Here is a 71501-nt window from a genome sequence, read left to right as displayed (position 1 = left end):
GCCCTCTCTGGGCACCCTGTTGAGAACTGGCCCCAGACAAGGAGGCCAAGTCCTCCAGGGCTGCTGGGGGATGGAGAGAAGGAGATGTTGCAGATTGAATTAACAGTGCCACAGTGCCACAGTGACAGCCTGAGGAGGGAGCCCAGGCCCCCAAAGTCCTGGCTGCAGGAGGATGATGCCCAGGGCACAGACCTGGCTGGACCAGCCGCAGGCTTTCCTGTCCACCACCCGGAGGGCCATGCGCTGCATCAGTGCCTGCGGCTTCCCTGGGGAGAGACGGAGATGTGCTGTGTCAGGAGGGACACGGTGCCACGTGTCCCTGCAGTTTGCTGGAACCTTTCCATTAATTTAATGGGCTTTGGATTGGGCCCTGAATTCCCAGCTGTCCCAGCTAAATGGACTCCCCAGGCAGGCTCTCCTCTCGTTTTAGAGTGAGGAGGCCATTCAGAGACCCTGCTGACCAGGAGGTTCCTGCCATTCTTTGGCAGCAGAGCTCCCATCCTGGAGTGAGCACTGCCCCGTCACTGCCCCTTGGCCACAGTGTGCTCCACCTGCACACATGGCTCCATACTTGCATCTGCCATCCTCTCTCCCAAGCAAGACACACTCCACTTCCACCCCCTGCCCAGATCACCCATTTTTTTACCCAGTAAGGCCCAAGAGAGGTGAGGAGAAGGGAACCAGTGCTTCACATTGCATACCTCAACCCACTCTGGTCACTGTGAGCCACTCAGGGCTGGGGGACTTGGTGATCCTGTAGAAGAAATAAATCCTGTGTGTGCCTGTAGTCCTAATCTTGCTCAAGACAGAAATAGAAGAAGCCATTGGGCTGATCTGTGTAGCTATCATTTCAAGAGGTGTTTCAGAAAGACAGGACCATTCCCTTCTTTTTGCCTATAGTTTTCTGTCACTCACCAAACTCAGCACTGCTGATAATTAGCACACTTGGACAAACTTATCTTTCCAAAGGTGTTTTATTTGTAAGCAAAGATAGGTAGATACCAATGCTGTGCTGTTACGGACATATTTTATGAAAAATCTTTTGCTAGGATTTTTTTCTCCTGAGAAGCTGAGAAACCTCAAAAGGAAAGAAAGGAAAAGCAATAATTATTTGCTGCTGTAGAATGCAACAAGTGCATCTTTAATTAATCTCATGTAGTTGTTTTTAATTAATAGCCAATCACATTCCAGATGTCTCAGACTCTCTAGTCAGTCACAAGATTTTATTTCCATTCCTTTCCTTTCTAACTTTCTGATTAAGTCCTTTCTTCTATTCTAGTACAGTTTTAGTATATAATTTTCTTTTAATATAATATATATCATAAAATAATAAATCAACCTTCTAAAACATGAAGTCAAGATTCTCATCTCTTCCCTCATCCTAAAACCCTTGCAAACACCACCACACTGTGCATTTTCTCAAGAGCAGAGCTGTGTGCTTTTCCAGACCTTTACCTGACAGTAAATTGAAGTAGATCTTGCTGTAGCACTGAAGACTTGATGTTGCAGAAGTACTCAACCACTGATGGCCCTCCTTTTGTTACTGCTGTTTCTACAGAAGCAGCATTAAGAAAGCCTAGCCAAGACCATGGCACTGACTGCAAAGTGCAGTACATCATAAGAGACGAGCCTGCTCCATAAAGCTTGGGAAGAAGAGGAAATACAGAGAAATAAAGTGCTTTGGCCAAATGAGCAACAAAGATAGCAACAACACCTTCCAAGGCTCACTTTTCTGTCCAATCTGTGAGATTATGTTGCACTGAGCACCTGCTGCCATACACACCATCATGCCTCATTTAATATACGATGCATTGACTGATTATTGGCAGGTTGTTATGTCACTGCTCAACTTGAAACTGCTGTTCAGACTGTCACTGACAGGCTGGTTTTCAATACCTCACGTCACTCTCCTTATGAAAACTTTCCTTTAAAGGACACTTTAGGATAGATGAAGATGATAGCTTCATCAGGACACTTTGTGGGAAGTGAGCCTGTATGCCTTGTGTAAGGTTTCACTTTGCAAAAAGCTAAGCTTATAAACAGACAAGCCTCTGCAGTCAGTGTGAGTTTTCCACTGACCTCAGACAAAAGTGGAGTTCCAGTGGTTGATGTACTTATGCACACTAAAATAAGGAGAATACAAAAAGATCACCAGCTGCAATAATTGCTTAATTATATCTGCTATCCCATTCTTTGGGTTTAGGATATCATCCCCCTCCCCTGAAGTGAATGGGGACAGAGGATTTTCACCATCTTCGCAAAGCTGCAGAAGGCCCACAATTGAGTAAAAATGAGATTATTCCCTGGATTTTCCTTATTTTCCTGAAGTGGAAGAACCCTTTGCCTGTTTCTGAAGGGTGTCTGCAGATTAACATGCAGCACAACATGAAGGCAAGCTCTTTAGAGCAAACTAAATTGGGGAAATTGCCTGAGCATTCAGGGCCAAGCCAGGGGATGGGATCACACTGTCCCACTATGAAGGCAGCAGGCACCAGGGGCAGAGCAGAAACCAAAGACACAGCTGGTACTTCAGTAGGTGTTGTGGTCAGGGGAGTTGTGGCCACCAGTCAGTCACTGTTATTTCCTGGAGAGGGAGGTCTGGGGGAGCTCACAGCCCATGGGAGCACATCAAGGACCTGAGCTAGGAGCCCTCCCTTGCTGGTGTGTCCCAAACTCCCCTGGACTCCAGGCAAGTGTTTGAGCTTTCACAAAATGAGAAGTTGAGTCATGACATGTTCCAGGTCTGGATTGCAATGGAGTGCACTCAACTCTTGCTCTTCCTCAGGAAGTGACTCCATATGTGTTTACATAAACACACAGCTCAACATGACGGGGCAAATATTACTAAAGGTTTTGCCATTTGCCTTTGGGGTAAGACTGAGCACAGCCATGGGGTCAAAAGGTCAGAAGGTTAGGAGGGGAAAGATGGAGGGTCTACACACAAAAAGTTGTTCCCCAATCTTTGTAATAAGTCTCAGTCCTACTCAATGCCCCCATTAGTCCACACAGGCCTGTCAGATGCCTGGTTGCAAAGTTCAGTCAGTTCATCATCAGATATGGAATAAACATAGCACTCTGGTTATCATTAATAATATTTATTTTGGAAAAATATTTTAAAAATGAATTTCTTCATTAACAAAACAGTAAAAAAAATCAAATAACATTTGCACAATATTCCATAAATACATTTATATACAAAAAAATATAGTCACATAGACCCGAAGTGCCTTTGTACATATTTACCAAAAAATTTAAATTATAAAAAAATGAACATCACAAAATACTCAAGCTTTACAATTATCATGAAAATATTTTTACAGATTCAAAAAAATAACACACTTTTTCTCACCTAGTAAAAACACATTTTAGTATCAAAAAAGACAATAAAGGCAGTGTTTGTGTCTCTAATTCAAGAAAAGACTGGCTCATAATAATCCAAAATATACACTTCAGGCAGTGCATGCTTCTTATGTAGTAATTAAGTCCATTCATTTAAATATATATAGAAAAGCAACTGACCATAGTGCAATGATAAAATTCATAAAAGGCAGTGCAACAGTAATCCTTGAACACAGACCCTTGCCTGGTGTCCATCTTGTTTCTTTATTTTGCAGTCACTTTGCTAACTTCAGTAGAGAACCAGCTCAAGCCTGAATTTAGTTTCTCAGCAGCAGTCAGTGAAGGAATCTATCTCCCATTCCTCTTTCAGCAGCATTCATTGGGGCACGTCTCCTCTGAAATTGTTCTGAACAACCACCTTGCCATATGACCTCTGGTTTACACCTGGAAAGAGAAGACACAAGGAGAGATCAGGAGAGGTTAATGAAATATATGAAGAGGGCTGTAAGGCTGCAGAGGGTCAGGACTCTGCATAAAGCACACCAAGAGGTGGGTCAGCACACCTCAACCATTGTACCCTAGTCTACAAAACTTGTCAAACCCACAACATCCACAGCAGCAAGTCACTGAGCTTGTCTTTACAACATCCACAGCATCATAAACTCAAGCTGACTGGATTTCAACATTACAAACCACTGTGTGGCATTATGGAAAGGAGTTTTTTTGCCCTGGCATGTATTGGATGGGAGCTGTGGACCAAGACTTTTCTCTGCTGTTCCAACCCTACTAACCTCAGTTGCTATGATGCACTCATCTTTCTCTTCTGATATGACATACACCGACTGGTACTTTGTGTCCTTTGAAGTGGAATATACTGAATCTGGTCGCTTTCTTTCAGAAGTATCACTATTGAAGGCAAAAAGAGAAAGAACAAGTCAGATGACTGTTGCTTAATGCTACCTATGAGATATACACTCCCCCTTCAAAGCCAAGCTGCCCCCTGCACTCAGATGTGAGATACCTCTTTAGTTGTACTGCACTTTTCTCCTCTGCCTCTGAATCATACGTTTCACACTTGGCTTCACATTTGCTGTGCTCCTCCTTAACTGAGTCCTCATTCTTGAGTTCATGCACCAAATTGTAATCCACTGATGGGTATCTGACTTTGTAGCCATTTTTATCAGAATTATCGCTGTGAAAGTCTACTTTCTTATTTGTATTTTTAATCTGAGTGGCACCAATGACACTTATGGAAATGTCCTTCTCGCGCTGGCAGTTTGCCAGGTTATTCATAGTCTCGGTCTCACTCCTGCAGGCATCAGGCTGGTGGTGCCTCTTCTGCACTCGGAGCCTGACGCACACGACCACGGCAGCACACCCCAGCAGCAGCATGAGGACCAGAATAATCCCAGCGCAGACGGCGATCCAGGGGAACTGGGAGTTCTGGCCTTCCGTGTACTTTTCAGTGAAGTCCACGATGACGGGTCCCTGCGGCGGCTCGGGGAGCAGGAACTGGCAGTTGAGGCCGCCGTAGCCCCGGGCACACTCACACACATAGCGGTTGTTTCTTTCGTGGCAGGTGGCCCCATTGTGGCAAGGGTTGTGTTCGCATCTGCTCACCGGGGTGCTGCAGTTCTTCCCGTTGTATCCTGGGGGGCAGGTGCAGGAGTAGTCATTGATGCCATCCTGGCAGGTCCCTCCGTTGACACAGGGGAAGGAGGCACAGTCGTCCACGTTGTCATCGCAGTGCCTCCCAGTGAAGCCAGCCTGGCACTGGCAGATATAGGAGTTGCCCAGATCCACACACTGGGCTCCTGCAACACAGCAAGGGGGAAGAGCTGAGTGGTGGGCAGCCAGACACAACAGCCTCCCACTCACTGCTCTTGGGGCAAAAGGCACAACCAGCAGCCGAGGAAAGCTTTCTTTTTGAGAGGTCAGCTTGACCTTTGACAAGTCTAATCCAACATAAAAAGCACATGTTTTTAAGAAAGATTTTTGTTAAGTAGATTTATTTTTCATTCTCAATTCTATTCCTTTTCTAACATTTCACTCAGCTTGAACCAGAACACTAGTCCAGGTCAGATTAACACCACATCTCATGTTACAGAGTTTGAGTGGCAATGAATAAGGAGGATTACAGTACAGAAAGTCTTCACTAGTATAATCAAAACAGGAAAATTACTGTTACCAGATTACAAGTAATAATGTTTAACACTTGTGTGGCATTTGCATCCACAGACCTCTAAAACCCTTTGTAAAGGATTTGAAAGTATAATCTTCCATGTTTTCATGAATGACTCTTCAGACCAAGTTACTTAGCCACAGCCACCCCATCAGAAAATGCAATCTGAAGCAATGGCCCAAGCCACCCGCCACTGCTTTCTTAGTAGAGATCCTCCTCCATCAAGTCAACTATTGACATGACAAGGACTTTTTTACAAGAGGATATAGTGGTAGGGCAAGGGCAGAATGGCTTTAAACTGAAAGAGAGCAGGTTTAGATAAGATACTATGAAAAAATTCTGTGAGAGAACAAGTTGCCTAGAAAAGTGGTGGATGTTCCATCCCTGGCAGTGTTCAAGGCCAGATTCGATGGGACTTTCAACAGCCTGGTCTAGTGAAAGGTGTCCTTGCCCACGGCAGGGGTTTGGAACTAGGTGACCTTTAAGGTCCCTTCCAACCCAGACCATTCTATGATTCTATGATTCATCAGTGTGCCTTGATCAGTGTGCCTTGTTATGAACTCCAGACCAGACGCCAAAGTACGGGTATGCTGTTTGGCCTTACCATTAGCACAAGGGCTGGAACTGCAGTAGTCGATTTTCTTTTCACAGTTGAAGCCAGAATAACCCAGTGGGCAGCGGCAGCTGTAGCCCCCGTCAGGGTTGTCGGTGCAGCGCCCACCATTGAAGCACGGCCCGTCCGCACAAGTCATGGCACTCAGCTCACAGTTCTTCCCGTAGAAGCCTGGGGGGCAGGTACAGGAATAGCTGTTCTCCAGATCCTGGGGGGAATAAATGAGAGATTATCAAAACATTGTTGGAACTTGCTCTGAAATCCAAAAAGAGATTCTAAAAATTAGTAAAACTGACATTAACTCCTCCCTTGGAGGAATTTAACAAACAACTTACAGTGCAGCTTCCACCATTCTTGCAAGGGTTGGCATCACATTCATTGATTTCAATCTCGCAGTTGGAGCCTGTATACCCAGGTCGGCACGAACAAGTGTAGCTCCCCTGACCAGTGTTGGTGCACGTGGCACCATTCTTGCAGGGCTTGTGGTGGGTGCAGTAGTTCAGGTCTGTAAAAGATATATTTTCTTTTTTTAAAGAGATCAGCCAAGGTGCTTGCTACTTTGCAAGACTAGCAGACAGTGGGTGAGCTGAAAATAGTTGCCTGTTTTCTGCATTTTAAAACAGATGCTCAGGCAAGGACTGAGAACTCACCCTGGTTGCAGAAAAGGCCACCCCAGCCTTCCTGGCAGTTGCACTGCCATGGCTGCTGACAGGTTCCATGAAGGCAGCCTGGGTATCGGATGCACTCATCACAATATCGCCCTTGCCATCCTACTCTGCACCTGAAAAAAAAAATGACAAAAAATTCTCTTCAGATTTAGACTTCTCACAGTTGGAAACCCTATCACACTCTGCAAGCACACCGATGCCAGGGATCAAGTTTCCTAAAAGCCCTCGGTGATCCCTCATGTGAGAAAGTCACCAAGTCCAACCGTAGCATCAGCTTTCATCAGACCTAGCTATATCTTCCACTTCCTTAGACAGACCCATGGTTCTGATAGTTGTTTACTCTAATAACAAAGAGCCAAACCTTACACACAGCACTGTAAACCCATTAGGTTAATATTAATGGCAGTGATGTTTGACTTATGGAATAATACTTCGATCTGGCATCAACCAGGTATTTCAAATTTCCATCTAATATGAAGAAAGGCCTTTAAACCAACCCTTCAAATGTCCAATGGCTTATTTAACACCAGGCATCAACACTGAAAGACAAAGAAGGAAGCAGGAAGGGAGTGGAAAACTTACTTGCATTCCCCTGGCTTGTCGCAAAAGCCGTGCTGCTCGTCACATCCAGGCAAACAAATCGCTGTAAACAAACCAAGCAGGGAAAGACATCAGCACTGGTGCCAAAACAACTCTCTTTTACAAGTCTGAGTCTGGGAGCACCTTGTGGGTGGGGAGTGAGTCCCTTTTACTAGGTTGGGGCAGTTAAGCGCAGCTGAATTAATCTCTGGAGTCTGAAGGAGTATTGATCTTGCCCTGTAACTGGGCACTTTACTTATCACCAGGGATGAGCATTCTTCTTAATACAGTTGCACACAGACAAAAGAGGGCTCACAATTGCTCCCTTCCCCACAGCCCCTCACCCCCCTTCCCTTCCCAGTGAGGGTCAGAAGTCCTTTTTTCCAATTCTATGCACACAGCTCCACCTCTTAATATCCCCCGAAAGTGTGTGTGCAGATAAGAGTGGACAGCTGGTGTGCAGGGTGCCAGTGCAAGACAGCTGCTCTATTGTCTATTCTCTCCCAGCAGCTGCCCCACTGCAACAATACCCCGGCCCCGGAGCCAATGGGGCCGGCGGCCGGCGACCGGGCAGCCTATCCCTGCCCACAGCTAATCTATGGCACGCGCGTGATTTCGCTGCAAAAAAACTTTTTTTTTTCTTATTCAAATAAATAAGTCTAAAGTTCTTCCTCCCTCCCTCCTTCCCCCCTCCGCCCTGCTCCGAAAAGGGGCGGGCGGGTGGGTGCAGCCCTGGTAAAAGAGGTAAGCGGGCCAGCGGGAGGGAGGATGAGAGAAGGGAAAAAAGGGACTTCTGCTCATTACTTCGCCTGGTTATGGAACTCATTAAGCAGGCACTGCAAAGTTTTAATTCAACAAAGCCAGCCGGAGACAATGGCATGCGAGGGGAAGGAGGGGGGAAGAAAAAGAAAGAAAGAATCAGTGCTGATAATCAGATCGCCTCCAAGTTGGAAAGAATGGAGCTGGGGGCAAGGCAACGGGAAGCAATCTGCAACTGGCAGCTCCACTCACTAACGGCAAAACATTCTTTTTGCATGCACACATAAACACATCTCCCCTGCCTAGTAGGTTTGTGTCAGTGCTATAAGCTGGTTTTTTTTCTGAGAGGGAAAACACAGCAAAGAACGTATGTAATGAGTCAAGAAAGATGGACAGCCTTCTGCTTCGTTGTGGGAATAGCAGAGATGTACAGGCATTCAAAAGTGCTGACAGCCTCAAAAGAGCTCATTATCAAAATGCTTCCTTTTTCCCCACCCCTTGACACAACTGGGCTAGGCACTTTTGATCATAGGAAAGGTTGTAGTTCTCATTTAAAACACTATCAAAGAAAATGCGAGCCCCTTTGCCTGCTGTTTATTGTGCAACATCGTACGGTGAACTGCTAAAAGCATCCTAGCACTCACTAACAGTGTGAATAATCAATCAGGAATGGTTTGATAGCAGCTCAGCTGAGACCACAGTGTAGGTGGGTTTAAAGAGAAACAAAAACACAACAAGAAGAAAGCTGAGAGGCTGCTTTACAGCCTGGAACTGTTTTCTTCCTGCCTGCCTGGCTCTTTGATGACTGCAGAGGAGCACTGGCCCAGTACTTCATCTGCCAGCATATTTCAGACCCGTGTATACACACAAACAGAGAATGCCATCACAGGCTGCAGCAGGGGCTCTGTGTGCACGTTTGGGTGTCCACTGCTACGGATCTACAAAGGGCGGAATCTCGTACAACCGGAAAGTATCTGACATCCTGGACTATCCTGTCTGTGATCTGCTTACTGTCCCAGCTTTTCCTGCTGTACCAACACACCACATTCCTGAAAAACTTCAAGCTCTGGGGTATGTTTCATGTCCCTCACTACTTTATTGGTATTAATTATCATGGCAATGGGACAGAAGAGAGATGAGGAATAAGTTGAATGTTCTTGTGGCCCCATGTGCAGAAATTGTTAGTGGCAGCATATGGGTAGCCCAAATGAGAAATGCACAGTCTAGAAGCCATAGAGAATGTCTTGGACTTCCCAATATTTTTCTTAATACAAGACCACAGAGGATCAGACCATAGCAAGCCTACCCACAAGGCTGTCACGTGGATGTTACCAAAGCCTAGCTCCCTCCCCTGAAGCTATGTACCCTGTAGGTGATGATATCAAAGTTGTGTGGCTGGAGGGTGGATAGGTATAAAAAGTAGTCCTGATATATTTTAATAAATCCTCAAGCAACTGCTGAACATTTTGCTTCCAGATTAAATGGTCTAAAGCAAATGAGCAAGAATGTAGTGTTGGCACTGACATTTTGTTGGCTTGAGAAGGGGCTGTCTGCATTAACTTTCTGTGGCAATGCTGAGATCTCCCATCCCTCACACTGGTAAGGCTGGGGCATGGAAGCAGACAACCATCCACCATTGCTTGGTTCTCCCTCCCCATGGAGCCTGATGTCAGAGAAACAGCCCTCCGCCAACCCCAAGTGCTCAGGAGACACTGGTGCAAGGGGCACCCAAGGAGACAAGGAGGTGGACACTTACGCTCAGTGCAGTACTGGCCTTTCCAGCCCGGGTTGCAGACTTTCTCGCCACGCTCTCCACAGGTGAAGTGACCAAAGGCATCGTCCCGGGGCCGGCAGAAGACGGAGCAGCCTTCTCCGTAGTAGTGCTCGTCGCACACAAAGCGATAGGAGTACTTGAGGTCGGTGCGGCCGCTGCTGTGCAGGTCCTGGGACCACTCTTCACCCACTGCCAAGTGTCTCTGGGTGGCCAGGCGGCTGATGAGGCGCTCAGGGTTTTCTGTGGGGAAGTGGAGAGGAGAGTGCTTAGAGAGCCCAAAGCAGGCAGGGCATAGGGGGGTCTCTGGTGGGAGGGGAGCTGCAGAGGCAGGATGACATGGCTGCATGCCAACAGGTTGGCCTCTGTTGCCACTGTTGCTACTGGAGAGGAGAATGTGCTACACACTGCAGAGAAAAGGGACAAAATAGGGCTGCAGGACTGGGATTATTACAGGGAAAAGTGTGTTTCAGGACACTTACCAGTGGTGAGGTCATCAGGTGAGTCCGTATGCAGAGCCTCAATGATGAGCGAGAAGGTGCCCTGTGAAAAGAAGAAGGAGACACAACCCACCAGGAGAGCATGAGAGCAGGTAGGCCCAAGGGACAGTGCCACCAGTCCCCAGAAGTTAGCAGTCATTATCCCCCTCCCATCTTCACACTTCAAGGGGATTGGTGGCCTCTTGGAATGGTAAGGGACGGGACAGGAGGGATATGTGCCGCCCCCTCCAGCATCGCCCCCCACTTACGGGCCAGGTGAAGCCGAAGGGGAAGCGGATGGGATTGCTGAAGGCGGGGTCGGCACCGCCCGCGCCGTCGGGGACGCTGAAGGAGTTGGCGCCGAGGACGGGGGTGATGGCGCTGCCGTAGGTGCAGGGCGGCTCGGGGGACACGCTGGCCTGGTAGTGCTTGAGGCAGACGCGGAAGAAGGTCTTGCAGTCGCACTGCTGGAGCCCGCCGGCGCCGGGGCCGCCCCCGCGGCAGCAATTGCGGTTGCTGAGCAGCCCCTTCTTATTGACAAACTCCTGCAGCTTCAGCTCGAAGACCCCGGAGGAGCCGACCTGCGGGGCGGGGACAGCGGCCGTCAGCCCCCGAGCAGCCCGCTCTCCAGCCCGGCCCCGGCCCCGGCGGGCACCCCCTCCCCGCTCCTCACGGCTGCAACCGGCAGCAACAGTCCCCGGCATCCCCGCGGGACTGCCCGGGGCAGGGACACCCCGGGTCAGCCATTCCTGTCCCCGGCATCCCCGCGGGACTCCCCGGGGCAGGGACCCCCGGTGCAGCCATTCCTGTCCCCGGCATCCCCGCGGGACTCCCCGGGGCAGGGACCCCCGGTGCAGCCATTCCTGTCCCCGGCATCCCCGCGGGACTCCCCGGGGCAGGGACCCCGGGTCAGGCATTCAGGCATTCCTGTCCCCCACCCCGCGGGCACTTACCTGGCAGCGACTCAGCAGCATCGAGAGGACGGCGAGCGTCAGCAGGAACCGACCTCCCATTTTGGAGGTGCAGCTCTGGTGCCCTCGCTTTCCTCCCCCTTCTCGTCAGAGGGAAAAGGGGAAAGTGTCTTTCGGGATAAGGGAAAAAACACAGCGGCCAAAGCCGCTCGTCCCAGCAGAGCTGGAAGAGTTAGTGTCACGGTCTCCTTCTGTCAGGAGTGTCTCTGACTTTTTTTTCCCTTTTGCCGATACCTCTAAACTTAGCCTGTCGGCAACTGACAGCTCTTTCGGATGACAAAAGAAAAAGAGAGGAAAAGAGGACGGGGAAAAAAAATAATATTTATCTGTTAAACTCTTTTTCTTTCGCAATCCACGATGCTCCTCCTTTTCTTCAGGAAGAAAAAATAAAAATAATAAAATAAAAGCAACTTAATTCCCAACAGAGGCAGAGAAAAGGCTTCCCAAGGAAGATTAAAAATTGGCGATCTGGAAATCCCTGCAGAGGCAGCGGCGGAGGCAGCGGCGATAATTCCCGGGGCGGTGCGATTCGGGAGCGGCTCGGCGCGGCTGCGCTCGCCCTGCGCACGTCGGGGCTGGTGGGTGTCAAACAGCAGCGGTGGCGGGCAGGTCACGTCGGAGCCTTGATCCCGTTTTTCTCTTTTTTTTTTCTCTTTTCTTTTTTTTTTTTTTTTTTTTTTTTTTTTTTTTTTTTTTTTTGCAAAGGAAGCGAAGCTCTCTTTCCTTGTTGTGGGTTTACTTTTGTTTTTAGAAGAATCCCAGCCAACAAAAATAAGCTCTTGTCTCAACAGCAGCGAACAGAGCGTGTCCGGGTGTGCTCCTACGGGGGAGGGGGTGCCTGCTCTGCGTTGCCGCGCCTCCGCTCCGTGCCGCGGCTCGGCTCGGCTCGGCTCGGCGGCTCTCTCCGAGGGTGAAGCGCTAAGGATCTGCCTCTCCTTGGGCGCCTGCCGCCCTTATATCCCGCCGGCCGACTGCATGCCTAATGAGATGCAAATGAGCAGCCCCCCAATCTGGCTAGAGCTGTCACAAAGGAGCCACTTTTCCAAACCCTCCTCTCAATGGATCGCCAAATGGTCAGTGAGCTGTAAAATGTGCAACCCTCCTCCCCCTCCCCTTCGCGCTCACAAAACGTGTTCATTTACATTCCTGCAAATTTGGTAACCGCAAGAATCCCCCTTCTGCTCCGGCGAGAGGGTAACACCCCCTCTGCACCGGGGAGAGGCAGTGCAACACGCTCCGGCCAGAGAGCAGCCCCGGGGACGGCGGGCTGTAATTGCCTCTTGGAACGTGCAGAGCAGCCGCCGTGACCCCAAAAAGTGACTCGGTGATCGTGACTACTCCAAGGGGCTTCTCCGGCGTTAAAGGGACGAGGGAGGTGGGAGCCATCGAACCACAACGAGGGGAGTCCCATACCATGAAATTCACACTGCATTTACCCTGGCGTAACCGGGGTAATTGGGGAGGGGGACAACGAACGTGGACGAAGTGACCCGGGGTTCGCTCCTCCCGAGGCTCCGCTCACGGCGCGCATCCCGCCGGCGGAAGCACGGGGGATCCCCGGGGGTCCGGCGGCGAGGGAGGACGCGGGCGGGTTGGCGGCGGGGACTCGTGGAGGGGACCCGTTTGCGGGGCTCCGCGGGTCCCGTCCCCGCCACCACCGCTGCCGGAGAGAGCCACTCGCTGCGCCCGGGTCCCGCACCCCTCTATGATTATTATCATCATCACCAGCAACCTCTCCCTCTCTCTCTCCGTCTCTCTCTCTCTCTCTCCCTCTCTCTTTTTTCGTCCTTCAGCTTAGTAAAAAGTGAGTTTGGTGTGTGTCGTTCGCGTGGCTGTCATTAAGGCCGTTTGTTATTGTGTGAGGGCTGAATCAGTTAGCTCTTTGTGCTCTCAGCTGTATGGTAATGTAGACAGCACCTGCTCCCTGCACAATGCGAGGGAGAGAAAGAGCTCCCCTCGGCGCACGCTACTGCCTCTACAACAATGTCCGCACATTTTTTAAAGAAATCCCTTCCAGCACTTCCCCCCTCCGCAACACACATACACACACACTCACATACGCGCACAAAATAAACTAGCCCAAATTTACACCAGTCGTCACCTTTATAATTTTTTTTTACGTACCCATTAGACAGTACAACTTTTGTTTTGATCCTTAAAATACGGAAATGAGTTTACTGGTGCGGTGAAAAAGGGATAGAGACTATTACCATTTGGGCAGTTTCTTAATGATGGATGGAAGCAGGGGATAAAAGTTGGAGGGCAACTCTGGCATGTCACTCGAAGCAGGGTTTTTCACTTTGTTTAGGCCCTCTGTTTAAACACCTTTAGTAGGCGCAGGCGGATTCATTAGGATGCAAGGTGTAACTGTCTCTGTAAATGTCATTTTAATTGTAACAGATCATTTCAACACAGATTAAGCTTGTGTGCGAAAGGAGAGGATTTGGCTACAATAACCTCACTGTAGGTATGCCGTGCTAAAAGCCTTATTATGGCGACTTTATTGGGTTGAAACGTGCATTTGCATGGCAAAATGTGGCTTCCATTGAAGCAGATGTCTTGATCACAAATTATCTTACAATGCGCTAGGAAAAAAAAATCTTAAAGACTTCTTAAAGTAAAAGCATTGAGTAATACCAATTAAAAGAAAATCACTAATGAGTTCATTCAGCCCAGCTCTTCTTGACTGTTCCAGGACTGTAGCTGCCCACATTCATTTACTAGGGGTTTGTGGCACCTACCCCAAACCCAGGCCACCTACTCCAACCCTTGGTACAAGCATCCAGATCTTGGCAACATTTTGCCACTCAACGTGCGTCCTTTACATCAAATTGTAGTCGAACGAGCCATCTACACCCAGGTGCTCTTCCTCTCACCTCTCCCCGCCGCTCGACGCATAAACAAAAGTTTAAAATGTACAGGAATGTTTGGGTTTGATTTTTTTTTTTTTGATTTTTTTTTTTTTTTACCCCGGAGTTGTGTCTGGGCAGAGTGGGGACCACGATCCCGCAGGCCTAGTGCGAGGACGTAGGGAAGGCGGCCCAGGAGGGAGAGGAGCGGATCCCCGGAGTCCCGGCCGCCCGCCCCCGCCGTGCGCGGCCTCAGCAGCGGGGAGCGGGGGGGCGCATCCCGCAGCAGCGCCGGTTTTCACTGCACATTACTTTTGCCACCTAGCGTCAACATCTTTTCAAGTGGCTTGTCGCTGCTTCGCAAACTTTGCTGCGGCGTTATCCCCGGGAAAAAGAGAGAGAGGGGGAAAACATCACTTCGTATGAGGTTTACTAAGCAAGTGGGGCGGGGGGGCGGGGGCGAGCGGCAATATCTTTCTTGAAATTTGGGTGGTGGCCCGTCGGCGGAGGCGAGAAGTGATATATCAACGCGGATCTTTTAATCTGCGAGAGATAGAAACTTGGTCCATTAGCATCTCCTTGCTTAAAAAACTGGAAATAAAAAGTTACACGCGCGAGGGCTTTAACCTAGCGATGGGGAAAAAAAAAACCAAACCGAAAAAACTTGCCCCCAAATCCTTAACAACCCCCCTTCGGTACCGGGTATTTGTTAAATTGACGTGGCACAGATTTCTCGATTACCGCTGCTGAGCGTGACTGAAAGGCGCCGTGAGAGCCGGCAGGATCCTGCCCACGGCGCTCATTCTTCTCTGGCTTAATTTATGCCACGCGATTCTGTATTGGGGAAATCAAGCAGAAAGCTCCTTTTTCTGCTTTTTTCCCCCCTCTCCCTCTCTCTTTCAGATGCTGGACTAACGGGGAGACTGTTTAACTTAAGTGTTTCTATAGGAGGCTGTTGTAGTTTAACTCCTGCCCACCAGTAGCTGAGGCGAACAAAGGAGGGACTCGAGGTCTAACTATTCATCCATTCTCTGCACTTTAATTTTCATTGATTTCGAAGACAAGGGGAGCCCTTAGGGATTCTCGCTGAAGGGGGATGACACGCCTTTAGACGCGATCAGCCCCCCAGCCAGCCATCTGCTCCCAACCAAATGGCGCTTTTTCGCTCCCAACCGCGTGTCTCCGCACCGCGCTCGCCCGCCGCCCCCCGCCGCCTCCCGCCGCCCCCGCGCTGTTCGCCGTGCCCGCGCACCGCCACCGGCCCCCGCTGCCGGGCACGGCCGCCCGATCCCGTCCCGTCCCGTCCCGTCCCGCCCGGCGCCCTGCGCGGCCGCACCCGCCCCCCGGGTGAGCCGGCGGCGGGACCCCCGGGGGCGGGCGCGGGGAGCGGGGCCCCGCCAGGGCGCGGTGACCCCGCACGGCCGGGACGCGCCAGGCCCGGCCCCGCCTGCCAGCGGCTCGCTGGGGCTGGTGGGGCATTGTGCTCTCCCTCCCTGCCCCTAATTGATACCCTTCCCGCAACGCCGGCCCCCCTCTCCTGCTCCGGCGAGTATTTACGGTCGCGCCGCGGACCAGCGCGGCCGAGAGCTCCCCATCAGCCGCAGCTTTTATTTCTAAGCGAGCCAGATTATGGGAAAAGTCACTTAAAAAGGGGGGTGGGTGGGATATGTGCGTATATTAATTAGGGCGACGCGTTGCCATCGCTGGCGTGCAACACTGATTTTTCCCGGGACGGAGGGCTCCGGGCATATGGCGAACGGTGCGCCGGCGGAGGGACGTGAACGTGTGGAGCTATGTGTAGCCGAGTGTGCATAATATTTTAATTAGATCTGTAGTCCCTACGGAGGTATGTGTGCGCGGCTGCCCCTCCGCCGCACGCCCCTTCACCTGTTCCTCCGGGCCGGGCCGGGCCGTGCCGGGCCGGGCGGGAGGGGATGGGAAGCGGGGGGAGGGCAGGCAGGGTGCCCCCGAGCCGGGGCTCCGGCTCCCCCGCTGGCCCCAGGCTCGGCGGTGTGACCGGGGGTTCTGGCGCTGCCCGGGCCCCGCCGCCGGGCGCCCCGACCCGAGGCGGGTGCGTGACGGGCGCGGAGGGGCTGCGGTGCCGGAGGGGCGCTCCGCCGCCCTTGCCGTATGCGGGGAGGAGGATTAAGAAGTTTAGCGTGTAGGTTAGCCCAAAGTTGCAAAGGCATGTGCTGATTAGAATAAGAAAGGGCAGTCGCGTGGCTCAGCTGGCACACAGCGAGGCCAGATGATAGATAAGCAGCTCTGGGTCTTCCCTTCCCCCCAGCCCCCTTTTTGAAATCGCAAATCATCTGCTCTGGCCCTATCCTAGCCCCTCATTTTCATTACAATGGTTGTGTGTTTACCTGTGATCCTGGGACGGGGCATTCCTTTGTCTCCCGAGGAGATTACCGCAGCCAGCTGCTCTCCAACCTTTCCCTGGGCAAATCCCGAAGTGGCCCCTATATGTGTTTTACTGATTGCACACGAGGAGAAAGCCAGATACCCCCTCCCCCCGTCCCGGCCCCGTTTCTCTGCGCTACTTGTTTGTTTGGGTTTGCTCCCTGGCTCGCTTCCGACGGGATTTGGCTTGTGGGAAACTAAGAGGGATAAAATTGATCACTCGTGTGCGTGAGCTGTCATTGCTCCCAAAGTCGGAAGGGCGAAGGGCTGCTTACCTCCGCCCAGGGGGCCAGAACGACGGGACCCCCCAGGGAACGACAGGACAAAAGGGGTTCGGGGAAATAAGGCTTCCCCCCTCCTTGCCCTCCCTTAGCCCTCGGGTTCCCCCCCACCCACCTGCCCCGGTCTGGGACATAATTTTTCCCAAAACCTCCTGTGGGTGCCCTGAGCTGGGCAGGTGCCATTCCTTCCCCTGCCCCTGCTCTGGGACACGCAGTTGCAAAGGCTCTTCCTGCCCGTGCCCCCCTTGGGAGCACCTCGGCCTTGCATTTGGAGTACTGGCATCTTTGCCTGCCTTTAAATTCAAGGATACTCAAGGTCTTCACCACACCAGAAGCTACTGAACATATTTGAACTAGAAAATCTTCTGAAGTGCCTTACCACATTAAATATCCCTTGATCCTGATATTTGTCCTGCACCCCAGCACCCCAGCACCCCTGTAAAGCGAGGCCAGTGTAACTCCATGTAGCACTGAGGCCTGGCTTGTCTTGGCAGCAGTGTCACAGAGGGAGGGTGAGCAATAGGACTCAGATCGTGTACAGGTGATAAAAAATGTGATGGCACTCCTCAAAAAAATGTTCTGCATAGCAGCTACGAGATTCTGTTGGATGGCTGGAAAGATCCCCTTCTGCTACCAACTTCAGTAGCAATATTCACTGTCTCTGCCAGTTCTTGTAGGAAAACTTTTGCCCAGCATTATTAATCATCATCTTAAGCCAGAACTATAAATAGTAGCTGCAAACCACCACTCCAGCACAGGTCACTCTCTAGAGCCCTGTGACAGCACAGAGTTCTGCTGTACTGTGTTGCATTTCATGCATGAAGGGTTTTTGTGTTCCCCCCCTTTGCACAGTGTGTGCATCTTGCACACTGGCTGCAGTGCAAAACTTGCTGCTAATAAACTTTGGGGGAGGAGAGAGGGGGCAGCAGTTTGATTACATCTTCCAGAGCTTTCCAAGCCACTTCCAATTTGTGGAGTTTTTATTTCTTTCTTCATCTCTCCACATTCAGGGTAGGCAGGGGGTGGGAGAAGGTGCAGGCAAAAACTACTCTGCAGAAGGTGATTATGAGAAAGAGGATGGGTATGGATGGGGCGGGCCTGAGCTTTTGGAAATGCTCTCCCCTTTTCTGAGAGCATCTGCCCGGAGACGAACAGATGTGGGCACCTGCGGTGACAGGCCACATATGCTCCATCCTATTCACAGGCATTCAGACACAGCCACAATGGTGAGGCTTTGTGCACTCGGAGTCACCAAATATATTAATCTGCACTCCCCAGAGCACCGCTCTCTTTAATTTTTCACCGGCAATAACATCTGATCTAATCTTCCCATGGGCTCCCCCGTGTCCCTCTTGCCCCTCCCGGAAAGATGTGAAGTTATTCAGGTCCCCACCTGTTGCCGGCGGGCTGCGAGCGGGTCTCGCTCCCGGCCCGCACCTAGGGCGTTATCCCGGGATAACGTGCGGCCCGGGGGACAACGGGGGTTCCCCTCCGCTGGCAATCGTCCCAATGAAAAGCGAACCCGCCCCCCGCCAAAGGTCGCGCTGCCCGGGGGGACATAAATCTCCCGAGTGCGACTCGGGGGGGTTTGAAGCGATTTCGGTGCGCGACGCTTTCATGTCCCCCGCCCCGTCCCTCCGTGCCGACCGGGTTTGTTCGGGGGCACAATGGCCCCTCCGGCCCCATTGTGGCCATACAAAGCCCAGGGACCGCAGCCCGCGGGCGGGGACAGCCGCGTTTGCCAGCGGCCCGGCCCCTCACCGGCACGGCCCGGCCCCTCCAGAAGCACGGCCCGACCCCTCACAGGCACGACTTGGCCCCTCCACAGGCACGGCCCGGCCCCTCCACAGGCACGGCCCGGCCCCTCACCGGGCACGGCCCGGCCCCTCCACAGGCACGGCCCGGCCCCTCACCAGCACGGCCCGGCCCCTCCACAGGCACGGCCCGGCCCCACACGGGCACGCCCCGCTCCGCCGCCGTGCGCAGGCGCGGCCCCGCCCGCCCCGCGGGAAGCGGAAGCGGCGCTCGGGTCAGTGCCGGGCGGTGGGGCCGGGGCCCCCGGGGCTCCCCGGGACTGGGCCGGGCCGGGCCGAGCGGGGCGGGGCGCTGGGGTCCCGGGGTCCCGGTCCCGGGGTGCGCGGGCAGCGCGGGCAGCGCGGCCCGGGAGCCGCACGGACTCCGGGGCGGGGGGTCGGTCCTGCCGGGGCTGCACGCAGCGGCCCCCGCACCCTGCGAGGTCCTTTCCGAGCCAGACTGTGATTAAAAAGGGTGGCATTCAGAACTCTGTCTTTAACTGATAGGTTTCGGGAATGCTTTTAAAAGCTGTCTATTCACTGTACTTTGTAAACTCACTTTCCTTTTCCTTTTGAGTACCATAAGCATGTATATTTCTTAATAAAAAACCAAAATCTGTCCTCGTTTTTCTTGTATTGTGTTCTTCTCTATACGCTATTAACCTGAAATCTCCCTCACTGGGGATACTCAAGAACCGTCCAAACGCAATCCTGTGCTGTGTGCTCTAGGATGGCCCTGCTGGAACAGGCAGGTTGGACTCGTGGTTCCTTCCGGCCTTACTCATTCAGTGTGAATGAATGAGTGAATTTTGTTTGGTCATACTTACCAGAATCTTTTGATATTTATATTTTTCACTGATACAAAAGCCAGAAGTGGAAGGGAAAATGAATGAGTACTTATGTTCAGTTTGCAGAGGGAAACGAAACTGTTTCAAATTGTTAAAAGCTGTTAACTATCAGCAAATGCAAAAAAATAACAGTTCTGTTTCCAAGCAGCTTTTAAAAATATTATTGTAGAATTTCATTGTTTTCCAGTATTGCATCTTAGAACATTGTTTTTATTTCTCTTCTTTCAGACTGCTGTGAGTTTTGGAGATCAGCCATGGGTGTTAGAGGCTTGCAGGGATTTGTGGTAAGAGTTTGCCCTCATGCGTGCCAAACGGTAGATCTGAGAGAAATGGCAGAGAAGCATCGCATTGATCATCCCGACTGCCCACCTGTTATCGTGGTAGATGCCATGAGTTGTGTTAGACGCTGGTACACACCAGAATCCTGGGTGTGTGGTGGCCAGTGGCGGGAGTACCTTGCCATTTTAGAGGATTTTATCAATGCTTTTATGGCAGCTGGTATCAAGTTGGTGTTTTACTTTGACGGAGTGGTAGAAGAGAAAAAGAGAGATGAGTGGATCAAACGGAGGATGAAGAATACTGAGGAAATAGCCAGATTGTTTCAGTTTATCAAGACTCACAGGAAACAGCCAGGGAGAGAAATGTTTGTTCTTCCTTCAGCTCTGCCTACTTTTACGCGTTATGCCCTGAAATCACTCGGTCAAAAAACAGTCTGCACGTTGCAAGAGGCAGACTTTGAGGTGGCTGCATATGGTTTGCAGCACAACTGTATGGGAATTCTGGGGCAAGATAGTGACTACCTCATCTATGACACATGTCCCTACTTTTCCATTGAGAACCTCCGTTTGGACAGACTGGTCACTGTTAGGTACTCTCGAGAAGTTCTTTGCCGTGTGCTGGGTATTAGTTTGACACACCTTCCTCTCTTTGCATGCTTGCTTGGCAATGATATTGTTCCAGAAAGCATGTTGGAGGGATTTTGGAACAAATGTTTAACCAGCAGTCCCCACAGGAACCGCGGCTACAACAGAACAAACATACTGCTGTCTGTAGCAAATTACATCTCAAAAATGCCATGCTCGTACAGCAGCCTGAAACACTTGGAAGAGATTCTACCTCTGGGATCAGACAAGACATTGCTCTGCAGAGGAGTGAGCTCCTACCTTTTGCCTGGGCAGCAGTCTCCATGGGTTCCTCCCAATGAAACAAATTGTCAAATGTTATCCCTTCAACAACAATCAGCTCTCTGTCAAGATAAAGAAATCTTTCAGGTAACTTGTTTTTTAAACCTGAATCATCACTTCATTGCCATGACTAGTTAGTGGACGTTAGTGATCAATCTTACTGATTTAAATTTGCTTGTGCAAGAATCTTTTGTCTGTTAAGTAGAGCCCCAGTTACAATTATTGCATGCATTAATATGAGCACAGATGCAGCACATTTAATAAAAAGTAGTTTCTCTCTTTTTGAAATATCAGGTAGGTCACGTAATGGGGAGCAGCTCCTGTCTAGCCCAGCAGCTGGACACAGACATGTACTTCCCATGTATTATATGACTTCCCATGTTTATATGATTTGTGTATTGACTTGGTTTTTACTTTGAGAACCCACAGGTCAGCCATAAGCTGGTCAGTGATCTGCTTGGCTGTGCCTTGCAGTGGAGGTATCAAAGGTAGCTGTGCTAAGAATGCAGAAGTTGAAATTGCTTGTGGTGGAGGCATGGAAATTCCTACAGAATCATGTCAGAGTCATAGAATGGTTGGGGTTGGGACTAAAGACAACCTAGTTCCAAACCCCTGCTCTGAGCAGAGAGGCTTCCACTAGATCAGGTTACTCAGAGCTCCATCCAACCTGGCCTTGAGTACTTCCAGGGATGATCCAACTCCTCTCTTGTCAGCCTAAACCAGTGCCTCACCACCTTCACAGCAAACGACTTCTTCTTAATATCTAATCTAAACCTACTCTCTGTTGGTTTAAATCCATTTCCCCTCATCCTGTCGCTACAGACCCTTGTGAAAAGTCCCTCTCCAGCTCTTTTGTAGCCCCGTTTAGGTATTCGAAGGCTGCTCTAAGGTGTCTCCAAAGCCTTCTCTTCTCCAGTTACACAACTCCAGTTCTCAGCCTGTCCTCATAGCAGGCATGTTCCAGCCCTCTGATCATCTTTGCAGCCCTCTGGACTCACTCCAACAGGTCAAAGTCCTTCCTGTGCTGGGGATGTCAGAGCTGGGCACAGCACTCCAGGTAGGGTGTCACCAGAGCAGAGTAGACAGGGAGAATCCCCTTCCTTGCCCTGCTGGTCATGCTGCCTTGGATGCAGCCCAGGGTTCAGCTGGCTCTCTGGGCTGTGAGCACACGTTGCTGGTCAAACTCACAGCTCAAGCTGCTTACTCAGCAACACCCTAAAGCCCTTTTTAGAGCTGCTCTCAATCCATTCTCCATCCAGCCCGAATTTGTGGTCAGGATTGCTCCAACCCAAGTGTGGAATCTTGTACTCAGCCCCGTTGAAATTGGTGAGGTTTGCACAGACCCACCTGTCCAGATTCCTCTGGATGGATCCTTTCCCTGCTGCATGTGGATGGTACACACAGCCTGGTGTCACCTTGCCAAAGGAGCACTCGATCCCACTGTCTGTGTTCCTGGCAAAGATGTTAAACTGTGCTGGTCCCAGTACTGACCCCTGAGGACACCACTTGTCACTGGCCTCCCCTTGCACATCGAGCCATTGACCACAACTCTTTCAGTGTGACCATCCAACCAGTTCCTCATCCACCAAGAGGTCCATCTGTGAAATCCATGCTTCTCCAGTTCAGGGACAAGGATGTTGTACAGGACAGTGTCAAATGCAATAAGTCTGTATTTTGTCATTTTTGCTTCAGCTTAAATTATCCTTGTTTTCATTGTCCCTGAATGACCCAAAAGCACTTTAATGGGTTTATTAATTCCCAAAGGTCAGGGGTGCAGTAGCAAGTTTTAGTTACGGCATCCCATATGGACAGGGATGCACTGGTGTGATATGGTATGGCAGATTGAGTCACTCTGGGAAATTGGATATATTAGCTTAGGGTGGTGTACCTGGCTAATAGAAAATGTGCTACCTTGCATCAGAGTTTATGGTACAGAAGTAAGTCTAGAGTACAATTCTGTCAATTCGTGGCAATTAAGATAACATATTGAGATTTTTTTTAAAAATCTATACAAGGAAGTGTATTTTAGAGCCTGTATTAGCCATCTGTTACTCCCTATTTTATTAGGTCCTTGTAGACTTCAAACACAGAAGTTTTTTTTTTCTTTCTCTTGCTTATCTTGAGCATTTTCTTTAAAACTATTTTTGTTTCCTCATGTTACTCTAAAGTAACAATGTAATTTACATTTTGCTTTCTAAAAAGACTATAAAACATTTTATAACTGCATTGTAACCTATGTAGTGCTCATTTCAGCTAAACTGTAGATATATTTGGGGTTTTATATTCACCACACATAGCTACAGTACATATCACTTTTGACTGTTGTAGTTAAGTAGAAGATTTTTTAAAAAATCAGCAGCCCTACATCATAATAAGGTGTTGAAAAATCTCTTTCTGCTTGAAGTGCAAGGAATAAACAGCCAGAATGCAATTATCTAGGTTGGATTATGGCCAGGACAAAAGTGGCAATATCCTTATTCCTTAAGAGAATGTACCATGTGGTCTTTATGACAAATGGTCATTATTTCTTGGCTTGGTCTTTAATTTGAAGGGTTGAAGTTCTGAAGCATCATGCTGAGCTGCTGCTCTAATAAAATAATAATGTTTAGACACTCCATTGAAGAACACTTCCCTGTTGCTGCAAGAATCATGCATGAAGCCAGTCCCTGGGCCAAGGAAATTACAGTCAAAATGTTAGACATGTTAACTTCTCTTTTGTTTTTGTTACAAGTGTTCAAATATTTGAATATGTAATGTGTGTGCTTTGCTTCATATTTTGAAACCCTTATGTAGCCCTGCTTACCTTGCACATTGTCTGAGCTTCATGTAAATGGCACACAAAGCTCAATTCCCACCATGAGGGCATAGACTCCTGTTGCTGTTTCTCTCAGAAGAGCATAACTTTCTAGCTGATTGTAGGTATGAATCAGAAATATTTTTCAAGATACAGACATTGAATACAGCAGTACTTTTGAAATCAGCTTGTAGTTTTTTCAGTACATAAGGATGTGTAGCTTACTGGAAAATTGCAATAAGCTAGTGTTGTTGATGGTCTCATCTGTGGCTGGTTTCTGTGCAATAGTTCAGTGCTTCATTAAAATCATGCTTAGAAATACTTGATGCTCTGTTTTAATTTTATACAAAAGTATACTTGATGGGATTACATTGTTTACACATATTAGGAATATTGAAGTATTTCTGGCAGGGAAACCTTTAATTTATTGTGTAAGTGCTCTGTTGATTGGCACTGTACACAGAAAGTATGACATTTTAGTAGAATTAGTTTTGATCACTAATTACCCAGTGAATGACTGCAGCTTTCACCTGCTGAGTTCCCGGGTTTGCAGATACTGGAATTCTGCAGAAACGGTGAATTTGTTTCTGGGCAGTGGTCCAGTAACTCCTAGTGAAAGAATCTGTGGTAGCTTCAGCTGGATGGCACAACCCAAATAGTACAACTGGCCCAACACATGCAGGGAATGCAGAGCAGAGAAACATCAGTGCCTGCTCACCATATGGCACAGGTCCTGGAGAATTTGTTAGTGGCACCCCATGGAAATACTCACTCTGCTCAGCTGTTTAAACACCCCAAGTTTTGGTCTGGGATTGTGCAGTAGAAAGTCTGTCTGTCTGTGCACTTGACCAATCCAGATTGCCAGTGTTACTGGTTGGAATTCTGTGCTGATGAGCACAGAATGATGCTGAGAGCATCTTTGTTGCTTTCTCACCTAGGCTCTTCCAGACCAGCAGACCCTGCTGGTACTGAGGCTGCCTGTAGCCAGCTGCTGTAGCCAGATGTGTTTGCATCCAGTGCATGGTTAATGTGCAGCCTGGGTGATGCTGTTAATTCTGCTTTTCAGCAACATGCCTACAGACCTGGTTTTCCTCACTAGAGTAGATGGCATTTCTTTTCACAGTGGAGAGCTATTGCAAAGTAAAAGTAGGTGAAATTAAGTATTCTAATTTTACCAGAATGTAAACTACACCAAGTCAGGTCAGTAAAGAAATACTGCTGTCTTATATAGTTCATCTTGTGATAAAATTGAAAGTTTGCATTTTGTCGTGCCTTCACTCCCTGTTTAAAGAAAGAAGATACATTTTCAGGTGACCAAAGGAGGGCAGCTATGCTAGAACTCAGAATTAATTTTAAGAATAATTACTTTCTAGAAAACTGTTGTTCAAGCTTTTAAATTTTTTTAATTAAAGGAGGGGCTAAGGAAGGTAATGACAGTTTTCCTGGGGATTCCTCTCCACAAAAAGATGAAAATAAACTATATTGGTGTTATTTGAAAAAGCACTTGTTCCCTCCCTGGCTATTCCCTCCATTTCTACTGATAGAGAAATATCTATTTCCTCAAACAGTGAATACATGTTGTTACTTTTTGATTATTCTTAATTTTGGAGATAATGCCTTCTTCCTTCTTTGAACTAACAGTTAGCTAAAGAACAGCATATCCAATCTGAAAATTATTCGATCTTCAATATCCTGAGTCATGGAGAGATTGAGTGCAGCAACTCCTTGGAAGATGACTATGATACAGAGATTCCTGGACAGGCACTTATCTACCGCCCTGCTCGTCAGCATATTTATTCTATCTTGCTGGAATCTGGAAAAGGTAAGGATTAAACCACTTACACCATTGTACTTTCAATTTTGAAATAAGAAATACTGAATTCATTGCTTCAGTTGCTTTATCAGCATTTAGGATAGAAAATGCATTTAGGATAAAAACTCCAAACAGCTCAAACGTAATTCTTATGGAAGTAAGAGAAAATGTGAAATTGTGGGGCTTTTTCTACATGCTGCTCCATTTCAGTGCTTTTAAAGTGATTTTTAAAAATTGGAGCTTTTTTCCTTGCTAAATGGGAAGTTGTGAAAGTTGTTAATGATTAAAAAATTGAGCAAAGCAATGGTCTTTACGAGATTTTTGAAAGTTTGAAGGTATATGAAACCAAATGTTCTTGGGTAAGTGTGGCTCTGGATGAATTAGTGAGTTGTAATACACTTTTACAGAACAATAATGCACTGTTAAAGTTTTACCTTCTGTTGATTTTAAATCTGCAATTTTCAGAGCAGTCAAATACAGTTACTGTAATAATACAAATGCAAGTAGTCATGCCAGCTATTATTAGTTCTTTCATCCAAGTGCTAGAAAATACGATTTCCTTATCCAGTGGTATAAACAGATTCGGTAGCAGGTCCTTATATCTGTGCTTGCATTCATCTCCTTGAAGACAGAGAGTTCTTTATTCACATCCTTGGACCAATTTCATGTTCTTAAGACTTCCATTAGTTAAGTGTTATCTTTACATTGTCTTTCAGCCAGTGAGTTGAAAATTAAAAGTGTACTGAACTTTACTCTTTTGAATGTGTTGATTTCTCCGTGGTAATCGCTTTACATTTTATTGATCAAAGTGCACCGCCATCAAACCTAATATTCAAACTATTTGCTTAGAAAGGCACAAAAAGGTAATTAAGTACATGATTTCACTCAGCAGCCAGAGGTTGAAGTTGTGCCATAATAGGAAAAACTGAATCAGAGTTTACATAGCAATTTGGAGAGAATAACAAAAATCCCAGCAGTAATCATGCACATCTGTCATTTTTCATTTTTTGGTGTACTGCTTCCAAATTTTGTATATAATTATAACTTGGTTGGGTTTTAGTTATTCATCTAAACAGCAGGATATTCATTGATGTTTTCAGAAACACCCAGGCCAAAATTCCTAATTAACAGTTGTTGCTGCAAGATGGCAGGGTAGTAGGCAGGTTAGCATTTGTGTTACAGTGGGTTTAGTACTCAGAGAAGATTAGAATTGAAATACAGAAATGTTTATTTAGTCATATTGAAAATGAAATTTTAATGTGAGAGTTGTCTTCTTTTAAGGAAGTGATTTTAGAATAAAACGACAGATAGCATGGGTTATTTATTCTCAGTTCAGGCTTCCAATTCTAGTGATAATTTTCTAAACTAAGTCATAGTTTAGAAAATCAGTCCTTAACCCTTCCAGAAAGGTAGGTAGATTGTGTCTGCATGGGTGCCTCTATTAAATCTGCATTTTCAATGCATGTGTCTACCTCTAACTGCTTTAACCATGTCACTTCCTAGTAGTTCATGAGCTGTTTTTTTATTCCAGTGTATAGTTGCTTCTAAGTCAAGAGCATAAATCATTAGTCACAGTCTGTATTGGAATGCATAGGTATGTGTAAGCGTTAGGTTTTATGGATTCACTGCTAGACCTACAAAGCTTTGTTCTTTACAAAGTAAGTAGAATCCTTTGCCAGTTTCCCTCAGATGAGATCAAGCTGATTGGTTTTTGTAATTTGATAAGGGATAGGATGGGAAGAAGTAGTCTACACTGTCCGTAGGTTGTAGTATAATGTAGAATGACATTGGGTTAGCATTATAAAAGAGTTTGCTGGAACAAGACAACGAATTAAATTAGTCCATGTGGAGTCTGCCACCATTTTACAGCTGCTGATGTAGCACATTTGAAGCTAACTCGACTAACTCTACACAATGTTTGCTCCAGTTTGCTGTGATCATGCATGTGTTAGTGATCCTCTTTTTTACTCCTTAATATCATCAATTAAAATATGGTGGAAACTGACCTCTTTGCAGTTTGCAGATTACTTACCGTTAATTGGCAAAGCAGACAAAATTTAGTAAAAGTAGTGGTTACAGTCTTAGTCAGAACAGGTTAAAGCTAATGTAAACCGTTTGCCCTACTCTGAAACACGAGACTGTTAGTTCTGAATGTCTAGATTTTTAAGGGTGCTTAAGAGACCCACAAATCCATAGGAGCAGAATGTCATATCCTCTGAAGCCATTGGCCCATACCATGCCACTTTGCCTGAAGTCATAGTGGGATGTGTTGCTTTTGCTATCAGTGCCACTTCAAATAATTTTCTTGCACAGCCACTCATTTCAATCTTTGCACATTGTCTCAGTTGTGCTGCTGCAGCTGTTTGTGCAGCTGTGTGGTGGCCTAGTTTGAGAAACTGAAAATAGCCTCTGTCTCTCTTCCCTGCCTTTTTTGTAATCAGGTAACTAACCTGCTCTGTTTCCCTATCTGGCTCTGTGGAGCCACAAGCAGCTGTGCTGAAACACCCTGAGGGAATGGCAGGGAGTGGGAATGAGCAAATCAGTGCCTGCCTGTAAAAGATAGCAGAGCTGCTGAAACAATTGCTTATATAACATTGCCTTTGGTATAGTTTGGTGTGTGGTGCACGTACCTTTACTCATGGAAATGTTGGAGAATCACAGCCTTATTTTTGATGCTACAGAAATAAATAGGGGGGCTGATGATGATTCTGACAACATGGGATTTGTTGTCTGTGTATTTCAAAAGTGTACTTATAATTGACTGAGCCATTCTGATCAGTATGTGAAATATTGCATATGGTGATAGAAATTGTCAACACTAGCATCTTTCTGAGAAAAAGTACTTCTGGAAAAATTCAAGTAGGAGGGGAAAATAACAGTAAATAATACACCCTGATAGGCCAGCCAAGCTTTCTTATGTGTGGAAAGGGTTCAGAACAAAGCCAGCAGGTTTTGGCACTAGCACAGTCCATGAAAATACCTGCACCTGCATGTCCATTGCCAATTAGGAGGTTATGTAATGTAGCCTGAGCCCGTGGCCAGCTCCTCGAAGTCCTGGCATCACTCCCAGTTCTAACATTAGCAGGCCAGACTGATCCTTGCTATGACACTGTCAAAACCAGTCCCTTAGCAGAATTTTTGCCAGTTATCACCAGTGACCACTCAGTAGAGTTGGGGTTGTTGCAGGTGTAGAGGAACACACGTAACATCATTTTCCAACTCTCTCATGGTTTGCACATAGTTGAAGTTTCCTTAGGCTGCCTAGGCAGTGCTTTCACAGATCATTCAGAATCTATTTAAGCAAAGGAACTGCTTTTTTTAAAAATTTAATTGGTGATATTCTTTATATGCATTGTGGGGAAAACAGTTGGGGTTTCTTTCCCCAAGACATTTCCATGCAGAGGGTTGACATTTAGAAATCATATCTCCACTTTGTTCTTGGTATGTTAATGGGCCATCAATTTGCAGGACTTTGCTTTCAGCTATATTTATTTGGCTATCTATGTGAACAGTGATATATGTTTGTTACTAATGGGCTATAGTAATGAAAAGCACTCAGCTGATGTGGGGCTATGTCCTGTACCTACATTCACAGACATGTAAAGAATGAAACTGTAGACTTCCTATCAGCTTCCCTTTTTACTGTGCATCAATGGCTGATGTCAAAAATACTTTCTCACTGGTATTTAGAATCAAGACACATTTTGATATGTTTTTCTATGAGTTGTGGAACTCATAAAGAGCAGTGCTCCTCACCAGCAAAGTTATTCTATCTCCATGTTTCTTTATACCATCTTAACTTCTTCTCATGTCCTTGACAACTCCCTCCTGCAGTATATGGTGTTCCTAAGCAGGTTCCCTATTGTTTCTTGCTCTTCCCAAATCCCATCTACCTTTTCTCTCATCTCTAGCTTTTCTACAGCTGTTTGTGTATTGATTTGCCATTCAGCCTGTTTGGATACAACAGGTAAGTTGACTTTCCTGCCTTTCTTTCAATTGGTGCCCTAATAGGATCCCTCTGTCAGCTGACTCTTCAGTTTCACAAAATGATTAGGACTTTTGAAATCCGTTTGAAATCACTTCTCCTTTGGCAGATTTAGCTGAAGCAGAGCAGTACATCCATGAATTAATTACAAGACAGATGTCCTAATTGCATTAGGTTTGCCTCCTTAAGAAACCAGGCTAAAATTTAGGAGTCTGAGTGAGCTGAATAAATTAAATAAAGCAGAGTAATCCACACACTAAATCTTAAAACTGAATGTTAAAACATCAGAATGTTTCTGAAAGTGATTTTGGGTTATTTGATTGAAGGGTTTTGTTAATGAAATAATGTTATCATAGACAATGATTTATAATCAAGATGTGAGATTATTCAGCTATTGGAACGTACAGTTTAAGGCTTTTGTCCCCTCTAGTGTAGGCATTTTAAATTTTATTTTTAATGTCATTGGTTTTTGAATAGATAAGCATGGCAAGTCATGTGTAACACAGTCTCTCATACTCCATGTGTTGGTTCTGCAGTCCCTCACCTTTATTCAGAGTTTGTGCTGCAGGTCCATGAGAAAGGAAGGAAGGAAGGAAGGAAGGAAGGAAGGAAGGAAGGAAGGAAGGAAGGAAGGAAGGAAGGAAGGAAGGAAGGAAGGAAGGAAGGAAGGAAGGAAGGAAGGAAGGAAGGAAGGAAGGAAGGAAGGAAGGAAGGAAGGAAGGAAGGAAGGAAGGAAGGAAGGAAGGAAGGAAGGAAGGAAGGAAGGAAGGAAGGAAGGAAGGAAGGAAGGAAGGAAGGAAGGAAGGAAGGAAGGAAGGAAGGAAGGAAGTTGTAAAACAGATTTTGTAGTGTTCTTTTTCCCTTCTCTTACCCCTGACATTAGAAATTCATCTGAGGAATTTCTGCCCTTGCACGGTAGCACAATACTTTTTCATTCATGTCAGCAGTTATCTCCAGCATTGAGCTGTGAGTGAGATCAGGAAATTGTGTGACAAAACCTTTTTGCATGGACAAGGAAAGGACAGTGTTGGAAAGGTTTGTTTGGTTTGGTTTAATCTAGGGGAAGTTTTTGATTAGGGTTCACATGGCATCAAAAATACTTGTGCAGTAAATTTTAGGGAGTTTGGAATTGGTGATGAAAGGTAGGATTTTTAACGGATAAAGGCTTTAATATTGGTTGAGAGCTGGAAGAAATTAGAGATGCAATCCTGTGAATCTGGAAAGGGACAAGGGAAGGAAAAAAAGTAAATATTTGAAAACTCTACTCCAAGTGCCCAGGACTAGCTAAATCTCTTTAATTCATACTGTTTACCAGACTACAGACAGGAAATTTAGGGCACTGTGACATGGGTACCATAACCAAAATCTGGACAGAATGCAAAACACCATTGATAGTAGCACTGATTCTATGTTTGTTTGGGGTTTTTTTAATGAAGACTTGCATTTGAATGATTTTGAGCTGGTTCTTGTAAATTGGATAGTCTGCATTTCAAAAATTCTTAAATGCATATTTTTTTTTTCCTGTGGGTTAGTTTGTTTGGGTTTCTTGAAGCATCAAATAGTTAGATGCACAATTCCTGAAGTCCTTAAATTAAATTTTTAATTTAAGGGCCATCTTTAGAGGGGCTGAGCAGGGTTCAGGTTAGGGACTAGGAAAGCCACTTGAAGTATTATGTATAAACAATTCCTTTATGCTCGATAAAAGGTCTGGAACAATGGGCTGTAAAAGCTCTGCATCTGATGGTGGGGTGACTCCATTGCTGTCAGCTTTCAAATAGCCATCAAGGCTTCCCTTTTAAGATTTTGGCTCAAAACCTGACACAGGAAACGTCAGGGCAAGTTGGGAGGTGAATCGTATTAAGCTCTGCCTGGATATGTGGCAGTGTGACAGTGCTGAGAGACTGGGGTAGCTCCTGCAGGTCCCTGAGCTATGGCACATGCCCCCAGAGCTTCCTGAGCTGCCTTGGGCTGGAAAGACCTAAGCCTGTTTCAGAATGTTTTCCACAGACTCTTGTATTTACAGTTTTGGTTGCAGTTCCCCAGTCCAAACTCATGTTTATAGTACGTAATTGAAACTCTCTTTATTTGTTCTGATGATTTGTCATAAAGATACTGAAACAATTTTTTCTTGGTTTGTTTCTAAAGCTGAGCAAACAAGTCATCAAGTGCCTTCTATTTAGAATCCTGATCACAGCTTATCCCAGCTGTTACAGTAGTGTCAATACTTGCATTTGACTTACTGATCCAATTCTGTCTTTTTTAGGTGGAACCTGCCCTTTGGTAAAAGAGTGGTTTGTCTATTTTGGAAATCCTCTCAAGGAGCCGGACCTGATACAACCTGTACAACCTCCTGTAACAGGTAGAATAAAAATGTGTATTAATCTAAACTGAAAGAACCACTTCACTAAAATGAGGTTGGACAATCCATCATATGTTTGATATAGAATCCAGGATGGCTGTGGAGAACAAGGAGCTAAAGAGCTGCACCCTTGTAGTTGCTTTTAATTACCCTTTGTAATTATAATAGGATTCAGCTTTGAAATACATGTTTTTGCTGATGTTTTGTCTTGTTAAACCCAGTGCTAATTCAAACATCAGTTTTAAAATGCAGACAATTTCTTAGAAGTTCTAAATACTGCTCTGAGGCCAGGATAAGTGGTGTGTGGGGCCATAGTAAAACTTGTCCATTAAGCTGTTTGACAGATTGTGTTAATGAGAACAGTGGAGAATGTAAAAAGGAGTCATTTTTATATAATCTCTGACAACCCAGAGAGAGATTCCAGCTTTTAATTAAAAATAAAATTGGGCTGTTTCTGTGAAGCTGTTTCTACTCTCTTAAGTATATTGTGTGGTTTTATCTTCTTCCCTTTGGTAAAAAAAACACATTAATGAACACTCTTAGTGAAATTGGAGTTATTAGAAATGTGTTACATTTATGAGGAAGTATCATACATTTCAGTGAAAAGATTGAGCACTGTATATATATATATAATTGTGTGTATATATATATATATGTATATATATATATATACACAATTATATCATTCAGTATAAGTTTAGGATGAGAATTAAACAATTTTATTATGTCAAGGGGAAAGTTGATTTAAGTGTTCATTTGTCCATGCAGTTGAATTCATCCTTGATCTCACAGCTCTCTCTCTCTCTGTCATCTGTTAGCAAATGGATCAGCAGCTCAGGGATTTTTCTAGTCTTTCACATGAAATGTATTTGTTCCACTGATATACAATAGCATTGATATTTTGTTAAGAAAAGTTACTATCTAGTTACTATCCAAAAGTTACTCAGCTTTTGGACAGTAATTACCTGCGCATCTTCCTTGGGCATCCTACGTCTTCTGTAGCAATCTTTGCGCTGATCTGGTCTAAATCCAAATTCAGAAGCTGAAATGCAGGCACGTCTTTGTAAATTTATAGTAAAGTTTCTTTTTTGGTATCCAAAGATTGAATATTCATCTTCATATTTGAAACTCATATATTTAATGAGAGTCTTTGAAATCAAAGATGAAGGAAAATCAGTTGCTTTTTAGATATCATCCTTTTCAAAATCCTTTTTAAAGGACTGTTCAGAAAGAAATTGGTTATATAGACAAAGTACAAAAGAGTTTTTATTTGATATACAGTACTTTCACTGTCCAGTACACAATATTAGGAGAGTGATTATCTAATTGGCTTTATGATAGTAAGAAATTGCTGTGAAATTTTTCAAATGGAATATGAATATGCAGAGTGAAAATTCATCAGTTCGTCCTGTGCAAATGTTTTATTTCAGCATACAGTGGTCTGGGAACATGCTGAAAAACAAGGAAACAGAACTCAACAAAGTATAAACTGTACCTATGTAGTTACATTTCAAATTGTCTGACAAATATACTGTACTTATTGTTGTGACATTTTCCCTCCCAGATAGTATACTTGCTTCCTCCCTTTTTGGAGAATGCACTTAATCTCATGTACTCTGGTTCTATAGCTCTGCAAACATACAATACATAGTACCCACCTTCATGTTGACAATAAACAGGATTTTAAGTGTGTTTGTTTATAGCAACCACATAAGTGGAGTTTATAAAAACAGAATCTTCTCAGATACAATCTTTACTAACTCAGTAATGAAAAGCTGTTCAAGCAGACTATTAAAAAATGGGAGGAGGACTTTTAGTGTTTATTTTTAGTGCTCTGTTGTCATTCCTTCAGCAGACAAATATTTTTCTAAAATTTTTGCAGTCCATATTTGTATGCCTTACATTCGCTCATGCGTCTTTGATTTTCCACAGCGTGACTCTCTAATTCACCAAATAAGGTTCTCAACAGCACATCACATTTTTCAGACAGGGATCATATTTAGAGCTAAATTTAAAGTTGTTTTAGGAAGTTAGAGTTCAAGGCTGTCAATCACGATCAGGTTACTCAAAAAGACAAAAAAGAATTTTACCAAAAACCTATTTGAAACATCAAAAGTGAAGTGCAATAAATTTGGGAAGGTTCTTTTTTTTTTCTTTTTTTGGAAAAAAATCTGATAACCTGATCATCAAAACTACCTTAGAGCTGTACTGAGAATATATGGAAAATCCTGACTCTCTTTCAGTTTGATTTAGATCAAAAAGTCTAAAGAAACTGTGAACTTTAAACTATAGTGTACATAATGATAAATATTTTAAATTTTGCATTGATCTTAAAAAAAAGTAGAATTCCTACTAACTTTGTGTGTGTATAAAACAGCAGAAGTGCCTTTCATCTGGAAAGGTTGCAGGTGATAGATTGAACGTTAGCTTTTTTTAGAAATGAAATATCGAATCCTAAAGGCAGGATGGTAAGTAAGATGATAAAATATATTTAAAATATAGCATGTTTAACTATATTTTTTATTTTTGAGAAACAGTCTTCTGAATTAGCATCTGTGCTTTCTTGTATTGTCTGTGTCTCTTCCTTCTAGAATGTTTCTTTTCACTTGAATGAATATGATCATGATTTACACACATTGACAGAGCAGCACTTATATTGATAAGAAGTGTCACTGACAAATCAATTTTGTTAGAAGATCCATGATTTAGGAAAATACAGTTTCACATCCATATCTTGTGAACATAGCAGTTATATTTGATATGTCTGCAGTTTATGTGAAACAGAAAAAGTTCTAAAGTCTTTGCTGGAAATGTATATATTGTGCTGTTCATTTTATTTCTGACAATGCAGAGGATATTGTAGCTTCATACCACAGAGTTTGGATCTACTTTCAGTACTCTAATCATTGCATCCTTCATGAATGTGTCATGAATATGTTTAAGTTCAAAATGCTGTCTCTGTCTTTAATGGTCAGATTTAATTGGCATTTGAGTTTTTTGGCCACAGTTGTTGAGAAGTTACTGTTGAGTGTTCCTAGCAAGTACATTTTTATAAACTTATTTTTATTCCTTGGTATTTACATGAGCGTGTAAAAATGAAGAAGTATTAAAGTTCTATTAGTGGTGTTATAAAATAAAATTTCAATAGTCATTACAAATATACATGAACATTTACTATTATACATCTATATACACAGTAATGATGTGTTTTAAGTTGCTACAACTTAATTTGCTACAACTTAAGTGTGAGGATCACCTTTAAGTGTTGAGTTAAATGATATAATGGAATTAATGCATTCCACAACTTCTGCATGTATTGCATATCCATAAATCGATTATTGAAATTCAAACGGATGAAATAAATGTTTATGTAGTCCCTTGAAATTCTTTTGTTTCTCATGCTGCTTTCTATATGATAATGGTATTAAATGTGTGAGTATAAAGAAAAAAGGTAAAAAGTGATTTGTCCATGTTTTTTTTTTTTAAATTTGTGTGTTGTTTGGTTTTGTATTTAGGCAAGTAATATCTCACCTCCATGGAGGTCTTTTTAAAGCTCCTCTTCTTGAGGTTCCTGAGAACTGCAGTTCACATAGTGGTTTTCACACAATTTTGTGCCTGTTGAGAGTAATTATGTTTGCATATGTTTGTGTAATTAATGGGAAATTGTAGTTCCTACAACCCCAACAGATAATTCTATCATTACTAGTCTTTATAGTAAAGGTGTTTCAATTAGGTAGATATAAATATGTTTTGGGGTGTTTTTCTTTTGTTAGTCAGTTTTGGTTGTTTTTCAGGTTAATTTAGGAAATGTATAGACATGTTCAGAAAATAGAATATTTCTCCTTCCTCTCCAAGTACATTTCTATTTCAGAAATGTTTTCTAATTACTGTAAATAATGTAGTGAGGATGTACGTAAAGCAGAGAACATTTTGAGATGAATATTAAATCTGCTGTGGACTGCATGTAGGGTGGGACAGTCATTAAACTGTAGGATATTTGTTTCTTTGTTTTGCTTATCTTTCATTTGATATAATAGATTAGTCTTGGGTATTACATGAAATTTTATTACTTGAAGAAGACAACCCTTCAGAAAAAAAGCGCCTTTTGTTGGTGTGTTCCTAAAGGAGACAGCATCAGGTTTTCTTTCCCAGAGTAAATAACTCGTAATTTTTCAGTACCCTCTTTTCCCAGGCACAAGTAAATGTTTCTGAAAGTGGAAGAAACTGTTTACGGAAGAGATGTCTTGAATTTTTCGTTGGACTCTCTCAATATAGATCTATAATCTTGAATATTGACGAAGTTAATGGTTTTACTCTGAAGAAGGAAGGATTTCTGTTTTTAGCTATGCCTCTGGATGCAAAAGAGAACTTTTCTTTTAACTGATTCTTGGTGTATCTCTTTATGTGCAGAAACCGTCAAAATAATTTGAGTTTACCCATATACAGCTTATCTCACACATCAGGGTTGCTTAGGCTTGGTAGCAGAAGTTGGCTTTTTTTTTTTGTTTCATGCACATTATATTTAATTTTCTTCCTGGAAGTCAGTCTGTGCTGTTCTTTTTTTTTCTTAAGGCAGCAATTTCCAATCTCAAAACCAGTAATGTGAGTCTTACTGTTCTGTCTATACTACCCCACTCACTGCCACTATTTATTTTATCTCTTTCCTGCATTTCTACCTCCAATCAAGCAATTGGGTTTTTTTCTTAATAATACATTTCCCTTAGAAATAAGGTTAGAAACTTATGGATTTTATGATAGTAGTTCTTTTTATGGTTAAAACTTCTGACAGGAGAGTTAGCCTCAAAAATAGTAAAGGAAACATCCATCAGGGAGATAAAGAAAGAGAATACTAACTTTTCTTCTAGTTTTCCCCTCTCCAAAGGATTAGTACCATTTGGTTAATGGGCTTTCCTGGCTAAATAAACATCATCTATGTAGATTTCAGCACCTTGTCACTTTAACCATTTATTATCACCAAGTGTTCCTAACTGGTCTGCAGCTGCTGCATGTCACATAAAAAAGGAAGAGGTGTTACCAAATGTAGCTTAATTAGTCCACATTTAAAATTCACACCTCGTTGTATTTAACTACAGAAGCAGCCGTACTTTATGGTACGACTCTGTCTTTTATTGAGATTCCCAGGCATAACCAGTTCACTGTTCTGTTATTTCACGTGCCTTAATGTTTATTTTGATAACAGATTAAATGTAATTTAAATGAGGAGCAAATTTTGCATTACACGTGTCACAAGCTGGGAGATGGCAGCATGGGGTAAATATTAAGGATTTAGAGACAAGCATGAATGATACTAGAGAAAGTCTGGAAAGATCCATTATTCATAACTGATGACAGATCTTTTGTGTGTGTTTGCAGCAGTGTTTCATACAGTAGCTTAGGAAGTGAAAAACACCAGATCCCCTTGGTTTTTGTTCCCAAACTGGAACGTGCTGCAGAGGAGCCAGACCCACACAGTGCCTGGTGGGGAGTGTCTGCTCACCACTGAGTGGCTGAGGTGGTCATTGAAACAGGTGATCACGAGGGAGGCAGTGTGAGCATCCTTTGGGGACCCCTGATATGTTAACTCCAGCAGAGAGAGAGAAAAACAGACCTGATGGTTCTCTACTGAATCACTGTTTCACGATGAAGTGAGCCTCAATTAATGCTGTGCATCCCCAAGGGAAAGAACACACTTGCAGGCAAACTTTGGCCTTGCATAGGTTAAATGCTTGCTGTCTTAAGGTTGTCTATGTTATTGTAAGGGTTGAATTCAGTCCACTGTGCTTAAACAAGCCTGTATTCAATAAATTTGGTTTAAATTATAGGCCATTATTTTTGTTAATTTTTTTTTCAAATGCAAGTTTTGTCAAATACATTTTATTTTTGACTCTGTGGTCCTGGCAAGTGCCAAGAGCATTTCATTTCCTTTCCTGCCAGAGCAGTCATTTCCTTTCAGATTTGTAACAAGGTAGACATGTTTCATCTTGTTGCTGCCAAAATAAAATAATGGATTTCTTTTGTAGGTGGAACACCTAATTTGAAAACACTGTGGCTTGCCAAGGGGCCTGACGTGGAGAAGCAACGGTATAGCACATTTCTGGCATGCTTTCACCTTCAAGATGAGATGGAAGAGCTCCAAGCTCTGGAAGCACCTGTTGCAGGATTCTGCTGCTTGCTGGCCTATCTTATGATGCAAGTAAGAGGGATGGTTGCTTTTCCCTAAGTCAGGGCTGTCAGCCCTGATAAGTGCAAAGGACAAATAAAGTGGTTTTTGCTAGCCTGTGCTGGGCATTCCTCTTAATCCTTACTGTAGGCATAGCTGATCAAATTTAATAGTACTGCATTACAGTATTTTTAATTACTCCACTTAGCGTGCACCATCCTGTTCAAGAAATACTTGGGGTTTTTAGTAGCTAATCATAACTCTCATGTGCCCATGAAAAATCCCTCGGGCAGTCTAGCAGAGAGAGTATAAACTGAGGGATTTCCCCTGCTCTTTGGGACCTGTTTGCAAATTAAAGTTGCTCCTTTTGTCTTTCCTTTGTGTCATCAAAAGGAGACATTCCCCCAGGTGACTATGCAGACTGTGCAAACAGACAATATAAATATTTAGTCAGCTCTCACTGACTACTTTTTCATGCCATCTCATCAGTCTACTAATTTTCAAGCCAGAATTGAGGATATGGCCCTTCTCATTAAATTCTGAGTAATAGGGGATCATTAGGTAGCACTTCTGTTATAATTCCAAATACTTGGCATCCTGCAGACTACTTTAATTATAATAAAAAGGGACACAAGATTAAATACAATATTGCTTCATTATTTACTTTTCTCTTAGGCATTTAATATATTGTCTGTACTTGCCACATTTCCAATGGTGATCTCACAAGCAGATTTTCCTGTCTGAGGATGAGCAGATTATGCATTTATCTAATCTGATAAGCTCAGTTTCACTTGTACTTAAACTGAACTGCATTTTGTCTTTTGTTTTGCTTTTTTAGGCTTCAATTTCCTCAATAACAAATTTGTACTGGTGTGTGATACATGAAAACAAGTTCTCCCTGAATTTTCCTTTCATTTCCCTTCATATGTTCACTCAAACTTAGATGATATATTGAGGAAGTACATATGGGAATTACACAAATGATCCGTATGGGTCTTTTTTTTTCTTTAATATTTGTATAACAGAATACAAATTGACTTTTTTTTTAAGATAATACTTATTAAACATCATTTCATGCCTTGCAGTTTCAGGTCAGCAAGATCTATATCATGTACCTACCTTTCAACATACTTGAAGTGTTTTTCCTATTAGAATATGAAAATGCAGTTTCATTTATCACTGTTCCACTTTTTATTGTGGAATAGTTCCACCATAAATGTTCCACTATTTATTGACTTATTCTGTGCACCCTTTCATAGCATGATAACTAAATTATTTGAGAAGGGTTTTTTAGTGGGATTAAGAAGAGGAGTAACAGGATGGAACACCTGCAGAGATGTGGATTTGCTGAACCGTGATCACAGGGTATTAATAAAATAGAAAAAAAATGCTTGTCAGGAAAATGGTTTTCAGAACTTATTATCCAATGGCCACTGTTATAAACAGAGACAAAATCACACATACAGCTCTTGGTTTCAGCAGGAGTAACAGCAGAGAGCTCATGCAAAGGGCTCAGTTTTCATGGCAGTGCCACTTTCACAAGAACTGCCCCATTTTCCTGATTCTCTTCTGCCCTCAGAGTTGCACTGATACAATCTACCCTGGGAACCAGACTGGGGAATTGATTTGGAGTAAAATGGTTTTCACTGCTGAGTTATTTTAAACTTTGGTTATTTCTCTGATATCGTCTGTTTGTTCTCTTGGGATGTTTGAGAGGAAAACACGAGGGCAGGAGTGTCAGTAGCCATGCTTTGAGCTGGCCATATTGCTTCCATTTGTTTTATAGCTGAGAAAACAAGGCTTGTCTAGCTGTGTTCTGACTCTGGTCTTTACACTTTGGTCTTAAATTTTTATTAGAGAAGGAAGGTGAATTGTTTCCTCAGAAATTATTTAAGTTGAGAAAATTGTAGGTTGCCTTGAAGCAGGCCTGAAGTCTTCCTTCAGCTCATATGAGGGAAAATAGAATTCTTTCAAATTTCATTACTTATAATTGAATCTAAGCTAAAAATGAGGGTTTTGCAGGAACCAGCATACTAACCAACCCATCTGGCTTCCTCAGAATGTATGTGCAAGTGTTTAATGAAAACTTCAGATGCATTTTTTTTAGGTAAGAAAAAAAAATCCATTGAGCAAACCTTAACTATGTAAAAAAGTGTTGGTTTGAAAAATGTTCTTTTCAAAGGTACCTTTCAAATAGTTCTAAATTAAAAACAAAAATAGCGAAAAAAATACAAAATATTAGGTCTGTCTTTAAAGTTAGCAAAGCAGCAAATGAATTCAAATTAAACAGTGAAGCCTCTAGACAAAGGGGAATTTTCTCATTCAGTCTCTAACAGTTTTGGATTAAATCTGACAGTGGAACTGTGATAACTCACCAAGTTTGATCACTGAATAAAATATTTCTCTGAAGAAGTGTTTTTACATTGGTAAGCATTTTTGGCTGATCTGCTCTGTTAGAGGCATTTTCTTGCTGTTGTCCTTGCAATCTTTGATTTCCTTTTCTTAGGACGAAATTGTGCAGGTATTAAGAATTGTTTGTAGATAAAACTCACTTTTTCTGTTACTTCAGTGTATGAAATGTGCAGGTTTAGTAAACCTCTCTTGTTGCCATATACACAAAGGTGACACCTGACTTGAATTACAGGGTGAAGGAGGGCCATTATCAGATCTTAGCAGACAGGTGGAGTTAATGAATACCAAGGAGCATTTTGAAAGCTTAAAATGTTTCTGATATCCCTCACATTCTTGTGCCGTATGCAAGATCATAGAGGAGAAAGTATTTTAGGATGGGACAAGCAATGGGGCTTGATTAAAAAAAAATCTGAATAGTGGTTGAATGACTTTTATCCTGTTAAAAGAAAGGCAATGCAGAGGTTCTGGCAGCCTCTTAAGTGTTCTGTACACCCACAATGCACATTTCCACATTTTGCAAGAGAAACCTTTCCTCAAGTTCCAAATGATAAGGAATTGTAATGCTCTGTGGATCTCACTTTGGAGCTCTCTGCATGTCCTCAGCTGCTGTAACAGATAAGTGCTCTTGGTGCACTTGTGTAATACACAGTGTTTCATGGGAGGAAGGAAAGGATTAGAACTCCACTGGTAGTGTTATGGAATCATGCCAGCTGCTCTCAAGGTGCTGTGTTTCTTCTGTGCTGATCATGTGCCTCTGCAACATCTCTAAACACTTTTTCACAGCAGAAAAAGTGCCCACTTTACAGATAAAAGTGAGCTGTTACATCAATATAGACTTGTCATTTCCTTTTCCCCACTTGAACATTTTAGGTTTTAGTTTTAAGTTTTCCCTGCTTCCATAAGTAGCCTTAAAACCTGAAAGAAGTCAAATATGTTTTGATAAATCCTGAAATTTAGGTTAAAATACGTAATTGAAATATTTTAGAATATTTTGAAATGTTTAACAGATAAATGTGTAAGCAATTTTTAAAATTCCTGATGGTCATCATATCTGTGGCTCATTGAGGTGATTTTTGTCCTATGTCTTGATTTTAAAGGAATTTTTTTTTAATCTCTTTTTTCTTTTAACTATGCTTGATGTAACAGAGAGGGAGAAATTTCCTGTTATTAAGAAATTCCAAGGGAAGTGGAAAAGGGAAAAACGAAGGGTAGGCATTTAGTTTGGTGTGTGGAAATCCATGTATATACACTATACACAAGTGTTGGGGTATCCACTTGCTTCAAGCTGTGAAAGAACGTATTTTGTTCCCTGTGTGTTTTCCTAGATGATGCATTCCTGGTGGTCATCATTGAGGTCACTGTTCCAAGTCTGATGTGCTTGAGCAAGTGGATTCAATTTTTCAGAAAGGTCCTCTTCAGAACCTTAAGATAATGTGTCATTTTTTCATCTGTTTCAGGTCAGTAGCCTCTCTCTGGAGGATTTAAATGCATTTCTGGCACTCATTCTCTGCCTCAAAGGGAAATCAGCAGCTCAACTGACAGGCCTGCAGGTATGCACTGGAATAATTATGTAGCATGAAATACTCATGGAAACCTTGTGATGAAAGTTTTGGGGATAAACCATTCTACATTAGTTTTTTTACAGACACAGGAGCTAAGGGTCAGGGTAACTATGTAGGCTTTTCATTTGCTATACTTTGTGTGAATACTTATGTTTGCTAATCACACAAAAAATTAAAATGGAAGGGACATTTTGTAGTGGTTGGAGTCCTAGAGTGAGCAAATTATTCTCAGATTTCTTCCTTCCTTAGCTTCCAACTTCCATGTGATGAAAAATTGGTAACGTCAATCCTGTCACACAACATTGCTTCATTTTTTTCTACTGAGGAGGATTTTGGTTTTGGATGTGAGTTGTATGAAAATCTCTAGATTAAATTAAATTTTGGTATTACTGCTTGAGGGAGAATATAAACAGTATAAACCTAACCAGAAAAAAGTTACCTAATGTTACTCATTGCAGTGAAAACCATTTGGATTACACTGTTCTGTAACTATTTGGAAGTTCTTTTAAATATTTTATATATACTCCATCCAAATCTTTTTTTTTCCTTTCTTATCTTCTACCTTTCTACATGTGGATTGAAGATTCCTAGAAGGTTATTGCAGAAGAACCATTTAAAAAATTCTTCCTGCACATGAAATTATGCAAGAGTATTTTTAATTTCATAGCCTGAAATTGCAATCAAACTATTAGCAATGTGTAGCACAGACTCCACATGTCAATTGCTATTTGAGTTGTGAGTTTACATAAAAGTAAGTGGGAAAGGGTTAGAACCTTAACATATCTTCATTCTGTAAATCTTGCTTGTATTTCCAATAAATTCCCTGTTTCTTTGAACAGTCCATGAGAGAATTTTGAAAGTACTTTTTTGTTGATCTCAAGGTTACACTCTTGTTACTATCCATTTGTTTCTAGTGCACGAGTACCAAAATAACAAAACCAGTGTGATCCCAGTTTCATTATTAGATTCCTTATAGCAGATGAGGTCCAGGCTCCTACAAGTTTCTTCAAAGTCATCACAAATTTGATTTGTAGCTGACTGTGTAACAAAAAGGAAGCAATGAAATGAAGGCAATATGGAACACAGCAGAAATGTAGGATTTATTTCTGTCATACATTACTGCACATAGTGCTGCACTCAGCACTGGGAGGATCAGTACTTCAAGTCTGCATGGCAGTCATTCAGCAGCACCATAAGGGAAATCAAGCCCAAGCAGGAAGTGTTGAAACAACTTGTTTATAGATGCATTTACAGGGATTGTTACATAAGTTTCTAAAGTGCTTCTAAGTTTATTCTGCTTGAATTAGAGGCCTTTGTTTGATTCATTTGTGTTGTGGCTCTTTGGAAATACATATCTGCATCCAAATGCATAACATAAATCAATGTATGCTGCTTATCAGCATTGTGCTGATTGAAAGTTGTTCACAAGATTTTGTTATTTGCCCACAAAGCTTATGGCAGATAGCTGTGCACACAGAAGTGCAGGAAGTGTGAAGCTGGTCTTACACTGTGTCATGTACCACTTTATGAAGTGGACAGAATGTTGTTGGAATTGACTACTGATGCCATTGCCAACTCCTTTCCAAAGTTATGTCACTCTGCTGCTTATATAAGCACTTCATGCACTGTCCCACAATGCCTTCTGCTGTGCTAGAAACCAGCACAACAAGATCCATGTAACATAGCTGAAACTTTTTGTATCAAACCACTTTGTAGATCAGCTCCTTGTCTTACTCTGTTAAAATTCACGGTAGTGCCTTTGGTAATAGGTTGAGCCAGAATAAATCCTTCTGAAGGGAATAGTGAGGAAAGATTTTGGTGTCTTTCTCTTCTGAGATTGTGAATACATAAATAAGAGTTTCAAAACTTTCCCTCATTGCCTTCAAATTAACCTCTTTTCCTGTGTTTTGATGACCTGAATTTCCCTGTGGAAAAAAGTTGCTGTTTCTCAGTTGTATGTGTATCTGTGTCGTGTCAAGCTGTATCAAGAATAGAGAACTTAATGATGTCCTGGGAATTCTCTCTTGAAAGGGCAGGGCACTAAATAAATAGAATATCTTATACAAATATTCTAAGAATAATGATCAGTAAAGCTAGCTTTCTGAGAATTACCATTCAAGCATCTAATTTTCAAGATCCCATCTCAGAATAGCTTAAACAGTTTTTACTCATTACTGTATTTATTCAGTCATTTTACAAACTTGAGTTCTGCTCAATAGAGTTATTGAGTTGTTTTAATAGTGAATAATGTTTCAATAGGTGTTTAACAGCTTAATTTTCTAGATATTTGTGTTTAAAATCAAAGGATCCAAGTGCAATGAATTACACTGACATGTAGTTGATTAATAAATGGAGTTTACAGTAAGAAAACAGGAATAGAGTTTAATCTGTTTACAATTGTTTTTGTTCTCCACTGAAAAGTTAAAAGCAATTCCTAGAAACAGCTAAATCACAGAGCTTCCAAATGGTAAAATTTGTCAGCATCTGCAAAATTTTATGAAAATATTTTCTTATTTGCCATTTTGGACTTAACACTATAGTATATTTAAATGTTGAAAAGAATGTTTATTTCTTGTAAGTATTTCTTTGAAGAACACGAATTTGATTTTTAAAAAAATATCTCTTTCTGTAAAGAAGTCAATTAGCAAATATGTTTTAGCAGAATACTTAACTTCCAATATGAAATATGAGAGGAGATATAAATAAAGCCCGTTATGATGGAATGAAGAGAGCATTTCAGCCTTCACTTTCAAATCTACTTTCTAATATGCTGTCCATATTTCATAGTTAATGAGATCCATAAACCCACAAGTCTATGAAACAGAAAAGTCTATGGTTTGAATAAAGTGGGTTAAAGCCATAAAAAATATAGTTTATCTCATGCTGAAAGAAAGTGGGCTGTGAACATGTAACAACACTGTACATTAAATATTACTGTCTGAGAATAACATAATGTTTATACATGAAGATTTGATTATTTTTCAAGATCGATGGTTTCAAAATACCAAAATGTGCACATGATAAAAAAGACATTTTTCTGGTTAGATTTTTTTCTAGTTTTCTTGTGGTGCCCCCCTTATATGGTAGATTAGCATTCTACTTTGCCCAAGCCTCCCATAGAGCTTATACATAAGGTCAGAATTAAATTTTGGACCCCAGGTTGTCTAGTTCCCTTCTTTCTATTTAAATCTGGTGTGTGGTGTTGGCAAAAAGCCCAGGGAGCCATCAGTCTAACTTGGAGGCCATTGCAGAGAAAAAGAAGCACCAGCAGTTTTGCTTCCAGACTCGTTTCTTACATTGTGCTGGCCCTGGTTGTTTACAAGTACAATTACAATAATGCATGTAAAATACTGCCCAAACATGAAAAACTATAATGACTTATAAACACAATTACATTTTTTCTAAGATTTCACTAAGTATGTGACAATATGAAAAAATTGTGTTGGAAGTGTAAAGCTGTGAATCAAATCTTTTCTGAAAGTTGTGACCCAAGATGAGATGGAAAAATTTGGTTAAAAAGGAAATAAAAACTGGAAATCGGTAGATTATTTTTGGGTCCTGATAAATTATTTTAGCAGTGAAATGTATGTCAGAAAAAGTTAATAGCAGGTGTGTGGGTAGACATACACATCACTGCTGGAACTCAGGGCATTTGCAAACCCTTGATAGCTTTGCTTTAAAATGTCCATTTTGCCAGAATATCTTCTTAAGAGTAATAACATCTTTTATACCACTTGTAAAAGGAGCAGTTTGGCTGTGTATGAGGTATAAGACAGTCAAGCACTGAAATATATTTCTTCAATTTTTAAAGAGTTTTTTGTTATTTAAAATTGTTACCGATGTGAAATGAGCAAAATCATTTTAGATTAAAGTAGCAAAGAGTCTTTGAAACTTGATTGCAAATGAACTTTCACACAATATGTATTAGGTATTATTTAATTTACATTTGGAATAATAATAATAAGTACTCAGCAAACTAGGTAACTAGCTTGAAAGCTGGAAATAGCTTTAGCAAGAATTTTAGTTGCACAGAACTTTTGAGTATTTTTCATTGTGCAGCATCATGGAATCAAAATTGCCTTGATTTACCTTGGTATTATACCAATATTACACAAGGTACTTTTCTCTGAATATTTTCCTGAGGGATACCTGGCCACATCCATGTAAAATAGCACTATGTTTTAGAGTCATAAGTAGTAGTGTGGATGTCTTGGTTGGGATCCCTCAGATTTAAAGGATGTTGCTACATCTATTCTGTGTTTTTTCTTCTGTGCCATGCAGATTAAAAGACATAAATAATACCCAGATTCTGAACACTCAATAATTTCAATCTCCTGATATGTTGGCAAGCCAGGTATGTTTGTCTGACACCATTATGTGTGATATTTTTCAAACAGACCCCAAACAGCCTTTGTGAGTTATCTGTATTTGTCAGAATATGATTATTTTAAAAAATCCTTTTTCCCCCCAGGCAGTGTATGTTTATTGTGTCTGTGTGACTGTTTCCTAATTAATATTTGCTTGAAGTCTAATTGGATTGAGTAAAACATAAAATGCAAGTAAGAATATTGTAAAGATCTTAGGGATAAACCCTTCTTATATACAAAGGACCTGCTTCTGTAATGTATATTAGTAGTAACTAAAATGGAATTTGAGTGCATTCCCAGATGCTTTGCTGAATCAGGGTTCATATTCCCTCAAAATTTGCATCTGTCAAAAGTGTTCTAAAAATTATAGGCAGGATTGTAACTGGCAGGTAGTGGAGAGCAGGGGGGATTGAGGTGATTTGCTGATCTTGGCGTTGCTCCCCAGCCCATTTTCTCATCTGTGGTCTTTAGGTTTCCTCAGCATTCTGGGCTAATCTGGAACTAAAGTGCAGCAGTATGGGATGTGATTTCAAGTTGGTATTGGTTCAATCCCTGTTCAAAATTATAAATATTCTTCTCATATACTCAAGATCTTAAATGAACCAGTCCAAATAGAACAGTTCCACTGCAGTTACATGGGTCAAACATTAGTGCAAATACAATTATGTTTCAGGAGCTGTAGTTACTCATTGCTTACAGCACTTTTCAAAGACCCATCTCTAAATTTGTGGCTATTTTCATAAGCATCTTTTGAAGTTCTGAATGAAGTTTTCTTAGTCTATTGACAACTAGCTCTACCTTTTTTGCTGCTGTTGGTTCATAAGCATATTAAAAAGAAATCTTGGGCATAACTAATCTATTCAACTTGCAGACAAGATTGGTGTTCTGCCCCACTCTCTCCATTTTCTCCTTGGCAAAATTTGGTATATTTATTAGTATTATTAGAGTCTATTTTCCTGAACATTTTTTGCAGTTGACGTGAGCCCCGATGCCAGAATTCACATAGCTGTGTAAATTCTATTATATGAAACTGGCACAAATACAAACCACAGCATAACTAGATCACAGAGCTGTCGAGGTTGGAAGAGGCCTCCAAGATCATCTAGTCCAACCATCAACCCAGCACCACCATATTTACCCCTAAACAACATCCCCAAGTGCCATCTTCAGGTGCTTCTTGAACACTTCCAGAGATGGCAACTTCACCACCTCCCTGAGCAACTTACTCCAGTGCCTAACCACTCTTGCAGTGAAAAAAAATTTCCTATTTTCTAATCTTTATCTCTCCTAGTACAGCTTAAGGGCATTTTTCTCTCATCCTTTCACTTGAAACATGGCAGAAGTGACCAACTCCCACCTCACTACAGCCTCCTTTCAGGTAGCTGTAGAGAGCTGAGTTGTAGGTCATCTCTTCTACTTTGTGAAAAAAATTCATTTGTTTACAAGGAAAATCTTGCTCAAGGTTTTGAGCAAGGATCTTAAAAAGAGGATTTTTATTCCTTTGGGGAAGATGGTCTTGCATTTTTCTGCATAATTGTGTTAAGTTTGCTGGGCATTTCTGTGAGTTTTCCCCTTTACTGTCCTGTAGCTCATAATTAGGAGGGTTTCAACAACATGGAAATGCAGCAATGTTTCAGTTATAAATTGCTTTTAGACTGTATATAGCTTAAGAATATTTCAGGATTCTTAAGGTAAAAGACACTCTGGAATTTCAGATAACAAAATTGCTGTTAATTTTTAATCCATGCCAAATAATATTGCAGGAAGTGAAACAAGTTTGTTAGTAGTGAGGGTAATAAAGCTCTCCCAAAATATCAAGCAAACTGACAGCTTTGAAAAAGTCGGAGATAACTTATTACAGAGAGGGGAAAATAAATATTTCTGGTATCAATTGGCATTTTCCTGCCAAGTTTGTGTTGGTCAAAGTGTACGTTTACTTCTGAGTTCAATAGTTCTCACTTCCTTGCATATTGTATGCTGGAAGGAGCCAGCAGCCCGTGGGGGTTGGAGGTGGTGTTTGCATGGCGTAGGTGGGGTTGCTCCCGCTGCCTTTGAGGGCTGCCCTGTGTCCCCCAGGGCAGGTGACATCCAGGGGCTGGGGCAGGGAGGGAGCGGCGCAGTTGGGAAGCGGCGGCACGCGCGCACCTGCCCGGCATCTGCTCGGGGCGCCCGCACCTGCCCGCGCCTCTGGCACGCCCCAGCGGCAATGCCAGCTGCACATCTGGCTGGGCTGGCCTGGAAAAAGGAGCAGATGGCTGTGTGCAGCTTCAGAGAAGCCAAGTGCTTGCTGAAATGAGCCAATGAGACGTGGATGCATTTATAGATGTGGGGCTACAGTGCTTTGCTGGACGTACTGGAGGTTTTCAAATTACTATAGTAGAAATATTCATCTGGAAGATGTCAGAAACAGCAAGAACTGATTTGTTCCCTTTCTTTTCAAATGTGTTCTTGATTGACACGACCACTGTCCAGGGTTTAAAAGTCAAGACAGTGTTCAGTTCCTATCTATTGCTTCTTCTATGACTTTAGTCAAATTGTTCAGTTTTTAGTTCTTGCTTATAACAGTAGTCTCAATAATATAAGTTTTTTAGCCAGAATTGCTGTGTGAAAGTGAACTTTTAATGTGTTAACATAAAAATTGATGTCATACATGTATTCTCCTCCCCTTCATCCTTGTTTTGGGATTATTTCATTTGATGTTCACTGAGAAACAGCTGAGATGTGGTTGAAGGAGAGAAATGGAACTGTGTTAAGAGAAAAGTGTTAAAAGTACATTATAATATCTCTTACCAGCATTATTTTTAGCATCCAAAGACATCATCACTTCTTAAGACATTCTGATCCCAATGTTCCATGTGAGGAAAGAACAAACAGGGACAATAAACACCAAATGTGTATAGGTAGTTGCGTATTACCTCCAAAGAAAATTAGTGATTTATGGAGAGATTTAGTGAAGGGTTTATAATCTCATCAGCATGTCAGCATGTATAACTTTCTAGCAAAATCATACAATTGTATGTTGTATTTGTACCCTGAGGCTCCAGTACAATAGAGGAATAGTTCAGCCTAGGAGCAATGGTAAGTAGTATTTTTCAATTACAGGAGGCTGAAAGCACAGTGGTATTCTGCAGGAAGTTTATTTTGGCACAGCACCTTCTGTGTTAAAAAAAAAAAAAAAAAAAGAAAAAAAAAGGTATCCTTTGATTTAAAATGGCTGGGGATCAGTTCCTGAGGCTGAAATGTTATCAGCAAAGTGCCTGCAGAGTCCAATGCTGGTTGAAGGGCTGCAGTGCCAAAGTTTGGCTAGTTACAGAGCATGCATTTTCTTTAAAACAACGTTCTTCTCTGTATTCAATAAGTCTTTAAAAATGGCCAAGTCACTCTCAATTAACTGTATCCCTGTTTATTTTTAATTTGCTCTGATATAGTGCTAACACAAGAAAATGTAGAATACTACCTGTAAATAATTTTATTTTCATTAAAACCTAAATTTGTAGTCAGTTCTTGAATAGCTCAGAAGACTATATTTATGCAACAGCTGTGTGCACCAAACAAGGTTTCTCTAATTTCTCTGTATTCATCTAAACCACAGCACAGGGTTGGCATTCTTGTGCAAAAGGCAGCAGCTTTCAAGCTGTGTCTGGCAATTTTCCATTTTGAAAGGAATAGGTGTTCTGGGAGTGGATACTCTATTGTAGCTTAGTTTCAGATGAAATCCTGATATCTTGAACATCCCTGATCACAGGTTACAGTTTGTCAGTTCCCTTCACAGGTCATCTGAAATGCTGCTGCGTGACTCATTTGATTTGTCTTGGAGCTTGGGATTGTCATGAAATAGAAGCAGACAAGTTCTTCTTTTCCTTCTCAACCTGTGGACTTAACACCTAGAAAATTCCTTAGCCAGAACTGTTTGCTGTGGCCCATATCACTTCAAAGGGTGAACCGCAGTATCAACAATCTTACTGTGCAGCTGCTTTGCAATACAAAGAAACTCAAGGGGGGGGAAAAAACCTACAAAACCTATATTGCACTGGCAAGCAATATTTGCTCTACTGGAATTCTCTACACAAGGTATCTTGGTTCAATGACAGTTTTATTTGAAGAGCTTGACATGAATAACAGTTGTGATAATGTTTCTGGAAGCTGCAGTGCTTCAGACATGCTAAATTTTGCCAGGTCCGATTCTGTGAAATTCTGTTGTTTGCAGTCTGAAATAAATCAGACCCTTAAGAAATACAAACTCAAACAGCTTAAGAGAGGGGATGAATGATCCTACATTAGGACAATTGAATAAACCTTGAACCTGCGTTCTGAATCTAGGGAGGAAAATAAAGAGTACTGATTTTTAAGCTTGGCTAATTAAGCCTGGGACAATTGTAGCAGTGAACTGAGCAGTTGCAGGCCTAAGGAGCTGTCATTTGCCAATGGAGTCTGAGGCTGTGGAAGGACAGACTGCATCAGCAAAGGCAGCCAAGCACATTCTGCCCAGTAGTTCTGTTGGTGGCAGAATTTTTACACCTAAAACTGTGTTCCATGGACCAGTCCTATGATTAAAGAAAGGGATAGTGCTGGATTAAGGTGTGGATAAGGACTTCAGATCAGGAGTATGGTCAGGATGAGGCAGCAGCAAATGAAGACCCTTATTTTGAAGATTTTGGTAATGGAGCTAGACAGCGTAGAGTAGAATACAGAAATATATAGTGAATGTCAGAAAGTAAAAGAGTAGAAAAAATTTGGTGTTTGAAGGCTTACAATGGAAAGTTACTGGGAGAGAAGTGACCTTTTGCATGCTTTCTAAATTTTTTCTGTGTCCCCTAATAACGTTTGAATGTGTTGGCCAATTTCAGCTGCATTTGACAGAAATGTAAGAGTCAGAGAGAACAATGCTTACTGCTGGTTGTTTTAAATAGACAGCAGGGAAGATGGAGAGGGCACTCTAAGTTGCCCAACAGGATGAAACTTTATTGTGGCATCACTTTTATTAGGCCATCCATGTGAAAGGGAAACATTGCTACAGGCTACAAGTATTTTCAGAGTCCCAAAAAAATAAAATGTATTTCCCAACCAACAAAATTCAATATTATCTATGTGTTGGAAAGGTGAGGAGATTTGAGGATAAGTATGTCACCAAAAACATGAGTAAATATTTAAGACACTAGAAATTAAAATCCATTCACATTTGTGGAAAGGACATGGCTGCTGGCTGGGCTACAGTCAGATGGTTAGCTTGGTGACTATATTCAAAATTGATGTCAGCATTCTGTAGATGTCATAGGTACTGGGGACTGTCACTAGCACTTTGGATCAGAGTTGAGCAGTTGTGGCTAAAATAAGGGAACTAATGTTATTCCAGTCTTTCTGCAGGTGTTAACGTGCTGTCCATTGCAGAATTGAATAAATAAGCTGAGAGGACAAAACTTTTTAATTGTGAAATTAATTATCACAGAAGTGTCACTTATGCTGGGGTTTGTTGTGGATATGATAAAGATTTCTGATAAAAGCAGCTGTTTATAAAAATTAAACAAGAAACGAGATGTAATCTTTTTGGAACTGAAGGAAATTTTTTCTAGTTGCAAATTGGTTAGCAGTAATACTTTTGTGTTAGTATTTGTGCTTAATGGTGCATAATGGTAAAAGCAATATTTAATTTTTTTTAAAGTTTACTTCAGTGGTGGTTTTGGTTTAATGTAAATACGAGTGTTGTTCCACAGAGAGGTATCATTTTACATCAAAGTCCTGATAAAACACAGTAAATAAACTTTCCTGAACGTATAAATACTAAACAATTGGGTTGTTTACAGCTAAATATTTACTTCAAAGTCTTAGAAGTGTTTAAAAACTGGTTTTTCTAGTTTCTGTTGCAGCCAATGCCCTCATAGGATCTCTTTTCAATCCCCATTTTCCTTTGCACACACCTTGTTTAAGCAGGAAGAGCTTAATTTAAGCCATAATCTTTCATCAGAATAAACCTTAGTCTGTTTTCAAAATACTGGCACTCCTCTCCCCCCTCAGTTTGACAGGGCCCAGCAGTTTATTGCTTAAAGCTGACTGATGCCTAGTAAATGCACTATTTCACCAGCCCACCTCTGCAGGGTGACACTCCTGTAATTTACCAACATTGCACCAGTTTAGGTTATCCTTTTCTCAAGAGCAGAGAGTAGAGCTCCAGTGTGCAGGGGCTTTAGCATCCTTTTCCTGCTCCCACTAGGAATTTATAGTAATGGCTGAAGGCAGGACAATCTGCTCTCTGTCTTGGGTTGAGGTTGTTTAGTGCTGCTTTCCATTGCAAGGACTTGTCTCAGCTGAGCGCTCGTCTCTCTATACTTAGAACGTGGTGTGCCTTAGAGCTCTCAGGCAAAGCTAAGCCTTACTGTTCTAGTGACAGGTTCCTGAGATAGGATCTACCTGCTGCCTTTATTGCTCAAGCACAAATTGCCTATGGTTAAATATTTGGGCATTTATAGATACAGGTGGCTGCTAGGAGAGTTAATGTAAGAAGCAGCAATACTGATGATATACCAACTGAGTTCAAATGGATCTAAAAGGAGCTGGTTAAATCAGACAAGTACACAGATTTTGATCACTACCACTTGAATTCCAGCAGTTTATTGCATGGGACAAATTATATTGATTTGTAACTATTGTTGAATTGATTAATTTTAACTGTCCTTGTATGTTATGTTTTCCCTTTCATCACAAAAACAGGTATGTTCTTTTATAGGGGGGTGAGGAAGGTGGGGAAGGGAGGAGTGGAGAAATGTATTATGTAATTTTAAAGCTTTTTCTTTTAAAATTTCTATGTCAAAATGTTAGCCATAGTCATGTCTTATGTATTCAACTTCACCACAGGAAGAAAGCAACAGAACAGGAAAAAAGTAAACTCTAACCTAAATAACAATTATTAATACAGACTTTTTACATTGAAAAGGGGCATGCCCAGAATGTTGTTGAAAATCCTACTAAAGGAGCACATTTTAAATTAAATGTTGTATTTAGTACATTGAGATACAGAGGACATGTAAAATAGCACAAGTAAAGAACTGTGAAATTGTCATCATATATTTTCTCCTTGGTTTCAAGAAATTCAGATGGTGAGATGGCTTTGCTGTATCTGCTGACATCTGGCATGTTCAGATACTCACCCTCACTTTTCAACTGTCATAGAACCTATTTATCATTTTGATGGAATTTGAAGCTTTTAAACTCCAGTTAGTTGAGGGACAAATGTTTTGGGTTTTTTCTGTATGCTCCTGAAAATAGTTTGAGCAGCTTTAAAAATGCATAGTACAAGGTTTAGACCTCTATCAAAAAATCCCTTATGAATCTACAAAGAAGAGTCAGAGGACTACTAGTATTTCCTTAAACATAAAAGTATTTTTACATCATGATTATTATTAAATTATTATTTCATTAGATGAAATTTGAACTGGAAATTTGCCTTTCATATACAAGATCCATGTATTTTCTCTTCCTGTAAGTGAAAACTGTTCAGCAGGATGTGCAGTCTCGGTCTAGACTTGCAAAGTGCTGCTGTGAGCAAACACCTTCCACTCTGCCAAGCCTCTTTCTGTCACCAGTGCACATGCACACAGCCACAGAGATTGGCCTGAACTCAGTGATATAAGTCTTGGAGCAAAGACATTTCTGAAATTGTTTGAAAAAAACTTCATGCATAGTGTTGTGGATACTGTAGCACTTCTCTTGCTCTTTTCAAGTAGCTTACCCCGTTCAGATCAAGCCTCTGATATCAGTAACCTCTGCTGAAATGATGCTAGGGGACTGGGAACTTTTGAGTTCTGAGTGTTCAAACAGGAAAAAGTTCTCATTTTCCCCAAGTGCTGGGAGGGTGGGGACCTGCCATTGGTAGGCTCAGCAGCAGGCCCAGAGCAGAGGCAGCTGGTGCAGGAGGAGCAGTTCTCACACAGTCCCTGTGTCTCTCACACAAATGTCATCAGCTGGTGGTAGGAGTAGCAGCAGTGAGATCACAGGGCTGCATCTCATGTGGTTCACTGGGGTCCTGAGTTTATAGAAATGGTAAAAAGAGTGGACACAATTTCCAAAAGGAAGTAATCTCTAGGGTGTAATGCCCTGCAAGACAAGACTTCTTTTCTTTTGGAATTTTCCACTTCTCATCATGACATCTTAACATTGCAGACACCAAGCAGTTGTGAGCATTCCCATGGCAAGGCCACTCTGTGGTTTGCCATGTGCACAGCCTCATTGTTATAGACTCACTGTGCTTTCACTTTCTTTGGTTTTCATTGCCAGACATGGAAAATAGAAACTATCCTTTAGTCAATGTATTTCCTATCCTCTTAAAATAAAGAAATCACTGTTGATAGCTCTTGCATTGGTCTTGCTCATACTAATTTCTATTAAAACACCAAACCTTACCTGATATCCCTCACACACACACACACACAACCCCTCCACCCCCCAATACTAAATTGCTTTAGGAAAGTCCTGGGCTGATATCCCTAGACAATGAAGTCTTCTAACCATAGAGCCTGTCACCAGCAACATTATTTTATCTTTTTGGTCACTATGTCTCAAGTTTAACTGAAAAGAGCACAGCTAGGATTGTAAATGATGTGAACACACTTCCTTAGCAGATCTTCAGGCTTGATCTGGTGATCAGAAACAATCTAGTAAATGCAATGTGAGAATCTCAGCTGCAACATGATAAGTGACTGTGTGCACTCTAGCAGTTTACTTTAGTACAAATACTGGTTCACTTAAACCACATTCCTCTCTCAAGTACCCTTCAGCATTGTTAAACAGTTTGCAAACCCCTGCTTTACTTGCCAGAGCAAGAGAGTTATGAGTGTGCATGTAGTTACTAGTCTCAGCTGGCAAAATGGTAGCTGACATCTGGAGGCAATAACTTCCTGAAACTCAATGGCCTTATCCCCTACTGAAAGTACATTTATTTTAAAGGGAGGGCAGGAGAGAGATTCCTTACTCTAATATGAAGTGTCATGATCAGAAAAATATGGATCTTTCATTTTCTAAATGACTGCTCAAATTCTAGTGGGAGGTGTCCCTGCCAATGTCAGGAGCTTGAAACTAGATGAACTAAAAAGATGAACTTTAAGGTCCCTTTCAACCTAAACCATCCTACAGTTCTGTGAAATTAGCTTGTGTTGTCTGCATTTGTCTGGATGCCAGTGGTTGTCGCCAGTTGTCTGCACTGGATGAATTTCAGCTACTGACTGTCCTGTTGGGTCAGTGCCCTGGTGGTGAGCCTGATGCCTTTCCAGGAATCACTAGAGACAGAATAAGTTCTTCCCAGAGGGCTCTGAACCTCCCTGCCTGGCATCTCCCTGCCTGCAACTTCGTATCTGAGTCCTCTTTTGCTTTTGCATTTTGCAGAAAGCAGCTCATGGAGATGCACCTCGTATCTTCAAGTCATCTTAACAGAGCCCTACTGCCCCTTGTCTGTGGCTGGGGAGAGCCCCATCACAGAGGTCAGCTTCACCTAGTCAAATTTTGCAACAGAACTCAGCTCATTGTCTAATAGTGCAGAAAAATTAATTCCTTCACCAGGGTCTGGCTCTATTCTCCAAACGATTTATGATTTTCATTCTTGGAAGAAGCTTTGTAGCTCTTCTTTGCCGGCAAAGGTTTCCTGATTTTGTTATGTGGACCTTAGGAAGGAAAAATCCTGATTCATTAGTACTACATTTCACTGATTTTGCTTGTCATTTTTTAAAACATAAGGCACTGGTGCTGTATGTTCATACCTTTAAGTCTTTTGGAGATCTTTCAAGGTGTAAGATGTAATAATAATGGCCAACCCTTTCCCTTGCATTTCAGACAAATAGTTCACACCTCTGCAGGAGCTAGGGCTAAGACAATTTGAGTCACTTTTTGCCCTTTCTGTTCTGGACTGTTTTGGGTACTCCATTCCTGAATATATCCATACCAGATACTCCATTTCTGTTATAATTTATACCCTAAGGGTACACCAGCTACCAGGGATTACAGCATGGATGGCCACACTGTTATGAATCTCTCCTGCTCCTAACAGACTGCTGTGGAACAGACTGGAAAAGGCATTTCCCACTGAGAGCTTTGTACTGTTTTAACAATACTTAAAGTCAGAGTTTTCCCCATACTGGATTCAAGGTTTTTTATATTTTGCTGTCCTCTGCCACAACAGGATGTTAAATTCACACATGGAGTTTATCTTGGCTGTGAGTTTTAATTGTCTTGTTGAGCTTCTCGTTTTGCATTTTCTAAATGAGGTCACACAATTCCAGTATTTCTTCTGGAGACATCCAGGTTGAAGTGAAATAATTTGACTTTCAGATTACAGTCAAAGGAAATTCTGGAGTGTTTAAAATAAAAGCTAGGATACAAAATAAACTTTGTTCTGTCAAATGCTGCAATTTAAATGATGTCTAAACACTGTAACATTTCCAGGGTAAGCAAACTCTGGAAGGTCAGTGGATCACTGACCAGTTCATGTTTTGCATTCCACTAACAGAACTTTTTTCCCTGCAGAGCTGCTAATGCTTGAAAAATACTGTGGGGCCATTTATTTTGTCTTTCCATTTACATTTTGAATGATTTGTCTTAAAAACTTGAATGAGATGCTGTATTTGTTAAACTTCACTTCTTCCACTTTATTGAATAAAACTAGATACAGAACCCTCAGACAAATTCTGATGTGGAGTAGAGGGCCATCACTGTCACAACATGGGGACAGCTGATAATTTTCTCTGCTGCTTGCGTGTTTCTATGGTGGTACAGACACCATATGAGATGGCTCATGTTTCCTGTGTGTGTGTGTGTTCCCAGCTTGCACAGGTAGACCCCAGGGCTGTACACCTGGGTGCTGTCCTTATCCGTGGCCTCACGACGTTGCTCATGGCCAACAGTGCCTGTGGCTTTCCCTTCAGGATGGATGATCTGATGCCTTGGGTAGTGTTTGATGGAAAACTTTTTCAAGAAAAATACCAGAAGGCACACCGAGGTTGTTCTGTGGAAGAACTTTTGGAAGGCAATGTAAGTAATCACTTCCTTTTAGTTCTGCATTCTTTGTAAAAATGTACCTGTCTGTTTTGTTGATTGTTTTTGTATTCATGTTTACACTTTCCCCCTTTTCTTTGTATTTTTCTTCTCTCTCTCATTCCTTTTTCATTCTCTCTACAAAACAAAATTAAAAAAAAAAAAAGTAGAAATACTGAGCTTATGAAGGAAGCTGTAATTTTACCTTTAATGTTGTTCCCACTACTCAGAAAATAATAGAAGGAAAATAGTTGTCAATTTCAAAAATGAAAATGCCCACAATAGTTTTCTAGTACTGAGATATTAATGAGATCTTTCTCCCATAAGATTTTAAGCAACATATTAAGAACACCTTTAAAAAATCAAATGTTTAAGAGTGATATTTTTAAAGGCATTAAGGAACCTAAATTTTGAGATGAAGGTTTGGCAAATTCAAAGAGGAACTTCAAATCAGAAGAAGGTACATTCTTTTAGAACAGGTAAATATGGGTATTTCTTTTCTAATCTCACCAAGTACCTTCCTGTAGCTTTAAGTCCTTATTTGGTTCTCAGTTCCACTTTATCTTACAAATCTGGAGCTTTACAAGATTTGCATGCTGTCTTACCAAAAGAGTAGTGTGATTTCAGACCTGTCTGGGCAGGGAGGTGCTGCTGAGCACTGTGCACTGCTCAGGGGCAGCATGGCCAGGCTCACAGGTAGAGTCTGCTGGGCTCAGTGCCAGACTGTGCTGTTGCACTGGGGGAGCCTCAAACCAGACCTGCCTTGTGCCCCACCAGCACAGAATATGTGGAGAGATGCTTGGGTAGATCTGCACCCATCTGGGAAGGTAGCTCTAAAGACCTTCAATTAATGTGTCTTTCTCAATTCATGTGTCTGAAAAGCCTATACCATTTAACTACTTTTGAAAATCTTACCTTTAAAATTCTTTTACCTGCTACTGAATGTATCACTTGAGGTTAAATTAATTAAAGAGAAAAAATATTTCAGTTTTGATTAATTTTAATCTTATGCATCAGTGCCAGTTATTTTTGTATAACTGGTTATCTTTTGTGATTTTGTGTCCAGCTGCATCCCATGCTGGTCTGGAGTGAGGAGTGCAGCTCTTGTGGGTGGGTGGAATGAACATGTTTTTCGCATGAAGGAGGAGAATAATCCTTTCCATATGTGTTCAATCATATGATTAGGACCATAACCTCTATCCAAATCCTGTGGTTCCTATTAATTGGTCTGTTGATTTCAGTAGATTTTGGATTGGGCTAATGGTTCATCCAGGAATTTCATGCAGGACTTTTACAAAACAATAGAGGGTTTAAAGAATAAATGGGAAAATGTTAAAGAATCCAAAATGAAATTGATACTTGTTTTCCTCTTGGTTAGAATCCAGGTTAGTGGATAACTTTGACAATAAAAATTTAAATCTGTACAACTTTTATATTAATTGATACAGATATTTTTAAATGTGTCATGTAGTATGTTTTAGCTAACATTTTAAAATCTTGTGTTAGTGTTGGAGTTCTATTTTATTCTGTTTTATAACGAAGATGAAGAAAGATCTTACTTTCCTAGAATTGAGTTAGAAATATCCTTGGTCAACTGAAATATCTAAGTTAGGGTTTTTAAAAGCCTGATGCTCTGTTTTAAACAAGCCCCAGATAAACTGTTCTGTTGTGAGGAAAAATACTCTAGCTATGTGAACTTTCAGAGTAGTTTAAATACCTTTTTCTTTTTTAGGTACAATTTTATGGTACATATATGGCAGAGATATGTACCCAGACTAATAAAATAGCTTTCAGCTTATCAGTTTGAGGCAAGAATCTGTTCTAGGGAGAATTGCCAAGAGATGCCAGTTTAGTTGGGAACACTGGCAAGAGAACAAGTATATATGATTGGTTTTTCCTCTTATTATAAGTTCAGCTTTAAAAAATAAAAATGGTACCTAGTTCCTGGCAGAGCTTAATGTACTGCTGGAAGCCAAGATCTTTCAGCACTTTTTTGTTAACAATCTAACCTTGAGCACCACAAATCTAATCTGGTGATAGTGACAGTACTGTATTCAGAAAAGAAGATATTCTATATGGTATGTTTGTTATGGAAAAGAAAAATTATATGAAAAAGTTATTCTTTTAGTTGTTCAGTGCTTGTCTCCTAAGTTCTAGGGTCCTTTCTCTATTATCTGGACAGTTGCATTACTTCAGGGACTTGAGGCAATCTCAGAATCAGTGTTGTTTTCTATCTGATAGGCTTAAATACAGTTAATAGGTTTCTGACAATTACAGTGGAAATACAATCCTGGTTAAATATTTACATGTACATAAAAAATTTTGAACATCTTAGGGTTTGCTTCCTACCTTCCTTTTGGTTCTTATACCAAAAGAAGAAAATGTGTACACTAAATACAGTTGATATTTTTGTGGGCAAGTTTTTGTGTAGCTCAGCTCTTTGTAGCCTAACAGCTGTTAAAGATAAAAAAATGGACAGCTTCTGATAAGAATAAAAATAGAGCCATCTTGTTTTTTTACAAAATTATGCTAAGCTCATATTATGCTAGTTCTGTTTTTCAAAACTGTAATCATATTAGTTTGTTTATCCACACAGAAAATTGGCTATAATAGTCTCATAAAGAAGTGAGGCAATGATATTATCACTTTATTAGCCTTTTTATTGTGCTTCTCACTAATGAGTATGTTCATGGTCAATTTTTTAAAATTAGAACCAAATTACATCATGGGGTCGGCATAATTGATGTTTTGTTCTTTTCTGATCTCACTTTTCATCCAACCTCCATACATTCTGAGTTTATTCTCCCAGGAATAAAACGAAAGGTTTTTCTCTGTGCTCTTCACAGGCTGGACACAGTTTGTGTGGTAAACAAAATTTTTAAAAAATCTGTGGGTTTTAGTTAAGTCTCTCTAAAGATGTTTGTTAACTCAAGAAATGTATTAGGGAAGTTAGGGAAGTTCTCAGCAGGGTTCATTCAGGGAGTCAGACTCTACCTTTAATTTAAGAAACCTCTCTAGTTACTGCAGCCTTGCTACCTATTAGATTTTTTTACCTTATCCTGTCATCTTCAAAAGGAAATGTCATCCTGTAAAAATCAGTTCAGTTTTATGAAAATAACAAATTATGATATTATTCTAAAATCTCTCTTTTCCTAATTCTCTTCATTGTGTAGCAAATCCCACATGCCCAGTATCAATCCAAAAAAAAAAATACATTCTAAGATCTGTCACTTTTTCAAAGCTCAGAAAACAGAGAAAGTCAAGGATGTATCACATCTCTCAATATTGCATCCTTAAATAGCTTCAGCTTGTCCTTTTGACAGTAGATTATTTTTTTATCGCACCACAAGGTAAACACTTGAATTTAATTCCCCCATTTCTTTTTAGACTGAGTTATGTTTTATCAGTCAGGAGTTGGGGCAGATGTATTACTGTTGGGTAAGTTCTGTTCCTAATGTATGAGATTAAGAGACTGATTCTAACTGGTATATTTTCCATGAGTTCATCAGTCCTTATCTGGAGGCTTTAACCATCTCTGCCTGAGGTATTGCAGATGGAAATCTAGTTAAGGGGATCTACAGGTGCAAGGTCATAGAATAGAACAGGACAGCAAGGGATTTGCAGATGTGAGCAGAAAAGGAAAAACTACTTCACTGAGAAAGGGGAAAGCATTTCCTCTGCACCCCTACTCACTCCTCCAGGTATCCACATTTAATATTAAATGTTCAAACTTTATTTCCTGTTAAAGTGTGAACCAGATCTACCAGCTTCATGCATGCACAAGTGTGGCTAAGTCTTAAGAGTTGTTGTGTCTGTGTTTGATTTGTGCTACACCTGAAGAAAGAAGAGCAGAAGAGTAGTTGATTTTTAACTGTGTTTTCTGCAGGAGTCTTTGTACACACCCTTCCAGAATCTGAAGTCTCTCATTTGCAAGATTTGCATGGCAAAGAACAGAACAATACAGAGCAGACCAAGAGGGAATGGATTTAACACAGGTTGGCATTGTGTGAATTTTCTCAGTAAAGTTAATATATAGATGAGCTAAATTATCCTTCAACAGCAGCAGCAATTACATAGGCAGCCCATCAAGCTAAGTAAATTTGAACTCCTTTCTCCAAGAAGCAATGAAAAGATCTAAGAAAGTATTTACTCTTTTTAGCAATTTATGTGAATTTGATTACCCAAGTTTTTATAGAATAATATTTCCATCTAGGTACATAGCTAGTGAGATATATGCAATAAGTATCATTAATTGACAGAAACATCACTATTTATTCAGTGACTAAAGATATTTTTATATGAGAAATTAATGGCCTAGCTTTTTCTCTCAATCCCTCAGGGGAGCTATTTAACATTGATAGCTGAAGGTCGGAATGAGGCATTGAAGATGAAATACTTCTTATTGCATTTGCTGACATATTTCAAAATAGAAGAGGGCTTTTGGGCAATTTGAAAAACTCTGCTTTCTTGCTTAAGATCTTGCTATTTCCCCCAACTTTATGGCACAGTTTGCTAAAGAACTCAGTTTTCAGAATTGTTTTCCCTACCTGAGTTACCTGACTTTCAGGGTAAAAAACATCTAAAAGGTTTTTTTTAAATCAATCACATATCAGCCTGAATGTTGAAGCTTCAAGACTTTGAAATAATTTACACTGAATCTCAGTGTTTGTGCTCATATTATATTTATTACCTGCTTAATACCTGATCAGTTATAATGTCTGTGAGAATAAAAATTACCTCTTCAGAATTTCTTGAGCAAATTACAACAGACAGAACTGTTTTCTGCTAATTCAGTACTTTGTATTATGTGGCAGCAATACTTCTGATGTGGCTCTACAACAAGCTCATGCTGGACACTCAAAATTGAGGATATCTGTTGGTGATTTATAATACCAGACCTTGGTAGCAGCTGCTTTTCCTTGAGAGCTATATTTAACCATTTTAATTATGATTTGTGATTCCAATTTGGAGAGGGATTTCTGTTTGTTTTAATGACTGCAGTCTCCAAATCTGTGTCATAAAATTTTGATCTGGTTTCTAAATACACTTGTTAACAGCTTGTAATCATGATGTGCATAGATGGAAATGAGGGCAAGAACCATGCTTGTTAGGCTGACTTTAGCTTGGAAAGATCATAATTGTGCTTGAGTATTTTGGCACAAATACTCTAAGAAATACTCTGTTTCCTAAAAAAAGAATACACTGTCTCTCTTTTTCTCCATTTAATCTTACATATTGTCAGAGTTGCTTAGTGACTACTGTTTTTCAGGAAGAGAACAAGGAGATTGTAATCCCAGGTTCCAACAGCCACACAGAAGTCATGTTGTTTCTCCGTATCACAACCAGATGAGGGAGTTCACACAAAGACATCAGCAATCCCAAGGTAAAAAATGGGTGCATGTTTGTGGGTTTGGAATTGTCCCTATCACCAGTATATCAGCTCTGTGTCTACCTGCAGTTCATGTTTATGTGTGCAGTAACCCTACAGCAGTCAGCAACAAAACTTGCCCTGATGCTTTAAGTTTTAGCTTTTATATTTTTCAGATTCTGTGCTGCTTTAGTGTGTAGTTCTGAGCTTCACCTTAAGGCTTGGTAAGCTCTCTTCACAGAGTAGGTAGACAGAACAAGTCCTTTTCCAGCTAGGGACCAAGGACAATCTATACTTGTTTCGGGCCCAGAGCATAAACAATGTGGACTGAAGAGGAAAAACAAGAAGGATGGGACTTCATAACCTAAAGCTGTAATTGGACAATTAACTCCAAAACTTATAAAAATGTGAGACCTCATGACCGGTCATCCATTTTTGTGACCATTTTGGGTTCATCTTGGGTGTAGCCCTGGCTAGGCTCTTATACTGCCCAAGGTGAATCCATTGAGGCCTTTTAATAAATACCTACTTCATTCTTTAACTCTGTCTAGCCTCTGTTCTAGGTCAGCTTTCACAAGGCATCAGCATCAGTTACACAGTTGTGTATTGCCTCTTGCAAAAACCAACTCTGCAGGGTGAGGTGGAGTGTAGCACTGTAATCTGCAGTCATCTTCTACTCACAGTGTTCTGGGAAATAAGCTTTCATGTGGTATTTGTAATTTTCAAGCTTGGTCTCAGCTGAACTGTGTTTAAAATTGTAATTGTTCTAAAACAAATTGGCACAGCTGCACAGAAATGTGTCTGAAGTCTTTAGCTGCAGATCTTTGTTCATACTTCAACAAAACCCTCAAGCATATGAATAAAGTTAAACACATTCTTAAGTGGTTTTCTAGATCAGGGTCCCTGCTTCCAGGTCACTGCCTAAGTGATACAAATGCAAGTTTTGTCTTGCCTTGGCATTAATCTTAAATCATTCACCAGTCTCACTTCTTGAAAAGAACAGACATTTCAGTGAAACACCACAGTGGATAACACTGTTGAGCTGACTTAATTCAGTTTTACTTCCTCGTTACTGTGAGTTGAAGCACATACACGTAGATTAAAGAAAATAAGCAAATGGAAGAGAGGTGTCTAAAAAACATCAATTATTTTATTAAGTCTGCAGAACCTGAATTTCTTTCATATTTCCAGGTGAGGTTTTCAAATAAGATCACTGATGTGATTAGGAAAGATAAATAATAAATAGATAGAGTGAAGTCTTAAATGTGTTTCAGCTGCCACTGTTGAATGCTTCAGAGTAAGATAATATCATTTGATTCACAAATAATATTATTTGATCCTCTATGTAAAATATAAAGCTAAAATATAGAGCATGTACGCTGACCGTATGCAAAACCCAAACTGGTCATTGTTACCAGTTCTTGACCATCTGAAGAACCCTGATATTCAGGGGTCAGATAATCTCTGACCAGTTCCAGAGATTTTATGGCTAGGTGTATTCCACAAAGTATGTTCCACAGTAACTGTGCTGCTGTGTTATAAATGTCTTTCAGTAGCATTATTTAAACATCTTGGCTTCTTCTACACTATACCTATTTCTTACCCTCAGGACACTCTTAAAACATGATCCCATAACTGCAGTTAAATTGCCTGTGTTATAAGTGAAACAGGTTTATTGGAAAAATACATCTGTCCTTATAAAAGAGCCCTTCAATGTTTTAGAGCTCCTTTTAAAGTGATCTGCCAACATGACTCATTTTGGCAAAATTCTTCTATTAAGTTTGCTAATATTAGCACAGGTATTTGGGTTACTTCTCTACGTAGCTGTTGTCTGTTATATGAGTGTCTCAGCAAAGAGAGAGAAAGAAAAAACAGCCATTTTCTGTTCATGGTAGCTTATGTGATAAAACTCCCTAGTAATGATATCTGATATCTGAATACTGATATCTGTCTATCCCATCCTCTATGTACCTTTCCATGGTACACTGTTATGGCTCCTTATAATACATAAATCATATGGCTCCATATAATATATAAATCATTGGATTAAATACAGTAAAAAGTAATGGAACAGTAACCATGGGACCCATATCTTCTCTATCAGGAGTGTATATAATGATTAGGCAGCCTTTGCTCTCTCTTATCAGTTGATGTTTAAGAATTCTGTGACAATGTCTCAGCTTCACCAGTGGAGTAAAGAGTGCCTCCAAGAAAGCATCAACCTGAGAAGCAGTGGCATTTCTCTGAGAGGATGGCTGGAATCCCCTCAGGCAGGACAAGAACTGGACTCAGGCATCCTTCATTATATGGCCAGTAGTAGCTGCTGTACCCAGCTGCTGTAATAAGCACCTCATCCTCTAGCTGTATTTTGAGTGCAGGGAATTCAGTTGTGGCTTTTTTTGCATTTTGGGAAGGTTTGGGGGTTTTTTGTTTGATTTTATTCATTTAACTTCTCTCCATAAATTTCTTGGCTGTGTGTTACAAATGGATAAAAGCACATCTGTGTTACTCAGAGCTGGACATCTAAGCCTCAGGAAGGTAGATTTCCCCTTAATATTTCTTGTTTGATAATTTATGGATTTTAGGTTTGTGGCTGCAACACCACACCACAGCCCATATACCCTATTGGTAGACAAACTTCATTAATTAGAAGTTAAGACCATTCATACATCACAACGTTAACTCATTTTCTAAGAACCTCAAAATAAACTGAGCATTAAGAACTATGGAAATCACTGTTAATTATCCATTTCTTCACAGAATGTAATTGCATCAAAAGGGTACATTCACTTCAGTCTTAGCACACTGTAAAACACATAACTGCTGATAATACAAGCAGCCTCTCATTTGCAAGATACTTAGTCAAGTCTTCCACACTGGTGTTGCTTTCAACCATGCTTCTGATTAATAGGATTTTGATAGAACTGTAATGCAGATGGGACCTGGTGGAACTTCAGTGCTGAGAAAAGATTTAATTTACATTGTGGGGCTGCTTTGCTAATAGAGCTCTCTAACTAAAGCAGTATGGTGCACAGGCACACTTAAACCAGTATGAAAATATTTGTAAATATAGCTTATGTCTGGTTCTAAACAGCATATTATCCTTACCTGAATTCATACAGTCAGATCTACCAGTCACAGATGAGATTCACTATCCCAACCCATTAACTGGACTAGGCTTAAAAGTTACAGTCACCCAAGAGTTTTAAAAAGAGGCACCATGCACTTTATCCTCCAGGATCTCGGAATACTAGCCACAATTACACACCAACTGGGCAGGGACATGTACTTTTTTAAGATATGTATAATTGTAAGTTTTCTTGCATGCTATCCTAATAAGCCCTTGTTTTTCTGCTTTAATGTTCACTGAATGTATTTAATTCCTCTCTTACTGTCTCCAGGTAGAAGATCAGAACATCCACATGGGAGAAGGCATCACCATCATCCTCGGTAAAGAATTCATGTCTACAAGTGGCAAATGGGATGGTGGAATAGTTGCCACTGGGATAATTTTTGTTTATTCAGGCTTTCACCTGGTTTTTGTGAACTGTGCAGAGTAACTGGAGACAGTGTGACTGTGGAGAAAATCACACAAAGCTGAGGCTGTTCAGCTTGTTAATGATTTATCATGTAAGGTCTAAGCTTGTTATGAGACCAGAATCACCAAAACTTAAGTTACAGCTACCTGAGGCACGGTAGCATCCCAGTATAGCTACGCTGTTTTGTCCATTTGACAAGGGAAAGTCTGAATTGTTTTTTATAACACTGGGAGATATTCCTGAGTGTAAATGTAAGACTTAAGCTATAATTTTTGCATATTTTTGTAATAGTTGTTTATATTACAATACTTTCCTCACCATGAATAATGTGTCATGTCTACACTGTATTGTGGTTTATGTCTTGATTGTGGATTATATCTGTGTTTTAAGGGTTATACCATTGTTTCTGAAACCCTGAAAAGTTTGAAACATGACATCACTGTTGTAAGCATCATCTGCCAGTGAAACAATGTGACTTTGTTGTAAAATGTAACACTTTTTTACAAAGGAAAAAAATTTACTTTTACATTTGATACTTTTAGTTAAGGAACTTTTTATAATTTTTTTCAACTGAGGAAGGAATCTATCATGCTCTACTTTTATAATGAATAAATATATTTTTCATACTCTGTATATAGCAGCAATCCAAAAAAAAAAAAGCAATGAGGATTTCTAGTTTTATTAGAAGTATGAGCCAACACCATTTCACACAACACGGTGTCTTGATTTGTGTTTCAGGAAATGCACTGTCATCATAGGGGTATTCCTGCTTCCTTTTTCAATTGATTTTCCACTGACTGTAATTGTACTATCATGTTTTTACTATCATTTTTATCCCTCCCCTACAAACCTTTTGAAATAATGTGGTCTGAATTTTATGGAGACTTCTCTGGTTTCAGGGATCTCATGATGTATAATAGTGTATTTTAAAAGAATGTGATTGTGTGCCAGAATTTGTTGGTAATTCCTTCTTCAGGCTTTGATATGAGAAAAGATGTCTGTTATCCTCAATAAACAAAGTTAAATACAGTCAGAGTGGGAGTTTTGCTGTGCTAGCTGTGGTATGAATTGTTGGTAATAATTACCCTGATTACTGAAGAATTGATAACGTCTCTATGAGGTTGTTTTTCTTCCTAATGTTAGACCATAAGGAGAAGCTGCTTATTATTATTATTATTTCCAAGCCAAAAGATTTTTTTCCCACCAGGAATAGTAGAGGGAAAGCAGAATCATGAAGCTGAAACAGAGAGGTGCTGTTTTCCTTCTCACTGAACTTTGAATTGTTCACAATACCACAAAGCTTACGGACTCTAGAAGGAAATCATATTGTTCTAGTTTAATATGTGGACCATAGGGTTGTTTTGAATGGTTACAGAATAGAGGACAAACAGACATGGATTTGAAGTGAAGGAACACTTCAAAGAAGTGAAGAAAGCATTCTTGTTCTTCTGTACTGCTTAGTCTTCTCTAGCCTGTGCTCTGGGCAGCTGCCTTTCATCAAATATTCACTGAAATTGTGGATTGATTTAATAGCCTTATGTGTTCCCCTTATGGAAGGGGATCCAGAGAACATTCCATAACATCAATAACTTAGTCAACAGTGACTCAGCAGAAACTGTGGCATGGTCATTGTGAGAGAGTGACTGACAGCAGCACATCTATCAGCTTTCCTCTTCATGTATCCTTCCTCTCAAATTGCTTTGTTCATTTGTGACACCATCACACTGGGAATCTGAATCTGGACTGAAGAAAACCCTGAAACAATGAGTTAATCTTACAATGCTGTGACACTGCAATTATCAAGATATATGGTTTGTGCCTCTTTTATAAAACAGGAGACTACAATTTTAATTGTTCTGCAATCTTAGCAAGTGCTGTGCTGAGATGGAGGGGAACAGCCATCCGAAAGCTCTACAGACCTTTTTGTGCCATGCTGTCTGAGCAAAAGTATAAGGATACTCCAACATGTGGTATTATATTGCAAAGGTGATCTTTACTTAAATGCTGGGGAGGAAAATCAAAAGTTTACATGCTCACATTTAAATACTTATTCCCCATTGGCAGCTAAACTGGCAGGCAGGCTAGTATATGCTCCTTCACTTGGAAGTTTGATGGGACAGTCCTGTGTGGTGCAGAGCCTCTTTCTCTTAGAGGGTATCTTTGGGTTCTATAGAAGCATGGTCAGCCCAGTAAATATGCAGAAACCTTGGTATGTTTCTGCTATAGTGCTTGGGAGCACAGGAATGCCATGAGGTTCTGAGTCTGGTGAGGCTGCCCTCATGGGTACACACTGATGGATGGCCTGGCAGCTCCTCAGTGCAGGTCATCCTGGGGCTGCTCAGGACGGGGCTCAGTGATGGTGACTATGACAGGCACCAGAGTTTCCCCGTGTCCCTGGTGCAGAGGTGACTGACAGTTCCATGCCTGCATCCTGCAGGCACTGCCATGCTCTCCTCCTGGTCCTCAAAGGGGTTTGACTGCCTACAGCTGGGTGCCCTTGGATCCAGCTGGTCAGTGAGGAGGATCTGTGTGAGAGAGATGTGGGAAGCCTCCTGGGAATCTCACAAGACTCTTAACTCAAGAGCAGTGTTTAAGCCCAGGTCCTTGCCCTTGGTGCTTGCCTAATCTACTTTGTAGGAATCCAGCACCCACTGTGCCTCTCTGATTCTGCCTTTGCCTCCATGATTTGACTTCCCTGTGTGACATGGACATCCCTCATCCCCATGGACTTGTCCAGTGATCACAGGACTGTTGTGTGACACTGGTTACCACCATCAGACCTGCTCTGCTGCTCTTCAGGTGCTGTAGGACTGCAGCCTCAGCAGTGAGGTCACTGCCCTACATTGCCCCTCCACTGCTGGCTTGCCTTCCCTTGTGCAGCAGGCCCCCCTTGCTGCTCCATGACAGCACAGGGGGTCAGGAAGTTTGGCTGAAGCTACCATAGTGCTTGGATAGTGTCAAAACAATAGATATGGTCTGTGGGCTGAAATCAGCTCAGAAAACTGAAAATGGCTACAAACCAGCCAAGTGTCTTTGTGCATCCCTGCTGAATTAGGACCTTGCTTTCATTGTTTTCCTAAACCTTGCAGCTGACACCCAGACCTTTCTCACCCATAGCCAGGCTGATGGGTACACTGTGTTTCAGCAGTGCCCACCACAAATGTGAAGCTGGTGCAGAACACAGAAGTTCCTTTGTCAAAGACTATGTTCTTGAAACTGATTCTTGTAGAGCATTGTGGCTTGTACTGTTTTGGAGCCCTAGGTTGGTGGTGAGGCATTAAGTTTAGCCTACAGTTTTTACCTTGAAGTATGGCATTGAGACAACACATGATGAGTTGAAAAGTTGTCTGTAACAGACAGGGGCAGCTGGCAGGGTATTCTGTCTGAGTGCTCACCAGCCTAAATTTATTTATCTTAAATTTATCTTACTACAAAATTAAGGTCTAATGGGTCTAATGTTTGGTTTTGCTTGTGCCAACTGGGAAAGTACCTTTATTGTATTAAAACCCCTCGATCTTAGAGTCTGGAATATTTGTTCAGGTAAGGAATCGAAACCAGTTACTGACTGTGGTGCTGTACTGGGTGCTGCTCCTTGCCTGGGTAGCAGCTCTGGTAGTGCACAGCTTAAAACTCACTAACACACCTGAAATCAGAGTGCAGGCAGGACATCAGCTGTAGCAATTGCACCTACTGTGTCCTATACCTCTAAAAACTACAAATACAAATACTCAGCACCAGGCCTGGCAGAGTTCAAGGAGAGTTTGGACAATGCTCTCAGGCACATGGTGTGACTCTTGGGGATGATGCTGGGCAGGACTAGAGGTTGGACTTGATGATCCAACTGGGCACATTCTGTGATTCTGTGAAATAGGGAGATAGGCATTTCTTCAGGGCAAAGAACTGTTCTGAGTGCAGGATTTCAGTCACACGGTGTTGTATTCTGCACTGGGTGTTCATGCTCAATATCAAAATGTATCTTGCCAGTAAACATCACCAAAAGACTCTCTTCTCCTCAGTGATGACATTTGTGATGACTGTTTACCATTCCTTTGGAGATGAAGGACTTGATTTGGTGATCAGATTCAAGCACAAACCTGAAAACTACACAGGCTAGGGAAGCAAGGGCACAACAGAATGCAAGGTATGGGTGCACACAACCCATCAATTTAGTATTTTGAGGCTTTGGAGTATTTTGAATCTTTTTGAGTATTTGTCTTTGCATTGATTCTTATTTTCCCAGTACACATTAGATCACTTATCAAATGACCTTTTTTTAGTAGTGGTCCCATAGATAAACAGGGATATATTAACTGCTAATATAGTTAATCTAGGCATGATTTTTTTTAATATTAATACATTGATATTTCAAATGTATTAAGCTTCTCTTTTTCATGCCAGAAGATACAAGAAATATTAGGCACAGAAACCAATCCTGAATATAAGCTCTCTGAAAATGCTTGATAGCTGCAGACTTTTTAATAGAAAATAGTGCAGCCTGTCTCAAAAATTAGGTAGCCAAGTCTGCAGCTTGTTTTTGGACTCATATTAAAGAGCAAAACTGTACTGTAAGAGATGTTCTGATATCAGATGTGTTTCCTTATGATGTTTTAGGTGGCTTAAAAACCTCAATCAGTGAAAGCAATCACAGTTTTTAGAAAAGTGATGAGAAACTTGCATGGTATTTATGGCATTTGGAAAAGTTAGGTCAAGGTAACCATTCAGAAGTTACCTTTGTGACATTCAGCTTTATTTTAGGCAAGAGGTTGTTTGTTAATAGCAGAAAACCAGCAGGCTCTGTATCTACTTCCTGATAACATTTTAATTTTCACTTGTGATCATGATGCAGCTCATCTGAAAGGGATGTAAGTGTATAATGAGCTGCCTTTTGATAATCATCTTTGTCCCTAGTTTAATTACCCATCAGCTCCTTCAGTCCTTCTGATCTACATTCTGCTGGAGGGTTTTCAATTCCAGTGACATTTATGGAGGTCTGAGGCAGGGTGCTGGTGATGAGGCTGAACCTCTTGTTACATAATACACATAGGAAAAAATCACCCCATTTAAATAGGGTGAGAAGGCTGCCCCCAAATCCTTGAGCAACTTGCAATACTCCTCTCTTTAACAAAGCCTTCATTTTGTAGGTGTGATTTAATTTCTGCTCCACCTTCCCTGTGCAGAGAGGGGATTTCACAAAGAAGCAAACAGGAGAGTTTCAAACAAATCCACTACAAAATTGCATTTCCAGACAGAAGAGGGAGAGCAGCTATACAGTTGATGTCCAGTAGCACAGAGCATTTAGAAGTTGGTCAGTGCATCTAGACCAAAACTTCTAGGTTTTAAAAACAAATCAGAAACCTTGAGCATATACTGGTTTGGAATACACTTAATGCAGATTTGTTTGTGGTTTTTA

The 71501-nt window shown here is 41.7% G+C and overlaps 2 protein-coding genes across 3 annotated transcripts; one reads left to right on the top strand and one right to left on the bottom strand.

Moving 5' to 3' along the window:
- Window positions 1–3079: 3079 nt before the first annotated feature.
- On the bottom strand, window positions 3080–12433 carry DLL1 (delta like canonical Notch ligand 1). 2 transcript variants are annotated; one of them, XM_054629886.2, is made up of 11 exons: window positions 11344–12431; window positions 10660–10971; window positions 10394–10454; window positions 9897–10154; window positions 7385–7445; window positions 6785–6915; window positions 6470–6639; window positions 6126–6342; window positions 4361–5153; window positions 4131–4245; window positions 3080–3783 (listed from the first exon to the last, which is right to left on the bottom strand). In XM_054629886.2, the coding sequence occupies exons 1-11, from the start codon at window positions 11401–11403 to the stop codon at window positions 3778–3780; spliced, it is 2184 nt and encodes a 727-aa protein (XP_054485861.1). In that variant the 5' UTR covers window positions 11404–12431; the 3' UTR covers window positions 3080–3777. The 2 variants fall into 2 exon arrangements, with proteins under 2 accessions (XP_054485861.1, XP_077031730.1); XM_077175615.1 differs by lacking the exon at window positions 3080–3783 and having other exon boundaries at window positions 3794–4245; window positions 11344–12433.
- Window positions 12434–18883: 6450 nt separating this feature from the next.
- FAM120B (family with sequence similarity 120 member B) lies at window positions 18884–67120 on the top strand. Its single transcript, XM_054630067.2, has 10 exons — window positions 18884–18923; window positions 19764–20806; window positions 25155–25335; window positions 31575–31670; window positions 37691–37863; window positions 41700–41792; window positions 56975–57181; window positions 61071–61179; window positions 62454–62567; window positions 65954–67120. Exons 2-10 carry the CDS (start codon window positions 19790–19792, stop codon window positions 66004–66006), a joined length of 2043 nt encoding a protein of 680 aa, XP_054486042.2. The 5' UTR covers window positions 18884–18923; window positions 19764–19789; the 3' UTR covers window positions 66007–67120.
- The last annotated feature ends 4381 nt before the right edge of the window (window positions 67121–71501 follow it).

This window comes from Agelaius phoeniceus, chromosome 3 (genome assembly GCF_051311805.1).
Source record: "Agelaius phoeniceus isolate bAgePho1 chromosome 3, bAgePho1.hap1, whole genome shotgun sequence".
Taxonomy (NCBI): domain Eukaryota; kingdom Metazoa; phylum Chordata; class Aves; order Passeriformes; family Icteridae; genus Agelaius; species Agelaius phoeniceus.
The sequence above is the reverse complement of the archived record's forward strand: the minus strand, read 5'-3'. Positions and strand labels throughout refer to the sequence as shown.

Bases quoted from the DNA above. Each gene is read 5' to 3' on its own strand.
- DLL1 (XM_077175615.1), bottom strand. From the start codon at position 11,403: ATGGGAGGTCGGTTCCTGCTGACGCTCGCCGTCCTCTCGATGCTGCTG. The intron at 7,446-9,896 runs GTAAGTGTCCAC...GTTTGTTTACAG, and splicing joins AGGCCAGTACTGCACTGAGC to CGATTTGTTTGCCTGGATGT. The intron at 4,246-4,360 runs GTATCTCACATC...TGCCTTCAATAG, and splicing joins AGTGCAGTACAACTAAAGAG to TGATACTTCTGAAAGAAAGC.
- FAM120B (XM_054630067.2), top strand. From the start codon at position 19,790: ATGGGTGTTAGAGGCTTGCAGGGATTTGTGGTAAGAGTTTGCCCTCAT. The intron at 25,336-31,574 runs GTAAGGATTAAA...TGTCTTTTTTAG, and splicing joins CTTGCTGGAATCTGGAAAAG to GTGGAACCTGCCCTTTGGTA. The intron at 61,180-62,453 runs GTTGGCATTGTG...ACTGTTTTTCAG, and splicing joins AGGGAATGGATTTAACACAG to GAAGAGAACAAGGAGATTGT.